Genomic DNA, 72,089 nt, shown 5'->3' on the forward strand with positions numbered 1-72,089 from the left:
TTGCATTAATTTTGTTAAGGTTTTTAAAATCTTTTATGTATACGTTCATTAAACCTCCACAAAAAAAATAGTGTCACCCATTTGGATAGCGCTTTCATTATTTGACGTTACGTCTTCAGACTCTATTTTAAAATAACAAAAATTAAAAAAAAACCCGGTGATAATAACATTTGCATACACGGAGTGTCCCACGAAGAAACGGAGAAACTTTCAAGACATGTTCTACTGGAGAAAATAATGAAAAATGTTCATATAAGTATAGGTCTGGAAACGCTTTGTTTTTTAGTTCACCCGGATTTCAGCTCTTGTAATAAAAAGAAGCCCTACTGTAATTTTTGGGACCCAAAATAAAGAGTAAAGTTGGTGGTTTCTTATGTAATTTGAGCAAAGAAATAGAATAATAATAGTCTTTATGGTATCCGACCTAAAAAACAAAATTCGGTGTCGAAAAACAATTTTTTTTTAGAGTTGTAGTACAATAGCTTAGTAAAATGACTAAAAATGCTGAAGAATTAGTAACAAAACATGTAGAGAATTTAATTCTGAGAAAATTAATGTAAATTCTGCCGATAGAAAGTAAATAAAAACTTAAATTTTTTTTTTACTGAAGCCAAACAAACGAGAAATAGACGAGAAAATAATATTTTATAACTACTAAACATTATCCTTAATATATGAAAACAAAAAAGTAAATACATGAAACGATAAATGGTAACAAAATAATAAACCTCAGTTTGTACAGTAATTGTTCGAAACTCTCTCCCTCACAACGTACACAGCACTCTGCCCGACGTAAAATATTTCCGATGGCTTTCCCTATCACCTCAGGATCGTATCGTATAAATTCAATAGCATTTCGTATTTTAATGAGTAACTCTTCTTTCGTGTTAATTTTTTGTTGGTATATTATCGTTTTCATACGACACCAAATGAAATAACGTAGTGAAGTTACAATTCTGGCACCTGTTTTACCGTATTTCCGAGCTAAAGTTACATGAAAAACCACCACTTTACTGCTTAATGTGGGTCCCAAAAATTACATTAGGGCTTCTTCATTTACAGACCTATGTTTATATGAACCTTTTTCATTATTTTCACAGTAGAACATGTTTTACTTTCTTCGTTGGACACTGTATAAAATTATATAATCTGGGAAAAAAACCTTACTGAATGTGCGTGAAATAAAAAAACTGTCTTTACGTTAGTACATCATTTCCGTAAGCTTTTAAAAATTATTACTGCATTTCATGTAATCAAATGTATGTATACAAATAATTCGTTTAAAATTTAAGCTAGCCATCAGATCACATACTTTAATGTTATAGTTTTTACTTCCTTGTACGAAGTAAAGGAAGTATTGTAATCGCGAAAAATACGGTTTTCAGATTTCAACGGAAATTTCTATTTTCACCATCCCTGAATCCATTTTGACTAATTCCGGCGTGACGCTATACGTACGTACGTACGTACGTAATTTTTTATCTCGTATAACACAAAACGATTAGCCTTGGTATATTGAAATTTTGGATTTAGGACTGTTTTAACATCTAGATGTGCACCTCGCCTTTTCAATGCAATCGACTGAACCAAAAGTGTCCAAAAAAGCCCAAAATCTAAAACAATTCGGATTTTGAACTTTTTCCTAACTGCAGTAATAAGTCCTCATTGAGAGCTTTTCAATGATATATATTTAGTGGTACTTATTTTCATTGGTTCCAGACTTTTAGCCAAATAAAACTTTATTTGGATCTTACAAGCGAAGGCATATCGGTTCGAATCAAATTTCATCTCATTTTGTTTATTTAAATACATTGATTTATTAATAATTATTAACCTCTGTGTAAAAAAAAGTAAATAATTCAATAATAACAATAAAAACAAAATATGAAAAAATAAGAAAAGTTATTAATGAATTAAAATTTTATGTGCATTTCATTAAAAAAAAATGTATATATGTAATTTAATAGGCGTACAATGAAATCATGTAGTTCTGACATGAGATATATATTTTTTTAAATATAGCTTTGAAAATTAAGTGCATTGCAAAATTTAAACAATCAATTCATACAAAATTACGTTTTTTTATGTATCAAAAGCCATTTGTTCTGAAGCGCAAAAGTAGGGATAAATATTCCTTCGTGATAAACAAAATCATTTTTTTTCATATTGTTAAAGTAATTAGTTTTAAGTTGTTGATTTTTGCATCAGAATTCTTTAAGTAATGAGTTTTTTTTTTGTTTTCAGTCATTTAACTGGTTTGATGTAGCTCTCCAAGATTCCCTTTCTAGTGCCAGTCGTTTCATTTCGGTATACCCCCTACATCCTACATCCCTAACAATTTTACATTCCAAACGTTGGCTGCCTGCACAATTTTTCCCTTTTACCTGTCCCTTCAATATTAAAGCGACTATTCCAGGATGCCATAAGACGTAGCCTACAAGTCTGTCTCATCTTTTAACTATATTTTTCCAGATGCTTCTTTCTTCATCGATTTGCTGCAACACCTCTTTATTTGTCCCTTTATCCACCCGTCTGATTTTTGACATTCTCCTATAGCACCGCATTTCAAAAGCTGTTAATATTTTCTTCTCACATACTCCGATCGTCCAAGTTTTACTTCCATATGAAGCTTCTCTCCAAACAAACATATACTGTCGAAAATGTTTTCCTGACGTTTAAATTAATTTTTGATGTAAGCAAATTATCTCTCTGATTGAAAGCTCGTTTTGCTTAGTGTATCTTTAGTAATTCTACTTCCCAAATAACAAAATTCTTCTATCTCCATAGTCTTTTCCCATCCTATTTTTATATCAGTGGTCCATCTACTTTATTTCTACTGCATTTCAATTTTAAGTATGATTTTAAGTAATGATATTAATATATATTAAAATACAGATGTTTTATAAATTTAGTGCAGGTCGAATGATTAGCGAATTTAATTTACATAAGTGTGAATCATAAACATAAATGAAGCATGAATTAAGCATAAGCATGAATAGATTCGTGTGTGTAGCGTTTCAGTTAAACTGTTATACTATCGTACACAGTTCCTCTGCATCATATTTATAAACTAGTACTTACGTTTGTATTCACGGTTAAATTTAGATATGAAGGAACTTTTTATAGTTAGAAGATTATTTCTCTGTTATTAGTTTACAGTAATTAATTTTGTAGCTCTGTGTAAAATTTACAACGTCAGTATATTTATATAAACGGTGGTTGCTATAAAAAATTATATTTCTAATATTTACTTATTTTTTTTAAATATTGATGCTACACGCGTTTATAAAAATATTTTTAGCTGTGCAAGAATTTAATTTGTCAGCTGGCTTTAGTAAATCAGTGCGGGAATTCATTATTTTATTATTTTGATCGTTTAATGACTTATACTAGTAGCGTTTAGGGTCGAGCAGTGTTTTTGCTATTTGATATAAGTAGTGTTTACCAATTACTTGGAAAATGTGAAATTTTTCGAAAAATAGTTTTTTAACTCTTTATTTTTTCATAATTTTTGAATAAGATTTTAGATTAAATTGGTATTACAACATTTCTGATCGAGCGAAGAACAGCGTATTGAACAGCAGACCCAGAATAAATTTATGATTTTCATTAAAAACGGATAGATTTTCAGAAGTGATTGCACACATACTACGCGGACTTTCATTTTTATATTTGTGGTTTTATATTTATAATTTCTACTATCATATTAAAAAAAAAAAAAAAAAAAATTGTTGATCATTTATTTCCACCTTAAAGTTAAGAAAAACTTAAAAATCACTCAATACGACAATGGTTGACGTGAAAAAAGTCTCACATGTTTAGCATATAAGCCCCATTTTCTTACAATTCCAGCTACATTTTGGTCTTCTCTTGCCGTCAGGGTTGATCATATCAAAAATTGTTTCAGACAAACCTTTTGGGTAATGTTTAGAGAACTAACGATCTTTTTAAACCGGTTTAAAATGAGCCTATTAAGGGAGGTATGACTTTTTTTTGTCTTCAAAACCCCATTTTTTCCACCCGCTGGGCCTGGTCCAACCAACCCGCTGGGTTGGTAATATCAAAAATCTTTACTGAGATAAGATTTAAGGCTCTTATCGATATTTTTCTTAATAAGAAAGTTATAGCGGTATTTTGTTTTTTCGAAAAAGACCACCCCCATTTCCACCCACATGGTCCGATTTTTCCCATTAACGAATTCGACCGAGATTTTGGGTCGTTATATTTTACGTATCAATTTGAAAGTGATTGGCGCTAAATTAAGGCGGTTATCGTGTCCACAAGAAAGTGTGAAATATTTATATATATATGAAGTATATATAAACTTTTGAAATGACGGTGGTTTTGGGGTCTGGGGGATGTGAAACCCGAAGATATGTGGAAATTTTCCGGATCATGTACCCAATACAATAGGTAGCTTTCTTATGAGATTTACCTAAAAAGAGTAGTACTTATTACCTCTCCTATTAAGCATTGAATTAAATCTAGTCCTTAACCGTAGTTTAATAAAAATAAAATTACAAGGTAAGTATTATTTGGCTGTGAAAGGTTTGTCCGACTCCTAAAATAATCTTAACATGTTGTGTGAACATTGTTTCCAAGGATACCGAATGTTTGAGGAGGTTTTTCCGGCATATCAACGTAGTTATTTTGTATTTTTTATATAGCTTCTTTTTTTCTTTTCACTACAAAAGATAGTAAATTTACGGTCCAATGTGTATAGTATATTACAAATTTAATATTTACGAAATAGAATCTACAGAGAGTACAACCGCCAGACGGTTACCCGGTGAAAAAGAATCAACAGTCGGTGTTCTTCAAGGCAGGCAATCCATTTTCAAACGGAAAATTAAAAAAAAAAAAATTATTAGCTCGTCGATCCATCTTTTTTTCCCCCTTCCCCTTGGGACCGGACCTAGACCGGCGAAGCACGACTCAATCCCAAGGGTGCCTTTGCCTCTAACCTCCCGAGTTACCATGCTGGACCCGGCTATGCCGTTCCTAGCACGGGGTACCACCCGGTCGGCCTGGACTGGGTCTTTTCTAACGCCTTGCCTCTAAGCGGAAGTCCTCCAAGAGAGACCTCCACCCGGGACTCTGGTCTTCCTTTATGTCTTGCCTCTAAGTGGAGTCGTCCCGTCTAATGTAAAGAAACATTACAGAAAAATTTTGAAAACGTGTTTGAGGTAATTGCGTTATATATACGACTGAAATATTATTAAAAGTTCGAATTAAAAAAGAAGCTCACTACACTTGATCGTTAAATGAATGTCACTTCAGTTTCAGACCGATTAGATAATACATCTGATATGAATCTAGTTTTCATTTTAGAGCGTTTATCGAGGATTTAAAATTGGTTATTTGTTGGAAATAAACGTTTGTACTCGCATAACTAAAATCATTCTTATTTGTAACCTTCTTATATTAGCGAAAAAATCTGAGAACGAAATTGTAATACACTCTTGGCATTGGTTATTTATTCTTACATAGTGCAAAGATATCTGAAAAAAGTTGGCTAAAATTTATGATGTTTTATGGTAAAATTATCATCCCACCAAAATCACCTTCCAAGAAACTGTTTTGATTTTTTACGTTTACTATGTTAAATGGAAGAATCTGAAAAAAGAATTCCGTTAAAAAATGTACAACAATAAAAAGTTACGTAAGATTTATTTTTGGGACTGGGTAGGTTATGGATGAAATTTTATTGTAGTATTATTGCTAAACGTTTTTTATTATTTAAACTTTTAATGATATTCAAAGTTTAAACCCAAAAAAGTCTTGAAAAATTAAAACAAATTGATGTTTTTAAACATTGATCGGCTACCCACCTCCAATAATGCCCTCAAAAAATTTTTGTTGTTGTTTGCACTACTATTATGTCTAAGAAGACATAAAAATCAGTTAAAAAATATACGATAAATAGAAAAAATAGCTTTTTCGATTTTTGGGGAAGGGAGAATTCTGGGACATTTTTTGTTTAAATGGTAAGAAGAATTACGCATGCACTGTGCTTAATATGATGTGAAGTTATGTCTGCAAAATATTGAGAAAATTCACCATCAGAAATCTTTCCACCCCCTGGAAATGTTGACCCCAAAATTTTATCAATAAATTGCCTCATGTACACGAGTCTCTGTACAAAATTTCATAAAAATCGGTTTTTGCATTCAAAAGTTGTTAAGCTTCAAGCAGGCAGACGCACGTACAGTGAGTACGATATTATCCCCTCATTTTTTTGGGGATCTCTGGATTATGAAACTTCGAAAGTACAAAAATTCTATACCCAATTTTTTGACCGATTACTATATTTTCCTTTTTCCAACATAGATTTAGATCTATGATGCCAGGAAAGTGATAATATTAACTTGCAGAGGTTTTTCTCGTGTTTAGTTTTATTCGTGTTTGAGAAGTATATTACGAATAAAAAACAGATTTGGCTGCATAACAACATGCGATAAATTTTTCTTTTAATTAAAAAGACACCTGTGTTTGAAATAGAACAATCGTATATATTTTAATCCGGCTGTCTAGATTGGTACTTTAGTTTTGTTCAGTAGGTGTTATGATATAGGTATAAGTTATTTTTAGTAAACGCTTAGTATAAACCGTTAAAATATTATTCAAAGAACAAAGAGATCGATTAGTCTAACATTTATTTACTTCAAAGTACTTTTTGTAGTTTGTTTCAAAAATATACTTAGTGGTTTAGTGATCTGACATATGGTGCGTGAAATTAAATTCTTTCATCCCCTTTATTTTCGATCGGGTTTTTTTTTCTTTGTTCGTACTTTAGTGTTGTAAACTATATGACCGGTCTGATCATTTCTACACTTACTTATTATTCTATTTTGGTCGTGTGTAATTCCATCGTGTATGCTGCTTTGTATAAATGGATTTATAGAGGTGATATCTGTCGGCTTTTGATTTTTAATCTGCAATTACATTAATTTAAATTTACGTATAAATTTTATAAGCAGAACTGTTTAAAGATTGTAAATAATCTACAGTGAGCCACAACTCGCCATTTAAAAATAACAAGGAAACACGTCTTACTTTTGGCTTATTAAGGAAAATGAGGAGTAACGTGGTTCCCGACTTTTATCTCAGAAACGGTCGAACTGAGTTTGTACAAGACTACATTTCACTTATACTCATGCATACCCTCTAAGTAATACCTGACTGTGGTTCCCGTAGTCTGCTGGAGATACCGTCTTATATTTAGTTTTTCATTATTTCACAAATAATACTAAATTCAAAAATGTCATAAAATATAACCGAATTTATTACGTAACTTTTAATGAGATTTTATTTGTCGTAATACTATTTTTAAGATAGTTATTCCTTCTGGTATCTATTCCTTCTGGTATCTCCATGGTATATGAATAAAATTTTCATAACTCTTAATTAGAGGAAGAATAAGAAGAGGAGCTGGACTAAAACTATAATTTTGTTTTTGGAAACTTAAATTTGCTTGGAATTAATGTCTGATATTATTAATTTAATTAAAACTTTATTTACCAGAAATTATACAATGTTTATTTCTCTTTTAATTGATGTTATTTTGTACAAAAATATTATTATTATTATTTTTTTTTCAAAAATGATAATATTTTTAATTAAGTTGTATTTGTTTGTGTATAACCCGTGTAAAAGAAACTTTCCCTTCATGCGTCTAAATCTGTGTTCCGGGAAAGTCCTAAAACTACCGACACACAATTTAATTTAAAATATTTATCATTTTATTAAAGTATAACGTTTATTTAATTCAATGATTCTAACTAAAGGGCGCGTGCATTCCGTATTTAATTCGAGTGGGTGTGGCGGTACTAGCGGCGACGGTCGGCAATAACTAAACTAGTGTAATTTCACAACTTAAATAGACAAATTTCGCTTCTGCGGCCCGTAGACTGGAACAGCCATGGGGCTTAACGCACCAGGTATCGAGACGACCGGGCGATCGAGTTCTCGATCCAACCAGATCGAGTTATGTTTTTACACTTTAAATATTATTCACTTATAGTTAATATACAAAAAAATCGCTTACCAATAATTGAATTTGACTCGTGTACTTTGTCGTAATTTTAAAACATATGACGACCAACTTTTATGTTTTACGCGAATATCACAATTTTTATACAAATTACGAATGTGAAGTTTTAATTAGTGTTACAAATAGGACGAATATGTGAGTTCCTGAAGATGAAAATTAATTACGAAAGCGCTTGAACACGTCGAATTCAATTGTTGTTAAGCGGTTTTTTTCTATATTAACTCTATAATCATATACTTATACTAACGGGCCTTGCTTAACAAAATTATTATTCATTTGTTTAATTCTAATATCACAATTCTAATATCACAAAATAGCAGACGACTGCAATAGCGTTGCTGTTGCAATTTTTTGGGGTGCAATTTTGCAAATACTTTTTTTAGGAAATACTGTTATTTTTTAATTAACAGATGTGCGTAAGAAAAATATGGTCTTAGACAAATTTCGCGATGCTGATGGTGACCTTGCCGTATAACCCCACCACATTGACTTTTTTAAATGAAAATTTAATGACATAATTGCCCCCATACATACAAGTAACCTGACCAAATTTGGTCAAAATCGGTCCAGTACTGGAGATATAAGGTGATTTTTGATGTTGGTGAGGCCAACATCGAACACACACATACATACACACGAACATCCGGAAAATTTCCATCCGGTTTTTTGGGTTCCTTAGGTGTTAAAACGTCAAGATCCGGTGAAAACCGCATGAGCCCAAATTAGACCGATTACAATACTTTCCCTTCTCTGCTATAGCGCTATCTAGACGGGAAAGTAAAAATTATTGTAAAACAGAGGTAATAAGATAATAATCATTACTTTTATACCTTAAAAAATTAAAGTGATCTGGAATAAAGTGCAGACAAAATCCAACCTTTTGGTTTTTGTTTCGTAAATCAGTAATAACATAGTGTTACAAAAATCAAAAGTAGTCTTTATAAAAAAATTAATATCTTTTAAATTTTACGTTTAATTAAATTATATGCTTTATTTGATTTATTTTCATTGATGTACGGTGTGTTGGAGGATTTATAACGTTTATCATAGAAATCTGAAATAAATGGAAGTCAATAGGATTTTAACTTGAATGTTCTACTTTTTTCGAACAGGTCTGCTGAGGACCACCCAAATGTCATTTCAGTTCCTTCTGTTCTGATTTTCCCTCTTTCTCCTCAAAAATTCTTTCATTCTTTCCATATGCTGTGTTTTTCGTTCTTCTGTCCAGCACATCTGCTCTCTTTTCTTTTTTTCATTCACAAGTTTACGGTTCTACAATCTAATGGTGGAGCTTGGTTTTTTACAGTTCGTCTCATTCGTCTCAAATCTCCTTCAAATCTCTCCAGTTCATGACTCTCGTGCCTCTCAAATCACCCGTCACGTCTTCTTTCTGTTTAGCCTTCGGAACCACCGTAAGGTATTACTTCAGAGGACGAGTGAGGATGGTATCTATGAATCTAAGTGAAGTGTAATTTTATACAGTTTCGGGTCGACCGTTCCTGAGATATGTTGTTAATTGAAACTCAACCACCAAAGAACACCGGTGCTTTCGTTCTAGTATTCAAATCCGTATAAAAGTAACTGCCTTTACTGGGATTTGAACCTCAGAACTCTCGACTTCGAAATCAGCTGATTTGCAATACCGAGTTCACCGCTACACCTATCCGGTGACATATTGCAACTTACCCTTAGAAAAAGAATGAAACCTGACTTGCCAAATTAATATCTTTTCCTTTGCGGTGGTGGGAGGGGATAAAATATTGTAAAAATGACATCCCTTGGATTAAGAAACATATCAAAAAATTCGGAAGTAACTGAATGATAAGCAGTCTAACGGTGAAGGGGATTGTTAGAATAAATCACGTTTTGGATCTATTAAAAAAAATTAGTTATTTCTTGAACGTTTTTATGTTCGGTTAAGAAACTAAACGCTTTTGTTAGCATTTAAAATCGAATAAGAGGTTTTACGAGATTTTAAGTGAGTTATTTAGAATAATGTTTGTAAGAGGAAAATAAATTTTTTGTATGGTTTGTTTATTTTATAAAGTGTGAAAGTGTTCGGTGAGAAACGGTCAATATCTACGGGTACTTTGAAGCAAGACTTCAATCAAATCTCCGGGCACACTACCTCTTTAATTTCAGAAGTTTGGAATTCCTGATGAAAAATATGCGGATATGTTATGATCACCCAAGTACGCAAGAAGATGAGGTTTAGAAGAAATACAGCCATTTATTTTATTGTTTATATATTATAAATTATACTTAATTGAAAAAGAAATTGACGAACAAAACGGGTAGATATTCATTGGTGTTGAAACCTAATATCTGTATAATTGGATAATTACTTCTCGTTAGAATTTGTCTATGACCAATATGGATGATTTTTGTTGATTTGTAAACGTTTGATTTCAGTGATTTAAAAAGCGACAAAAATTATGGTTATTTGCTGTAATAATAAATAATATTAATTGTATGTTCTTTTCTGATAAATGTAAAATGATGCACCAAAATAACTCGTGCATTAAAACCAAGAAAAAATTACAAAATTACAAAATTTAAATTTAAATTTAATTTTCTGATAATTGTTATTCAGATCTTAATGTATAAATTTTTTATAATCTTTAATATAAAATTAAAGTATATATATATATATATATATATATACACTATCCGGTTGAGGCTCCGACCTCTGGATCCTTGCAATGTTCGTTACCTCATTATGAGAATAATGCTGATAAATAACAGTTAAAGTAATCAGGCTTTATAGAACCTAAAAAAGAAATTAAATTACAAAAAACAATAACTATGGTAACTGAAGTACACACATCTTAGGCGTCAAAAAATTCATAACTTATTTCTGTATTACTTATGTCTCTGGGGGTGACAGAAATATAATAATGAAGTGAAATAATTGTTCTTTTTTTCTTTAATGAATATTGTAGCCAGCACTAGTATAACGGACCAGGGTAACGTTTTTCTTCCAATTAAGAAGAAATAATGAGGAAATAATAATGAAAAGAAGAATCTAGAAGGAACTAAAATGGATCCTTATCTCAAACTAACAAGTCCGTTTAACAATCGGTTCTTTGTAATACAGACAGTGGAACCTCCAAAAGCTGTTGTTCGACCAGAAGGGCTACCGGACCGGAAAAAGAATTTATGGAAAACACAAGGAAAATTATTACGCCGTTGAAAATTATTACGCTTCAACAGTTGAAGGATGAGGCGGGTACTGATTCTGCAGTCCAGGGAATATAAATATTGCCAGGAACCAGCGGAAAGTAGTTCTGCGAGGCGGGGTTCGACGTGGTTACCGTGACGGCGATATAAGTAAACGTGTGATAATAACGAGTGAAGAGTACGTCACAAGTATTTCATTGTGGACAGTGGTTGAATACAAAGTAATAATACTTGTTGAAAGTTGTGTGAACTTTTTAGTCTTTTCTAGTGTTATCTTGTTGTTAATGCAATTTTAGGTATTAATATTAGTGGTCCTTTAATGGTTTTGGTAAATTGGACTGTATTTCGATTTTCGTAATTTAACTCTCTTTAAAGAAATCTTATTGCCCTTATAAGAATTACTATTTTGTATGTAATATATTTATTTTATTTTCTACGTCTTTAGAGTATTAAATCGTATCTATAAAAAAAAAAAAAATTAGTTTGCTAGTCTCTCAATATCCTGATCGTGCGACGAACACGCGACAATATCTTTAATTCACAACTGCACCTCCAAGGAGGCTAGGGCCTAGGTCTATGACTTAAATCATTCCCTGGGATAACAAGAAAGCAAGAAAGAAATAACAAGAAAGAAAGATTTGAAAGCGATCGGTTGGTTTTTTCTCGCGTGATGCTGATACAAACAAACCTGCAGACAGACAGACTTTCCGGCTTTATATATAAGCTTTATTATATATATATATCTTTTATACATACATATCTCTTTCATGTACACGAACGTAATATCTCTAAGTTATTGATTTGTATTAAATCATTATTAAAATTATAAGTGTGACCCTTCATTGTCATTGTACTTTTTTTTTATACCCTCTACTCTTCTGAAATTGCTTTCACAATGCTTCTATAACAATTAAAGGTTTTCATTTTTAGGTCTACATTTAAAAAATTTTAACAAATATTAGTGTATTATATGTAAGATTTACGGCTGAAATGCTGTAGGTTGGCCGGTCGTGACGGTTACAAACTCCCATCGCGTGCTAAACAAAACCAAAAATAATAAACCGTTAATTTGAAATGACATGATGTCATAAGCACATTCATTTGTGTATTCATAATTATCGTATATGTTGTTCGTTTTCCGATATTTTTAGGATGTAATTAATTGTATGTGTGAAGATAAAAGTGTCTTTCAAAAGTATGGAATTAATTTTTTATAGATTAATTTTAATTATGGGTCATCCATCGGCCAATTTAAATTATTCTTACCGTACGTATTTAGACTATATGATAAAAGAAGTATTTTTTCATGAAAATGTGGTTAAATTAAATACAGTCGTTAATTAATTTAATTTTACAATATTCTTTTATTATTTCATGAATAATTTATAGTTATCTACTGCCTTTGATTTGACAAAAATATTACTTATTTCCTGTTATTTAATGTCATATTAACCTTCACGCTTAATAAATATGTTTTTTTTTATTAAACTATTATAATTCGTGAATCATTTGTATTATTAAAATATTATTATTTAAATAAATTATTAAAAAAAACTATTTTAACAAGGACATATGTATATTTGTTGAATTCAATGATGGCGTGTGAAATTCATGCTTATATATATACTATTGATTATATATACTATTAATTTATTTGACGACAGAGATAGAGAGATTATCAAAGGAAAAGAGATGTATTGATTATATAAGAGGATGTGGTAAAGGTTTACGGAATGATTACTTGGTAAAGGGGTTAAGATTAACAACGCCGAAGTTTAGTTGAACAGAATTGTATGAATAAATTGAGCGCTTCTACTAAAATAAACGTAAAGTGTTGGTGTAGTTGTAGTAAGAGTAACAGCGGTAGTAAACGGCTTGTAAGGACAAAGGTACTGAAATATATATTCGTACAGTTACAAACTTGTCAAAAGGATATATTCACTTCATAATATGTACTGTACTACTTGAATTTCTGTAGGTACTTTAACGACTAGGTACGGTGTGTAGTAGCGGTATAAAAATAAAAAACAATTTTAGTAGGGTGCGTGAACACGAGGAATGATGGAGAGGGTTGAAAGGGGACAAATGAAGAAGGGTTTGGTGAAGATATGGTGCGATATTTTGTATGGATCCAGACAGGAAGGAGTAAAAACTTAGGGTCTTTTTTTTAAGGGCCCGCCAACTGCAAGCATCTGAATGTACTCGTAAACAGAGGACCGCATGTAATATTGATTTGCCTCATTAACGTACAGCCACTTTCATTTTTATTTTTGAATTCGTACGTGTTCATTATAATAGTTTTGTTTTGTATTTTTAAATAATTCATCGGCTAATGACAATGTGGTCAACCTCTATGATATATAATTAAAGCGATCATTTATATTACTCTATTTCATAAATTATAAGGCTTTTATTGATTTTCCTAAAGTTAAATTAAATGTTTTCAACATTTAATTTTAATGATGGTTGATGGTTTGTGCTTTTTACTCACTTAACATTTGAACCGTTAAAAAAAAAAAAAAAAAAAAAAACATTACGAGATTGGGTTTTGAATATTGGAAGGTTATGATTTTTAGAGGGATGGTATGAAATTGCATACAAGGGTATCAAGGGGTGTATTACTTCCTTTGTGCTGCACAGCCTGATCTTTGGTCTGTCGCAGTAATCATAATATTGTTGAATGGACGGAAGGAAGGATTACGTTTCGATGTTTCTAGATCATAGGATATTTTTATTAGGGTGTTCTCGCTGGGAATGGTGTTCGTTTGATTAATCTCCTGGGTTGAGTTCCCTTTCAATCCATTTTCTAAAAGGCGTTTCGGTAGTAGAATTGCGTCGTCGGTTCTAATTATACTTTGTGTATTTTCCGGTATACGACTTCGAAATTTATGGATATAATTTCCGTTATATCAATTAAGTTTCTAAAACATTAAGGTTCAAAAACTTAAATTTTCTATAAAAATCCAGGAAGTTTTGCTTTCTGGTATCTCTTTCTATATTAAAAAGTGTTTTTTGCGACTGCTTTCTTCAATCTGCAACCTAAATATGAATTATTTCTTTTTAATGTTAAGGCTTCGAAAATTTCATTTTCTTGTTTTGTCCTTCGGTTTATAAATTCACACAAATATAATTAGAACAATTTTCTGCTTATACTGCTCTTTTTTCGATTGCCTCATTTCGCCTACGTCTACAAAGATTCTTCCGCATGCATATTAGCCCCGTTTATCAAATCAACGAAATTTTCGGAATGTTATAATGTTGATATTCATTCTGGGTAATACCGTATTTCTTGCGTATATTTTCCAGATATCCGAAAAGTAGTTGTTCCTGTACTATTTATTTCTTAATTACGTATAGGAACAGTGTATGTAACCTTTTGATCAGGTACTGCATATAAAAAGCTTTTATGTTTTCTTGGTAAATCTCCCTCTCATGAAAACCCATTGCTATCAATAACAGGAAATACTGCGTATTTCCTGAGCAATGGGCAAATTTACTGAGCAAATTAAATTTTTGCGGGTCGTAAAATGAAAAACTTACAATATTTTCTGTACAGAGAGCGATATTTATAGTTCGCCGACAGCAGAAATGTTCTCTGCCTAATAATCAAGATTATTTGAATTGGGTTAGTGTTGAGGGGAAGGAACCTGACCACCAAGGGAATCGTTTACTTATTGTCTTTGACATATTTCCAGCCTGTATTTGGCTTCATTTTGCTGTTTTTCTTAATTCCGTCTTTCTTATAAACCTGATCCTACGTGTGTATCGGGATTTGGAACGCTGTTTAAGAAAGTGGTAGCTCATTCCCTTAATCGGTACCAGTTTTTATCCTCGTTCATTCTTATATAGAATGTTCATTCAAAATCAAAAGATGATTTGATTTCAGTTATCGTTTGAAGTTAATAACAATGAAAAACCAATAATGTTCATCTTCCTTCGTATTAAGTAGTACTAATCGATATTTTAATGTCAAATGTGTTTTATTTTTATAGGATATGTAGGATTGTCTATCTGTAGACATTTCAGTCAAGCTTTCTGTGCAGCCACCGGGTTAGAAACAGTACGCCTGACATTTTAATAGGCCTTCAAATTATACAAAAAAAAAACTGTATTTATTCTACAGATCCGGGTAGCTTAACGTGGGTCTAACATCTAAATACCAAAATGGATTACAAGAGGTCGATGATTATAAGAGGACTGGGTGGGAAGGAAGGAAGAAAGATCTACCCACTGTACTGTAGTGTGAAACAAACGTCCTTATCTTGAAAACTTCAAGCCTCTTTTAGGCAATCCTACGGTTCACAACTCTTCAGAGAGAGGATATTTTTACTATATAAAAATATTACTATAATAATATTTAGTATTTATTTTTTTATTCAGAGATAAGGTATTTTTGTTTGGATATTTTGGATTAGAAATTGTATCACATATTATGTAACACACTATTTTGCGTTGACCACCTTTAAAATACTTGTATATGCGGTCATAAGATAATAGCTTTTCTTCCAGAAATTCACCTGCAAAAGGAATTCCTAAATAAACCCCCTTAGCTTTTTGAAATGAAATTAACGATTAGTGATTTTTATTTATTTTTTATGTAGAAAATACAGGGATTTCATAAAAACAAAAGTTGTCGTCTCAAACAGTTTTTTGCGTAACTAATAAATTTCAATGTGTACACTTAGGCACTCGGCAAATGTCCAATCTACACTCAGTTTTTGCCAATACTCGAATTAACATGTCTTCTCTTATGATTACAATTGCTTCATTAATCCTTTTCTTTTAGTGACGTAGGTCGCTTATTTTTTGCGAATATAGTTTTTTTTATATACCCTTAGAAGAAAAAAATCGCAAGCTGTTAGGTCTGGACTCCTTAAAAGCCAGGATATTGGTTCTTGCCAACCTATCTATCGATGTCCAAAAGTGCCGGGGTGCACCACCTTCTTGGAAATGAATTCGTTGAATATTTTCGAGTTCATCAAGTTGAGGAAAGGAATAATTGTTTAAAATATCGCTATAAACATTTCCATTAAGTCTTTTCAGCGAAAAAAAGGCCCGATTACACGATTTTTCATCACCCCACACCAAAGATTAACTTTAGGCTTCTACATGTGGGTTTTTAGATCTCCCATATTCGTGAAGTGAATTGTGTTTGGTAATACACCCATTAATAAGGAATGTAGATTCATCCGTAAAAATTTTATCGTTTGTAAATGACTTCATTAATTTTGTGGAAAATTTCAACAGCGACATTGAAACGTTTTTCTTCATCAGGTTTCAATTCCTGCAGTAAGCTGGATTTTTTTAATTTCAATCTTTTGTGTAAAACTTTTATGAATTTTTTTCGGAATATCTAACTAGAGGCTTCGGTGAGAGATGGAATTTTTTTAGGACTTCTGATAGCAGATTGTTTAATTCGTTCAACAGTTTCGTCTGATAATCGTGATCTACCGGCTGAATTTTCTTTGAGAACAGACCCAGTTTCTTCCAACTGTTTAAACCAACTATTTTCTTGCGGTGACTTTTCCATATTCATGTCGAAATGCACGTTGAATTAAAATGATGGACTTCAATTCAGATTCACTTCAATTCCTGCTACAAAACATACTTTGCTTTTTCTAGAATACTGAATATAGAAAACGAACTAAATACACCTCGCAACAATACGATAACCGGTGAGGTGGTTTCAACTGCTGTTACACAAACTTTTGGGTTGGGGCTATCAGGGCAACCAACATAATTTCCCAAAATGTACTTACTGCCTTGAACTTTTATTATTATTTTTTTTTTGTTTAACCTCCGGGTCCACCGTTAGGTATTGCTTCAGAGGGTGAAATGAGTGATTTGTAGCGTGTGCGTGAAAATGCCATGCCTGACCGGGATTCAAACCTGGGATCTCCGGATGAAAGACCGAGACACTATCACTCGCGCCACGAAGGCCGGCTCTACTGCTATGATATTTTTTTCCTGTTTAGCCTCCGGAACCACCGTCACGATTACTTCAGATGATGAATGAGGATGATATGTATGAGTGTAAACGAAGTGTAGTCTTGTACAGTCTCAGATCGACCATTTCTGAGAAGTGTGGTTAATTGAAACCCAACCACCAAAGAACCACCGGTATCCACGGTCTAGTATTCACATCCGTATAAAAGTAACTGTTTTTACTAGGTTTTGAACGCTGAAACTCTCGACTTCCAAATCAGCGTTTACCACTAGACCAACCTGGTGGATTTACTGCCTTGATCTGAATTACAGAATCCCCGTGATGCTTTTATGAAGATCCGTAAAAGGAAATTAAAAAACTTTTACTTTAATTTTATCAAAGATTTTGTAAAATTTTCAGATTTGTCCTAACAGTTAAATTACTTGTTCCGTATTTTCGTGGGACAATTTAAGATATATCCAAAACAAATTTAGAAGTTTCAGGACTTGTTTGCCAGTTTTTTCCTCCACATTTACTGTTTGTTAAAAAAAAAAAAAATAATAAAATATTGTATACAAAAATGACCTAATAATTTTTTTTTTGTAACATTTATTTGAAGTTTATAAGGTTTAAAAAAAAAATTTTCTTCATCACAACGTGCTATATTTTTATTCCCAGAAATGCTCTGAGGTATTTTTTTATGCACTCATTTTTCATTTTTACATAATTGTTCGTTTTTCCAACTTTTTTTTTATAAATAATTCCTACGATTATTCTCTCACTTGTTTCAGCCGAGTATCCCGACAGTACTCTATTGTTTTTTTTTTATCTTGTTTCTTGCTTTTCTTTTATCTTCGGCATGCACATATTCATTTAATCTTTTTCCAGAAAGTTGATGAACTTTGCTCATTTTAAGAATAGAAGCTTCTGGCTACTAACTGGAACTTCATTTTTCCTTTTAATTAATGAATTTTTTTTTCTTTTTATAGTGTCATGTTCTTTTTTATACAAATTTATATTTTTAGAATTTATAAAGTTAGATAATAAAAATTCGTTTGTAACCTACAAAATTTCTATGTAATTGTAAATTTGATTTAAGTTTTATTTCATGTAAAATTACTTATTACTGACACGGTAGCATAGAATAGCGTGCTCTTCGTGCTTAGCTTCTACACATAAAATCCTGTTTAAAATTCCACGCTAAGATCTGAAAAGATTTATAACGAGTAAACTTCATCGTAGTTTCTTATATGACCTTAGTAATTGATATGATTTAAAAATAAATTACTTTACAAATGTTCACTAGATAACGTTAATTATAATCTAAATTTATATTTAATTCTCAAAATTACTCAATTCTAGATACTATAAATATAAGATCGTCGTGATTAAATTACGTATGAATATTTTTGATTAGAGTATATAGAGAATAAATGAATATTACTAATCGATAAAAAGTCAGTTTTTCTCTTCATCTTTATTAAAATACTAATTACCAATAGGAGTTTTTTTATATTAATTTTAAAGAATGTTCAAAGATTTTTTCCTGGCAACAACTTATTTAACATTTCATTTTACAGAGGAAAATTGATGTTACAACTGTTTGGCAACTTGAGCCAATTAGTAACAGTTCCCGTTGTATATAAAGTATTTCAGTACGGAGTTATTTGGATAGAATATTTTCTTGTTGTATTTTACATTAGAAACGTAAATTATTGTATTAACTTATTATTTTACGATGTTTTTGCCAGTTAAAACGTCAGCAAATAAAATTAATGATTTGTTTAAGAAATATCTTGTTATTCTGTTTTAACGTTTCCATTTTATTCGTTTTTAGCTTTAGCAATAATTGATCTTTTTTTAATCCGTTTTATGGAATTATATCCTCGTCTTCCAGATTCTCTGTTCTTCTTTTCTTTTTTAGTGTTTCCTTCTTTAATTCTTTAAATTATATTTTTCTTGAATTCAAAATTGTTTCGGTAAAATAAATAATACGCTAGTTCTATTAACGTAAATTTATTGTTTTTTTTAACTATCAGTGTATTGATGAATTTTATGTATTTCTCTAACTCTTTTTGTTCTGTACTGATATTTTAACTTTAATGTAATTACAATATCCTAGTCTTTTATTTGTTTAGTACAGTATTTTTGTACAGTTCTTCCTCTGAAAATTACATTGTCTCCTCTATACTGTCATCCTCTGAATGTTAATTATTCATGATTCTGTCTACTAAATACTTATGAGGTGTGTGAGAAAGTAACGAGACTGACGTTTTACTTAAGAAAAGTTTTTATTTTTTTCAAACAACAGTATTATCCCCTTCAAAGTAGTTCCCTTGGGCAGCTATACACGGGTGGAGTCGTTGTTCCCACTCCTGATAGCAGCGCTGGAAGGCTTCAACTAGTAGGGCTTTTAACTGGTCGTTCACAGTCTTTTGAATGTTCTCCAGAGTTCCAAAATGACATCCTTCTAAGACACGTTTCAATTTCGGAAAAAGTCACAAGGACTCAAATCAGGTGAATAGGGGGGTTGAGGAACCGTAGAAATGCGTTTTGAGGTCAAAAATTCCCTGATGGAGATGGCCGTGTGACACGGGCCATTGTCATGATGAAGCGTCCACTTGTCTGCGGTGTCTGGTGTCACCCGAATAATTCTTTTCCTGAGCCTTTCAAGGACACCTTTGTAAAACACTTGGTTGACGGTTTGTCCTGGAGGAACAAATTCTTTACGCACGATACCCCTACTGTCAAAAAAATCAAATCATCACGGTTTTGATCTTTGACTGCTCATTCGACATTTTTTCGGTGGAGGAGATGATGGAGTGTGCCACTCTTCGCTTTGCCGGTTTGTTTCAGGATCGTACTCAAATATCCAGGATTCATCACCTGTGATCACACGATTGAAGAATTCTTGGTCGTTGTCAATCCTCTCAAGAAGATCTACGCACACGTTTCTTTGATTGTCCTTCTGTTCCGTTGTGAGGTTTTTCGGCACCGATTTTGCACAAACCTTTCGCATGTCCAAATTGCCTGTCAAAATGTTATGTACGGTGAAAGTGTTTAAATTTAACCGTTCGCTCATCATCCTTATTGTTAAACGACCATCTGATCTCACAAGAACCCTCACACTGAGCGAGGTTGATCTTCAACGTGTTCTCGGCCTTTCAAAAATGATTTGTGCCAGCGGAAAACTAGCGCTCTTGATAAGCAATGTTCCCCATAGACCTGTTTCAACTTTTCAAAGGTCACACTCGCGGATTCCCTAAGTTTAACACAAAACTTGATTGCACAACGTCGCTCTAAATTCCGATGCTCCATTTTCGTAACACACAACAAAAACACAACTTCACTGATAGCGCCGTCAAAAATAATGTGTTGGCTGAACGGAGTTGAAACTCGTACTGAGCATGTGGAAGGGATGAACAAACCGGTCTAGCACAGACCGGTAAGCACAACGTTGCCAGATCGCTCGCAGTGTTACCAATCACATTACTTTTTTCTCTCACCTCGCATATCTATAAAATTCTTAAATTTTATGAAGTTTTGCTTGATATGAAAAAAAAACTCTTATGAGTATATGCGCTTGAACATTTTTAAAAAGTATTGTGGTGACGCTTTGTTGATAGAATCATTACAGCGACGAAATTTCGACGAATTAATCCGAGTTCGGTGTTGGCCTGTAAATCATCTTATATCTCCAGAACTACTAAACCAATTTTGACCAAACTTGGTCAGATTACTTCTATAATAGGGGCATTGATGCCATCTGGCATTGATCCGGAAAGTTTCCATCCGGTTTTTTGGGTTCCGTAGGTGTCAAGATCCGGTGAAAACCGCATATGCCCAAACTGGACCGATTACAATACTTTCCCTTCTAGAGCTATAACGCTATCTAGACGGGAAAGTAAAAGATGACATATCTTTTACTTTTTTATTATATTCTACGTTTTTATAGTTACCTGAAAATGGTTATTTATTCTTATATAGTGGAAAAATAATAATAAATGAAAAAAGTTAACTAAGATTACTTTTGTGGGGCCGGGGGAGTAATTTATAATGAACTTTTGTCTTAAAATTATCATTATGTATTAAAATAAACCAAAAAAGTTTAAAAATTCAAAATATATATATATTTTTATTTCTTTCTGCTTCATTCACCAAAATCATCACTCAAGAAAATATTTTATTATGCTAAATGGAACAAACTAAAAAAAAAATTCCATTAAAAAATGTACAACCAATAAAAAGTTACGTGAGATTTCTTTTTTGGGGATGGGATGATGTGCGATGAAATTTTATTGTAATATTATTATTAAAAGTTTAAATAAATGAGAAAAACTTCTAAAAAATTCCAAAAATGGGTTTTTATTAACTTTGAGTGGCTCCCCTACCTTCAATATTGTCTTCAAAGTAGTTTTTGCGGTCGTTTACACTACTATACTATTCCTAGGAAGACATAAAAAAAATTCGGTTAAATGTTATGCAATAAATACGAAGATTGCTTTTTTCGATTTTACGAGATGTGGTGAATTTTGGGGCGATTTTTTTTAATCATGCACGCATGTACTGAGCTTATATTATAGCTTATGTTTTTGCTAAGTTTCCAAAATTTTGAGAAAATGACTATCTACGTCCGCTTACTCTGGAGATGTTGACCCCAAACTTTTTCAACAAATCGTTACATATACACGTGTCTCTACAAAATTTCATCAGAATCGGTTTATCTAGACAAAAGCTGTTAAGCTTCACACACGCTAGCATACGTACTACGAACATTTTTCTCATTTTCTTTTTATTTTTGGGGCCCCTGAGTAATGAAAAGTCGAGAAATTGCAAGAAAACCCATACCCCATTTTTTGACTGAACACCATATTTCTTTTATTGCAGCGTAGCTCTTGAGCTGTGATCCCAGGAAACTAAGATTAGATTTTGTATTCACTTCACCAATAAAAAATAAAATGCAATGACTAATTTTAATACTAATTTTTGTATTTTTAATAATAAAATTACATTATCTTTACGGTAAATAATTACAAAAATAAAAGTCGCCGTTTTATATTATGTTGCATAATTGTAACTAAGCACGGTGGTCTTTTTTTTAACTGGATTCAAATCTAATATTCTTCGATCTTTTGTTTAACATAATGTTCTAATATATCTGGTTGAAGTAAAATAACAATACCGAACCGCATCGAGATACTAAAAGACCAGTTTTGTTTTTATTTGATTGAAAGTAATCAGCGCTTATGTTGTTAAATATATAAAGTGAACCGAATCAGTTCACTTTAGACAGTGCGAGGGAGCGAGAAAGAACGATAGGGAACAGAAAAATAGCATATATACGAGTACTACAGTGAGGGAAGAGAGACGATTACTGCAATAATAACCTTGAATCACCCGGTTGGCTGCCAAGTCATTGCTCCCTTGTAGTGCCTGTTAGGTTGTCTACGTATACCTCCTCTTCTGCATTATCGCTTGCTTCGTTATATATATATTCCATCAATATTCTAACTTCCGTTTATAAATTGATATAATTACCGGATTTCTTTGTACGAGTAAAATTATGTTAAATTTTATACCGTATATGGTCGTGTTAATTTTGTATTACTACTTTAGAATCAGTTATTTTCAGATTTGATTCTAAAAATTATGCTTATACCCGTACGGGATTCATTTCCAAATTGTTTTTGTTGAACGTTTCCTTTTCTCGCCTTCCAATATTAATTTGTATACCATATAGGTATATAATAGTTATAAACGTGTCTGTTTAACGTTGTCATTTAACGAAGAAAAGTATTTTAATTACGCAATTTTTTTTATACTTGTCCAATTAATGCGTACTTACGTCAGATTCATTCTTTACCAGATTCAAACGGTTTGGATAATTCTTATATAAATTGTACCCTCGATGATTATTATTTGGAAATCGATAGTTTTACCAGAAGAAACAAGTAGTAAACGTACTAACCCACCGGGTTGGTCTAGTGGTGAACTCGTCTTCGCAAATCAGCTTCTCGATTTCCAAATCAGTTGATTTGCGAAAAGCTGATTTCTAGCGTTCAAGTCCTAGTAAAGTCAGTTATTTTTACAAGGATTTGAATACTAGATCGTGGATACCGGTATTCTTTGGTGCTTGGGTTTCAATTAATCACACATTTCAGGAATGGTCGACCTGAGACTGTACAAGACTACACTTCATTTACACTCATAAATCTCATCCTCTGAAGTAATCGTGACGGTGGTTACGGAGATTAAACAGAAGAAAATGATCAAGGCAGTAGAGCCGGCCTCCGTGGCGCGAGCGGTTGTATCTCGGCCTTTCATCCCGAGTTCTGGGTTCGAATCCCGGTCAGGCATGGCATTTTCACGCACACGCTACAAATCACTCATTTCACCCTCTGAAGCAATTTCTAACGATAGACTCCGAGGTTAAAAAAAAAACAAATTTAATTTTAAGTAAATTAAAGTAAATAAAAACTTTTAAAAACCGGGTTTTTATTAAAGCAAAACAGACGAAAAATAGACAGAAAATTGAACGCTTCAATAAAAAATGGATTTTTAATAGTTTTTATTTACTTTTTGTTAGCTGTATTTACATTTATTGTCTCAAAATTAAATTCTCTACTAGTTTTGTCACTAAATCTTCCGCATTTATTAGTCATTTAACAAAGCTATTGTATTACAAACCTAAAAAAAAAGCTTGTTTTTTGACACCGATTAGTGTTTTACGTCGGTTATTTTAAAAACTACTGGAGTTACAGTCCTGGGATCTTTTTTATCCTATTTCCCAGCTCGAATTACACAAGAAACCACTAACCTTATTTCTTAATAGGTCCCAAAAATTACAGTAGGGCTTCTCTTTATCGGTAGACCTGAAATCCGGGCGAAATTTTTCGGTAGCCGTAACTCGCAAACATATCGCTTCTAGACCGATGTTTATGAGAACCTTTTTCATTATGTTTACCGGTAGAACATGTCCTGAATGTTTCTCCGTTTTTTCGTGGACACCGTTATAACAACTATCTCCTGTGGCTATTTGAAATATTTAATATTTTTATGACTGTTAACAATAAATTACGCCTCAATGCATCGTTGCATTGATTAGACAGCAGAAAATGTCATAAAATCATACGTCTATTTTAGGCTTCGCATTACATTAGTAGCAAAAAAGAGATACTCTGTACGTTTTTGTTAAAATATTAGTTACTATAAAATTTTAAAATTACTAATAACACTAATAAATCCTTTCGTCCGGATGTCCCGGGTTCGAATCCCGGTCGGGCACTTTCCCCGCGCTACAAAATTCATTATCATCCATCAATAACTTTAATCGGGCGTAACATGTTGTTAAAGTATAAATAAATAAGAAAATAAAACCCGTGAAACGATTTAAACGTAGGGGTTCATTTTTTAATTTGTGATAAACATCCAGACGTTTTGTACAGTTGGTTTAAAGATTTTATTTTCCCGCGCTCCTTTGTTATAAATGAAATTCAAATTATTATTTTATTTTTAATAAGATGATTTGGCCTAAAAGGGTACTGCTTGAGTCAGAAGTTTTGTTTTTTGATATATTTGTTAGGATAGATCAGTTTTTGTATAGATTTTTTAGAGTCTGTTACAGACTTATCTTGATCTTTGTTACAGATTTATTTTTTAATTCCTTTTAGGAAGTAAAGGAGGAAGTATTGCGATCGCGAAAAATTTCGGTTTTCAGATTTTAACGGAAATATTCATTTTGACCATCTCCGTATCCATTTTGACTAGTTTCGGCACGTACGCAAGTTTGTAACGTATCTCGCATAACTCAAAAGCGACTGACTAGCTGTAGGATGGAAAAAATTTGTTGTAACATCTAGTTATGTACCTTCGCTTTTGCAATCGATTGAACCCAAAGTGTCCCAAAAAGCCCAAAATCCCCCAAAAATTTGGATTTTGGACTTTTTCGTAAATTCAGTATTAAGCCCTCATTGAGATCTTTTCAACGATTGTCATAAGTGGTACTTATTTTCATCGGTTCCAGAGTTATAGCTGATTGAAACCTTAATTAATGAAATATTTGGATCTTAAAAGGGAAATTGGTTCGAATGAGACTTCATCTGCTTTCTTTTTTTTAAATTTAAATATATTGATTTTATTAGTAATTATTAACCTCTGATTGTAAAAAGCTATTTACGATAATTCAATAAAAACAAAAATATGAAAAAATATCGGAAGTTATTAATAAAATAAAATGTTATGTACTTTTAATTTAAAAAAAATGAATATATGTAATTTAATAGGCGTATAAGGAAGTCATGTGGTGGCCACATCAGTTTTTAAGTACGGCTAATTAGTGTCGTTTATTTATAATCCCTAATTTATAATTTGAATTCAAAGGTACGGTTTAATTTGAAACGCTTCCGTATTTGTATTCTATATACAATCCATATTTAGGTCAATTTATCGTTCATGACTACTGTGACCTAGTTTACATTAATCCTGGAATTTCCTTGTTCCTTTATTTTTGTAGTCTTTCCCAACTAATATCCAGGAAATCATTTTTTTTTAATCGTTGTCTGGCCAATTTTTTTGGTCATTTAATAATAATTTATTCTTTGTAATTTTTATTTATATCTAAATTATATGGAGCGTCCCGGGAGGTGTATGCCAAACTTAATGGACATATTCAAAACATCAAAATAAAGAAAAGATTTCCATCCCTCAGTTCATTTTCCTTCTGCCCGCCATCTTGTATTTTTTTCATTCAAGATTTATATGTACATTTATTTAATGCAAACATTATGCAGTGCGACAATTTTATATCGTGGGAAAAATTAGAAGGGGATTTTTATTTTAAGGAAATTTTATCGTCTTAGAAAGGGATATTCAATTATGTTTTACGTAAAACTGATGTTAATCTGTTGTAAAAGAAGTATATTATTAAATTTTTGCACGTATTATTTACATAAGGATTAGATAAATTTTTTTAAAAAAACCGGTAGAAAATATATCCAGTTTGTTTAATCATATATAGAAACAAATAATTTTATAAATTTATATGCGAAGCTCATTACGCGAGGAGTACTTCTTAGTCGCCTACGTTTATGTTTTTGTATTTCAATGGGTTTTTTTACTTCCTTGAACGAAGTAAAGGAAGTATTACGATCACAAAAATTTCGGTTTTCAGATTTCAACGGAAATATCCATTTTAGCCGTGCGTATCATCTCCTTTTCATTGCAATCGACTGGACCAAAAGTGTTCAAAAAAGCCCAAAATCCAAAGAATTTGATTTTTTTCTTAACTGCAGTAATAAGCCATCATTGAGAGCTTTTCAACGATATATCGTAAGCGGTACTTATTTTCATCGGTTACAGAGTTATAGCCGAATAAAAATTTAATTAATAAAATATTTGGATCTTAAAAGGGAAGGTACATCGGTTCAAATCCGACTTCATCTCCTTTTTTTTTAAATTTAAATAAATTGTTTTTAAATTAATGTACAACCATTCCAGCCGAGGTGTATTACGTTGGTTGTGGTTATAGCATACGCTAACTAATTGCCGGGTAAATAAACTATGGATAATTTACACTTCCGTTATTTACTTTTAAATTTACATTGAATTAATTAATCGTTACATTAAATCACAATAGTTTCATACTGTAGTTAAATCCACATTATTAAATGTATGTTAAACATACTGTCTAGCTAGAACAGATATAAAATTAGTAATGTTGTTTAGCTGACATTTTAAAGGAACTTTTTTGTACCATGAATAGTATTAAAATTAAAATATAATAATAATAATAATAATAATCATAATCCTCAGAATATTGATAACTTTGTAATAATGTATATTCTTGCACACTTGTACCTATAATCTATAACGATTAGGATTAGTCGTTATAGATTATAGGTACGCTAGATTATAGATTATAGGTCGCTATAATCTTATAGCGAGTAGGACTTCTTTAAATTTGTTGTTCGTAATGGAGGAGAAGATGTGTCCAATGGTCCGAATAACCATGGTGCCATTGGATAAAAAGTGTCAATAATGATGACTTATTGCACTTGAGTTTTTTCGTTAAAACGAAAACAATCCAAACATTTATTAAAGATTGATGAAATACTTGATTTACCAATGAAGATTGAATTTGCTAAGCTGCAGTGTATTTATATAAATCACAATATTAGAACTTAATTATCCGGTCTACCCGATTTTTGATTATTAACGTCCGATTGTAAAAAACGTTTTACGATAAAGAATAATTCAATAATAAAAAAATTAAAAATATCAGACGTTATTAATGTAATAAAATTTTATGTACTTTTAAAAATTTGTATATGTAATTTAATAGGCGTACAAGGAAGTCATGTGATGTCCACATCAGACTTTTTTAAAGAATTAAATTTTTAAATGTCAGTGTGTTGTATGTCGATTAGTAATGAAAGGATGTCAGGGTGAAGTACGCATGGTATTGTAAATGTATTTCTGCTTGCATCGGTTAAAGGGATATGCAAGTTGTCACGTAAACGGATCTTTATAACGTATTTTAACAAGAATTTATAGGGTTTTTAGTAATATACTTCCTGCAATTAATTTTTTTTACTTTGTTTTCGCTAGATTCAGTTGAATAATCTTTTGAATTAATGAATAAATTTATAATAATTAACTTTCTTAATTTGAAGTCTGTTGTTGCACGAATACAATTTTATAATTGTTATTCGTTTAACTTTAGTCCTACATTATTTAATTTGAATGTCCTTATCATTAAAAACCCACAATGGTTATGATTACGTCTTGTGGTAACAATGTTGTCAAACGTTTTAACAGATTTGGGTTTAATTTATCTGCTTTGAACAATTCATTTTTTTTTCATTTTTCAAACTGATCTTAAAAATATCAATTCGTTAAAAAAAATTAAAAACTCTTTTTGACATTTCGCCAGTTTTTGGAATATATATCCTTAAGTACCGTAACCAGTAACGGTTGTAGGAGAACTTAAATAAATCGCAAATAAGGGTAATTTACAAATATGATGTAACCGTCGTTAAAAATAAAAAGTATCTCGTTCCACGTTTACTACAAAAAGTGAAGTGGTTCGCATTGTCTTCTTTTCACCGAGTCAAATATACGATTCCATATCAACATGCCAAGACCACCAAAATGCAGTTAATATACAACGCTATCATTGATACCTTTATTCTGTTCCCTACGCTACGGGTTGCGTAGTGAACATCATTACTCTTAGAGAAAGTAATTTTGGCTGGTAGTTTTTTCTTGTATGTGAGGAGCTTTACATTCGTCACAATAGTAAGAAAGATTGGGACAGGTAAAGCGTTGGTCGGGTAGATCAATGTACTTCGTTTTGTAGTGAAAGAGTTCATTACACGTACAGCTTAAATTTCGCAGGAGAATGTAGCTTCCCTGATGAGTATACTTTTAGGATTGTTGTTGTTGTTCATCCGTTCAGCCGTGTCCGACCCTCGGCGATTCAATGAACAGGTTTTCTCCATCTGTTTTTGTCATTCATTGCTTCTTTCAGTTGTTCCATCGCCATGACTTTGTCAACTTTGGTGGTAACAAGCCAACGGATCCTTGGGTGGCCAGGTCTCCTTTTGCCGCTGACCATACAAAGCATCATTGACTTTTCTAATAAATTTTACCGCATGACATGTCCGAAGTACGAGAGCTTGAGTCGAAGTATTTTGCCTTCAAGGGACATGGCTGTTTTGACCAGCTCCAAAACTGCCCTGTTGGTAATTTTGGGGTGTTAAAATCATTTTTTGAAATGTTGTTTTAAACTCGATTTCAATTTTTTCGTTGTTTTGTTTGGTTGTACACCTCGGAACATTTTGTTTATACTTAAAGAATACGTTATTTCTATGCCCGGTAGGCCTAATACATTTAATTTTGTGAACCGTTTGCATATAATCCTTGAAATTGGACTTTCACTGTAACGTCGTATTATGTTTTATAAATCACATTCCTGCTATTAACAGGAATTAATAACTATGTGATAATATTGGTAAATTTACGTATTAATTAATATACAACAGCTATTAAATTGAATATCCGCAACCACATTCCAGAAAACTTTTTAATCCCGAAATGCGATTCACAACAAATAACTGGTGTTTTTTTTTGCACCACTATAAATACTACTTTCGTGGAGAATCTCCATATTGTTTCACAAATAGTTTTCTCTCATCGATTATTCGGAGGTATTTTTCGAAATTGAACAATACTGTCGTAAATTTTCTTAACTATAGCGTCTCCAGCTTTCATCTGTAAGGTTCTACATTCGAATCCCGGTCAGATTAAACCTGTTTTTGTTAAAAGAATAAATAAATTAATGAGCTTAATGTTATTGATAAGTGATGTCAGCACACCACGCTAACATTTTGACTTTCCCCTTAAAGACAATGACTCGCATTTTAAGTTACAGTTTTATATCACAGTTATATGACAGATTTACGTAACGTTCAGCTTGCTTATGTAAAATAAGTTTTGTAGCTTGAAATCAGTGAGATATGATCTAAGAGAAGTAACAATAAAAAAATGATATACAAAGTAATTTTTCGTTATGGATTTTATTTTACTTTATCAATCACGTTGCAATTATTTCAGGATTGAACAGCGTCTCTTAATTTTAACTAAAAAATTTTGAACGCTTCAATTTTATGATATTCATTTTTTTAATTTATCATTGTTCTTTTCCTGGCATCATAGCTAAAGAGAGTATTTTACAACTCTTGAGCTACGATGCCAGAAGACATCTTCTGAATTTACGAATCTAGAAGGACTTCTTGCATCGTAGATGAAAGAAGGAAACTATGGTAATCAGTCAAGAAATGGTATGGGTTTTTTTTCATTCCTCGACGTTTCATGACCCAGGGACCCCCCAAAAAAAACAGTGAGGGGTAATGTTCATACCTACGTGTGTTGGCATGTTGAAACTTAATAGCGTTTGGCTCCCTACATAAACCTATTTTGATACAGAGACTTGTGTATTTAGGTCAGTTTGTTGATAAAATTTTGGGGTCAATTTTCTCAAAATTTTGCAAATATGTCCCCACTTTATATGATGTCAGAATGTTCTAAGCATGCACGCGTGCGTGTGCGTGCACGCTTAGAACCATTATATCTTACCTTTTTTTACATATTTTTCTTCAAAATTCCCCCTTCCCCAAAAATCGAAAAAACTAATTTTTGAACATTAAATTGAACATCAGTAAGTAGTTGTATAATGCAGTTCTGAAAAAGTGAAACGTACGTAGTTTACATAGTATTATGTTCACGTTCAGAATATCAGTTAATTCCCTTACTGATATTCTAATACTAATGTCTCAGTTAATATTAAAACGAGCGCACATACCGCCGTATACATGGCATTTATTCTGAAAGTGAAAAATTATCCCTGCCGATCGCTGTGGCGGAGTGGTAATGTCTCACTCTTTCTTCCTGAGGTCCTGGGTTTGAATCCAGGTCAGACATGGCATTTTTCATGACATACAAATTTCCATTCTCATAGAGAAAAATGACCAAAGCAGCTCATAATCTCAAAAAAAAAAAAATAATGAGGTTTATATAATTCCAACGCAGACACTTTTCTTTTTATTCGTTAAATTTCGATTCTTAATATTTGTTTTATTTATTAATGGTATCTGACCAATGTTTCTACAACTTCTGTTGCAGTTGAAATGTATATATTTGTTTCTTGATGAACTTCAAAGAATGCAAAAAAGGTTCGTTTAATATTTTTTACGCTTTCTTATGATTTCAAATCGTTAACAAATCAATCTATTGACACGCAGAGATATGTTTTTTAATAAGTTTAACTACATTTTTTACGTTTTAGGTTATAAATCTTCCGTACCGTGATTTTAAATCTCTTATTTTTAAATCATAATAATAATAATTTAATTTCCTTTGGAAAATTGTAGTGAAAAGGATATTTTTAAAGATTTGTGTTCTGATTTCCCGTGGGATACGGTAATCGGAAAATAAGTTGTGCAATATAGAATGTTCTTAAAATGAAATAATTCTAAAATTGTTCGGGATGTATAAAATGATTTTTTGTCTGATTCAGTAGACGTATTGCATCGTAAATTTAGTTAAGCGTACTAATTTGAAGATAATAAATAATTATAATAATAAATTAGATTTTTATTTTATTTGTAGAGAAAACGTTCAGATTAAAAAAAAGAAGAAGTTTTCTTTTAATTTATAATCTACGCGGCATAATTAAGTTATTAATTGGTTTCAGCTGATTCGTAGTTTAATTACTTAATCGTGACAAACAACTCGAATTTAGTTGTTTTAACTTGATTAATCAATCGGTTTAACTTTTATTACTATTATTATTATTACTAGAATTATTTTCTTAGTGATTTATCATCGAGTGAGCTCATCTTCCGTGATGAATCTTTATTCCCTTTATTTGAAATTATTTTAGTTTAGCTTTATTACATTTTCTGAATCTAGAAAATTAATTTAAGTCAAATATTTGTCATCGGTAATTTGAACGGTATTTTAATTAAAACAAATATCTTTTCCGAGCATAATATAATTTGTCTTCATCAAAATAAATTATATAAGGAACGTCTAAGTAATTTCAGTAAGAATTGTTTACAGTACACCAGACGAGTTGATGTATAAATTGTGGTTTGCTCTAAAGCGGTAGTTAAAAATTTTCTGGATTAATATAATTGAAATGCGGGCATGTGAATTAAAATTACCTAAAGATTTTTTGTTCATTAACTAGAAAAAAGGCGGACCTAAGGCCCGCCGGGAAAACGGTACTTGTTTTGTTTCATTGCGCATGATTTCATTACGAATTTTTACCAATTGTTTCTAAATAACGTTCATGAATTTAGTGTACTAACAACAAAAACATTTACTACGAAAATCTTCAAAATTCTTGACATTTGTAGCTGTTTCTTGTGATGTGATTTTTCTATCGCATCTCTAACCCCAGTGTTTTCCTTTTTTTACTTCCTTGTACGAAGTATTGTGATCGCAAAAAATTTCGGTTTTCCGATTTGCACGGAAATATCCATTTTGAGCATCCCTGAATCCATTTTTACTAGTTTCGGCGTGACGTCTGTATGTGTATCGTGTAACTCAAAGACGATTAGCCGTAAGTGTTGAAATTTTGGAATTAGGATTGTTGTAACATCTAGTTGTGCACCTCCATTTTCATTGCAATCGAATTTACCAAAAGTGTCCAAAAACCCTCAAAATCCAAAAATGTTTGGATATTGAACTTTTTCTTAACTGCAGTAATAAGCCCTCATTGAGATATTTTCAACGATATATCATAAGTGGTACTTATTTTCATTGGTTCCAGAGTTATAATTAAATAATAACAATAAAGAAAAATATCAGAAGTTAATGAAATAAAATTTTACGTACTTTTTAAAAATGTGTATATGTAATTTAATAATAGGTGTACAAAGGAAGTGATGTGTGTCCACATCAGATTTTTCCCCCAAAACACAAATTTTAGATAAAATCGTTCGTATCAACAAGTATAAATCGTTCGAACAAATGATTCGTTCGTGCGCTTCATTCAAAATAAAAAATATGAGCACACATACAACAAACAAAAAATCAACGCACCATATTTTTTTTTAATGGAGATGAATCTTTTAATCACCAAAAAATGTTAGCCTCTATATCATTACAAATATATTATCAGAAACAAATGGTGATCCACTTTTAATTAAAAACAAAGGATTTCTTGCTTATTTCTCAATCTATCCAAAAACACTGTCAAAAAATTAACAAACATTTATAAAATAGTCAGAAATTTCATAAAACATTTTCACTTAAAACTGCCCCGAATCCCTCTTAGTTAAGAGATATTTTTAAACGGATTTGAATTCCTTTAACAAATTAATTATATCCACGGTAACGAAAGTTAATTAATTTTAAAATGATCTGTGTTGTATTTTTATTACTTTCCCGTCGATTATTGCTGATAATCATGTCAAAATTGGGGTATCATGTCAAAATTGTATGTACGTGTCAATCACTGCTTGATTGATATATATGTATCAGTCATTGCTTATATCTCACGATTGATCTTCAAATTTGGCTCAAATATTTCTGTATATGGAGGAATTGATCATATTCATTTTTTTTAAATTCTTTAAGGGGCAGAGGGATATCCCGAAAGACCAATTCTTCAAAGACATTTTAGAGAAAACTTTAAGTAAATTTGTTACCTACAATGCATATATAAATTATCCAAAAAAGAATTTTAAAAATCAATCCCTATCTTTTTAAATTAAAAGGTATTTTGTTTTATCTTCCTTCGGTTTAAATATTTAAAAAATGTATTTTTGTAATTTATACCACATATATATATATATTAATGCTGAAAGGTTTTTTGAAAATTTTCTTTTTCTTATTTTATAACATTTATTGAAGTGGATGTTTTATACGTATATTTTTATATAACTTTTCCGTAAAGTCTCTTCTCCAACTCTATTCAGCTTTATTGATGATCATATCTTATTATTTTTTTCTATTTAAAGTGATGCTTGTCTAGTTACACGCCGAACTCCGATTTAACAAATTAAATACCGTTAATTGAATCTGTACATAAAAATACACTGAAAATATATGATTTAAGTCAAAAATTGAATATATTTATTCACCCGTCTTTATCCTGCCGCATCAGACACCAAAAGTTTGTTTTTAGAAAGATTTTAGCTTTATATTCACAACTGTAGGGTTTACAGTCCTTCACATTCCTTGTTTACATATATTCACATTCCTTGTTTACAGTGATCGTCGAAAGTATTCGATCAGCCAATTAATGGTTCACATGTATTTTCATATTTTTCTGTTTTTTTTCTTTTGAAAAGTACTTTTTAAAATTATAATATATCTTTTACAAGGCAAATATTACAAACTTCCATATACAGATTGTTTACATTTTGTTTTATATTGTAGAAACCGGATAATATAAATTTATGAAATCTAGTTTTATAATGCTTGTAGTTAAAATTGATTGATTCAGTTAAAAAATGGAGGATATAATAATATATTAGGTGATATTTTCTTAGAGGGTTACACTTAAATTTTTTTGTCATAATAGTTCCAAATATTGGCATTTGATGTGTTTTTAACGACATTTTAAGTGGGCTGAGACTTCAGTTTTATCCTAACTATATGTCTAAATTAGTGAAGGGTATATTTTATTTTTTAAGCTGCTTTAAATCAATTTCGAAATTTTAAGAAGTCGTAAAGGTTAAAATTATTTTTAATTTTTTTATCCCTGGATGTAGATATAAAATCTAAAGCTGAACATGTACATTAGCCGCTTTCTAAAAGTTTCAGGCATGAAGAGGTAATTCTCTGTACTACTTTCTCTCTCACTCTCTTTGTTTGGTGTGTGTGTGTGTTTTTGTCTGTCTGTGTGTGTGGGTCTATATATATATATATAGATACTAATTTATGAATATATATTTATTATACACTAATACGGTATTTCTTGCGTGATTATATTGGATATAAAATTATTAAAAATTACATAATTTTATTCAAACTAAATTACGCGTATTGATAGTATAAGGAATTTCTTTTGATAGCTATCTTCCTTAAAATTTTTTTTTAAGATGAATAATAAATAATTAATGAATCAAATATTTAAAGTTATTTTCATGCTTAATTTGTAATAGTATATCTAAGAATGCAGCCTGTATCACCGAGATATCCCGAAAATTTCGTAACCTATTTTCTATTCGTATTCTATTAATGGAAAACGTTTATTAAAACATATGTCTTTAAATTTTTCGTTTGCGTGATACGGCTAGAGAAAGATTTTGCTCGGATTTTAGTTACCCCGGTGAAATGAGGTCGTACTGAAATTTTTAGGACGTTAATTAAGGTACAAAATTAGTGATTTATTACGGTTTTTAACCTGAAAAATCGAACAAAATAGATCCTAAAACAATATCTATAGTAGGTTTTAAGAAATCTGGGGTGAGAACTAATAAAATGGGGTAAAAACCCCTTTTTTCTTATGTTTGACGTACAATAATTTTATAAAGAATTTTATTCTAAAAAAAAAAATGTAAGATAAGTTGAATAAAATAAAGGATGAAACTTTCGAATTTTTTTTAAACCGGTACTTTACTACATTTGTCAGAAAAGTTCTTATTGTAAAGAAAAACCGAATTCATTTTTCTTGGTGATGTAAAAAATTATTAAAAACAAAATTTACTGTTAAAAATTTCTGTTAAAAAATGAAAAAAACTGTATGTTTAAATTCAGTTTTGATGTAAAGTAATTATATTTCTGACTGAAAGCTCGTTTCGCCTGTGCTATTCGGCATTATATATCGTTCCTGCTTCGTCCATCTTTAGAAATTCTACTTCCCAAATAATAAAATTCTTTTCCTTTCATAGTATTTTCTCGTCCTATTTTTATGATCAGTGGCCTATCTACTTTATTTCCACTACATATCATTACTTTCGATTGTTGTTTATTTTCATGCCGTCGTTCTTGCGAAGGACTTCATCCGTGCCATTCATTGTTTCTTCTAAATTTGTTTACTGTCGGCTAGAATTACTATATCATCAGCAAATTTTAGCATCTTTGTCTTTTCACCTTGCAGTGTTAGTCTGGATCTAAATTGTTCTTTAACATCATTAACTGCTGATTCTACGTAAAGATTAAAAAGTAACGGGGATAGGGAACATCCTTGTCGAACTCCCTTTTTTATTACCGCTTTTTTCTTATGCTCTTCGATTATTACTGTTGCACTTGAACCCTAAACTTTTTAAAATGCTGAACATTTTATTCCAGTCTACGTTATCAAATCCCTTTTGAAAGTCCATCGTGGTGGTTTTTTTTCTTTAATCTTCCTTCTACTATTAATCTGAGGCCTAATATTGCTTCCCTTGTCCCCGTATTTTTCCTGAAACCAAATTGGTCTTCTACTAACACTTCTTCCACTCTCCTCTCAATTCTTCTGTACAGAATTGTAGTTAGATTTTTGATGCGTGAGTAGTTAAGCTTATTGTTCTGTGTTCTTCACATTTATCTGCTCCTGCTTTCTTTGGTATCATAACTATAACACTCTTTTTGAAGTCTGACGGAACTTCATCTTTTTCGTAAATATTAGACTGTGTAATCTATCTATCGCTTCCTCACCTTTACTGCGCAGTAATTCTACAGGTATTCCGTCTATTCCAGGAGCCTTTCTACCATTCAAATCCTTTAATGGTCTATTAAATTCAGATATCACTATTGTATTTCCCTTTTCATCCTCTTCGATTTCCTCTTCTTCCTCTATAACACCAGTTTCTAATTCATTTCCTCCTATAACTCTTTTATATATTCCATCCACCTATCAACCTTTTCTTTCGTATTATAAATCGGTTTATCCTCTTATATTTTATATTTGTATTTATACATTAAATTATAATAAAGGAAAATTATCGAGCTATTAATAAGTTTTTTTTAGTCTCCGGGTCCACCACAGTTAGTTGTTACTTCAGAAAATGAGATGAATTGACAGTTTTTGTAGCGTGTAACAAAATGCCATGTCTGACCGGGATTCGAACTCGAGACCTCCGGATGAAAGGCCGAGACGCTACCGCTCTATTATAGAGTTATTAATAATTAAATCATTTTAATGGCCGCCATTCATTTTAGAATTTTAAATTGGAAAATTTTCAAACTTACTTGTTTTGTAGTCGATGTTGATGGGTCCACGTAAACTAAATTTTATTAAAATAACTCGATTCGTTTGTGCGATATAAATTTTTATTGAAAAAACACAAAATGGTGGGACGTGAAACTGAAGTGCACTAGGGTATTTTTCCATATGAACATTTTTATGTCTTGACTCAGTCCCTAAAGTTTGGCTAACATCTCCCTGGACTACCTGTATATTTGCATTTGGTCGTACATTTTTAATTTTTGTACAACATTTATTAAATAAATCATACGTGACAATTGGTAATTTGTATTTTAAATGTATTTCTAAACGTATATTATTGTTAGGGAATTAATATAATAGAGTATCTTTCTTTATTATTATTTTTTTCAGTCGTTGAACATTATTCTTTCTCAGAGAGGAATTTTTTAAGTAACCCTATATATAATGTAAGCGTCACGTCTGCTGTCATTGTTAGTCATGTATTAAATATCATCATGTATTAAATACTTATCGAAAACTATCTTTTTACGTAGCGTTAAATATTTTATCTGTATTGTATATATATATATATATATATATATATATATATATTAAATAGGGTGCTTAGATGTGGGTACCTGTATTGTAATGAGATAATTTTCGTGGTGTTAGATAACTTCTTTTTAAAGCATTGTTTTACGTAGGGGAGATTAAATAAAATAGGTTTTTCTCTCGTTCACTCGTGTAAGGGAAGAAATGTTAAGAAAAAAACTATTTATATGAATAGCGTAATTAGACCTTTTTTATTACGATTAATATATGTTGAATAGCTAGGAAAATGTTTTATTATTCTTGGGATATGAATTTTCATTTAGAACTATTAAATCTTTTTTCTTTATCGTTCAATTTACTTACTTTATATGATTATTTTATTATTTGTTTTACGTTATCTCTCTCAAATAATTGATGGACGAAGCGTTACTTCATGAAAATCCATCATAACTAAAAAAAGGAATATGATATTTGTTTTTCCACAAAATTTAAAAAAGAAACCGCAACAGCAGTATTTTGTTCGTAACACCTGAGGAAGGTACTGTGTACCGAAAACAACTGTTATCACATTTTTGTTTTGTTATCTTTCTCAATTCTTCTGCGAATAGATGGAAATAATACATAAAAGATTTTTTTACAACCGAATTTATTTTCGTGATGGTTTGCTTTTGAGGAATATTAGCTGGATTGTTAATTTATTATTATTAAAAATGAATACTTTTGAATAGTGTAGGTATTTTTTTTGTTTCGGTAATTTTGGATTTTAAGAAAATTATTATGCGAATAAATCTGTAAGATTTTGGTAGTATTTTTAAAGTTTCACTACTTTCTAGGTAGTCAATTATTTTCATAACTTCTTGTAATTAAATCAGTACAATTTAAAAAAACTAGAAATTACCTAACCCGTTTGCTAAACGAGTGAATTCAAAATAGTAGAATTTGGATAAGTATTTGAACACTTAGGGGGTGAGTGTAATAAGTAAGTTTTTTATTTGGAAAATAGGATATTGACACCGTTTACTTAAAATTTAGCATGATGTTTTTCAAAATTGTAATCAATCAATCGGTTACCAAGAAAGTTAGTAATCAATCAAAAATCACGCTAAGATGATCAAAGATATCTTAGCTTATCGTTTAAATTCAATGATCAAAACTTTTCTAACCGGGTAAGTTATGTTTGAGAATATCTTATATAGATTGAGATTTCAGTTTTCATAGTAGCCTTTTAATATTGGAATATGAGTTGATCCCAAACCGAAGACATATATCTTTAGGTTATCCGCTTTCCCGAGTGTAGGTTACTTTTTATTGAAATTGTTGGTTTAAGATTGTAATTACTATTATCTTTTCTGCTACGATCAGTAGTTTCTACGGTGAGTACTGTTTACCTTTCTTAGCTTCATTCTTTTATTGTATGTTGACGCGTTTCGGAACCATTCCGTTGTCAAAACTTATTGTACTGTACTTCTAAATTTCTGTTAATCTTTATATAGCGTTTAGTCAACGCATCTCCCTTTATTTGACGTCATACCTTATCTGGCCTTCTTCTTGTTTATTTGTTATTAACGGTATCCTTATCTTTTTATTTTATTTATCTATTTCCTGTTGTCAATATATTCAAATTCTTGAAAAGGACACCGCCTTGATTGTTGATTTGATCATATAGATAGTTTTATTGTTTCTTTTTAATTTAAAAATTCTAAATTTTCCAAAATGTTCATTCTTATTTTTTTAATACATTTTTGAATTAATTTTATAGATTTTTCAGTTTTCACTGGGATATGTACTCCTTTAATTAAACGCGTTGCGTAGTTAGAATATTGTTTTTGATTTTTAAAAGATCTCATGTGTTCGTTATATCTTAATTTTAATTTTCTTCCCGTTTGTCCAATATATGTTGCATTCCATTTACATTTTATTTTGTATATACCATTACTATTGTAATTTTTTTCTTCCATATTTTTATTAAAATTTTCTTTAGCGTATTATTTGTATTTATACCCATTTTTATTTTATATTTACTAAAGAATTGTTTAGTAAATAAGAAAGGGAATCCTACAAGGATGTTCCCTATTTCCGTTACTTTTTAATCTTTACATGGAACTAGCAGTTAATGATGTTAAAGAACAATTTAGATTCGGAGTAACAGTACAAGGTGAAAATATAAAGATGCTACGATTTGCTGATGATATAGTAATTCTAGCCGAGAGTAAAAAGGATTTAGAAGAAACAATGAACGGGATAGATGAAGTCCTACGCAAGAACTACCGCATGAAAATAAACAAGAACAAAACAAAAGTAATGAAACGTAGTAGAAATAACAAAGTTGAACCACTGAATGTGAAAATAGGAGGAGAAAAGATTATGGAGGTAGAAGAATTTTGTTATTTGGGAAGTAGAATTACTAAAGATGGACGAAGCAGGAGCGATATAAAATGCCGAATAGCACAAGCTAAACGAGCCTCCAGTAAGAAATATAATTTGTTTATATCAAAAATTAATTTAAATGTCAGGAAAAGATTTTTGAAAGTGTATGTTTGGAGTGTCGCTTTATATGGAAGTGAAACTTGGACGATCGGAGTATCTGAGAAGCAAAGATTAGAAGCTTTTGAAATGTGGTGCTATAGGAGAATGTTAAAAATTAGACGGGTGGATAAAGTGACAAATGAAGAGGTATTGCGGCAAATAGATGAAGAAAGAAGCATTTGGAAAAATATAGTTAAAAGAAGAGACAGACTTATAGGCCACATACTAAGGCATCCTGGAATAGTCGCTTTAATATTGGAAGGACAGGTAGAACGAAAAAATTGTGTAGGCAGGCCACGTTTGGAATATGTAAAACAAATTGTTAGGGATGTAGGATGTAGAGGGTATACTGAAATGAAAGAACTAGCACTAGATAGGGAATCTTGGAGAGCTGCATCAAACCAGTCAAATGACTGAAAACAAAAAAAAAAGAATTGTTTATCGGGTAAATTTCTTTCCCATTAAATATCAATTTCCTCAATTTAAAGGTATTTTATCGTTTGTTGTTTTAATCTCATTTCTTTTATTTCTATATTTATTCATTTTTCTGTTGATCTCATTTTTATACCCGTTATTTTCTGCTATTTGAAAAATATTGTTTAATTCGTTTTTATTGGCTGGTTTCTTTAATGGTAATTTACGTAGTCTTATATATCAGGTCTGTAAAAGCCGCTAATTTATAAACTATGATGTTACGTAAAGGAAAAGCTTATATATTACGTACATTTCGTAGATATATTTTGTTACGGCGTAAGTTTAAGCCGGTCAGCACAAAATCGTTCATCAGTAACATGGTGTACCTTTTCTGGGTAAATCGAACCCGATTTTCCAATCGTTTGAGGCAGAATGACCGTCTAGGTATCGGAAGTGCTCTGAAGCTTCCGTACGGGTTGTGTTTCGTTTCAGTCCTTCTTTCGGTATATCATCCCTTTCTTATTATCGATCCTTTCCCTATCCTTAATGTTTTATCTTAACGGTTTTAGAGAGGTACCTACTGGTTCATTGCGAAGAATAAAAGTGTATCAATTTTTTTGAATTACTTTATACGATTTATTGATGGATCGGTTCTGCGATGGATCTGTTCTCGTTTTAAATGTCTGAAATTTTCTTTCCGGTGGGTGTAAACCTCGGCCTTATTTGGAATTCAGAAATTTATCTCGTAAAGTCGTGCCTAGTAGTGTTTCCTAAAAATAGTACAGGAATTCCGTACTATATTTAATACTGTAGCTCCGATTTCAATCATTTAATAGTATAGCCGCGCAGTTACTCAATTTGATTGCTCGTGTTCCGTGTAATCGATCGTTGTTCATAGATGTATTTTGCATTGCTTGCTTACAATAATGCTTCTGTGTACCGGCGAGTCGCTTGTAGTGCATAATAATACTCTGTTATCTGTACATTACTGCGCTCGCATATACTTGTGTATTCCTACCGCTTGTAAGGCGAGAATTTTTATTACAGTTTCCGTTCTTCGTGCTGTAATTTTTTATTAAAAACAAAAGATCTCATAGTCATCGGTAGATTATCGCGTTACTTATTATAGACATTTATATTTAGATGATGAATTATTTACCTTCCAAGGTAAATAAAATTTTGAATTAAGCTTTTAATTTTTGTAAAATGATGAAAAATACTTTGTGTAATGTTTAGAATAGACGGTTCTTGTATTAGTTGCAGAGGTTGACTCATTCCCGGATCCGGTTGGAGTGTCATGTTGTAGTTTAAAGATACTGATCATCATCTGAGGTATCTCATACCTTTTATATCAAACATTGGTGATTCGTACCGACCGTTTTGTAAAATTTTACTGTTTGGTAATACATTATATTTTTTTTAATTTAAATACGCTAACAGATTACTCATCTAATAATACAAGAAGAAAGCTGACAACACAGCTGTAGAACTTTGCCGTCACGCGTCTAAAGCCGCGTTCCAGGAAAGTCCTACGACTGTGGTTTGTTTATGATGAAGCGTTGTGTGTATGTTTAAGCACGGCTTACACATACACACAACTTAATTTTAAAATCTATCATTTTATTCAAATGTAATATTTTTTGTTTATTCAATACAATGATTCTAACTAAAGTGCGCGCGCATACCGTATTTAATTCTATGTTGCGTCTTGTACGTTCGGAAGACCGGTGTAGCCACGAGGCTTAACTCACAAGATAGTCGAACAGGCGATCGAGTTCGAGACCCAGTCAAACCGAGTTAATTTTTTACACTTTAAATATTATTCATTTATTTAATTCTACCGCTCGCCTTTGACATCACAAAATAGCAGACGACTAGAACAGCATTTTTTGGGGTGGGGGTGATATTTTGAAAAAAAAATTTTTTTTACAGTATTTTTAGTTTTAATAGTTCAAAAATTTACGTAAGAAAAATATGACCTTAATTAGGCGAAATGCTATGATACTGAGGGTGACCTTGCTTTGCAGCCTCACCCCCTTGACCTTTTCAGTTGAAAATTTAATGGCATCAGTGTCCCGTATGTAGAAGTGATTTTACTAAGTTTGGTCAAAATCGGTGCAATAGTTCTGGAGAAAAAAAACATTAACATCCGAAAATTTCCATCCGATTTTTTAAAATATTTTGGGTTCCTTAGGCGTAAAAAGTTCAAGAACCGGTGTAAACCACATATACCCAGGTTATACCGATTACAATACTTCTAGTACTGTAACTCTATCTAGATGGGAAAGTAATAGGTTGAACCCTATAGTATTTATGAGGTGATTTTTTTTTGTGGAAAAAAAAAATTAAATAACTAAAGTAAAATGTAACCGATTTTACGAAGATTAAAAAGAAAATATTATTATTTCCCATGTTAGGAATAAAAAATGAATTCCCTGAACTGTTTTATCGATATAAGTGTTCTTTTCGTGTTTGTGATATTTTAAGAATTTTTAAATAAAATTATTTAGAAGTGTTTATTACAGGGATAAAATTTTATAACTATTTTTCGAAAAAATATTGCAATAAATCGATTTTGTTTAAATTTTCGTATTAAAAGGAAATGACTTTTATCGCTTAATAAATATAAAAGATGACCGTTCCGCCTTTGTTTTACTATCACTGTTATCATTTTTGTTTTGGTATTTGATCAAAAAAATGTTTATCTATTTTTGAATTTACATTATAAATAGTCATTCGAGTCGGTTTATCGATTGTAGGAGTTACTGTTAAAGCTATGAACACCCGTTCATTGCACTCTTTTCCACTATCTTTGATTTTTCTTCCCTGGAATTTTCTGTGGATTTTGGCAAGACGCCAGCTGAATTTTCATTCAAAAATGTGTAGAATTATTGCGGTGTTGGAATTTGTGTAATTTAATAGAATGGAGTGGCCTCTCTGTTTAGAAACTTTATCCGGTTGCTGTACGAAAAAAGAATCTCAGTCTTGACCGATTTCTTATCGGGGAATAGTCCGGCTTCCTAATAACATATAGTTCTTCCGGGACTATCATAACCCATTCTACACATGAAAATAATGGAACAAATTCGTATAAACATATGCCTTAAAATGCTTCATTTACGAGTTACGGCTAGGGAAAGATTTCGTTGAGATTTTAGCTACCCCGGTGAAATAAGGTCGTACTGAAATTTTTAGAACTTAATTAAGGAGTAGGATTATTGATTCTTATGTTTATTGACCTGAAAATCGAATAAAATAGATCCCAGAACAATATCTTCAGTAGTTTTTCAGAAATCTGGGTTGAAAACTAATAAATCGGGGTAAAAACCCCCATTTATTGGTTTTTATTTTATGTTTAACGTACAATAACTTATTTAAATGGGTATTAAACACATAAAACAATAAACAAAGTATTTAATTCTGAAAAAATCGTGTAACTTGAATAAAACAAAGAAAAGTTAGAAATATTTTAATTTTTTTCAGAAACAGTACAACAAAAAGCAAATCCTGTTTTGGTGATGTAAAAAATTTGTAAAAACAAGATTTATTGTTTAAAAATATTTAAAAACAGTAAATTACACAATTGTCAAATAAAAATTAGAAAATAATTTTTTTTATTAATGACAGAAATACAGTAAATTAGGTGAAAAATTATTATTTCAAAGTTGGCAATAATATAGTTACAGTTTATCAACAATGCGAAGTACGGTATTACTGTTTAAATCATTCAGTAAGGTGCATTAAGCATGTCCACTATTGTGAACTGTGCAGTCGTTAGCGAAGGTTTTCTGTGAATTTTAATGATCGGTTAGTCATTTAAGTAATGCCTAACATTTTTTAAAAAAGAATAAAAGACATGGTTTCCATTTTGGGTGTGTGTAATGGTAATGCTACGCCTACTACAGTAGAATATGAAATACGTTTTCCGAATCCATACGTTTTCCAGGATTCTAGATGCTAAAACAATTAGCGAAACAGGTTAATAGTACCTAGTATTCGTACCAGCTACGAACGATTTCTTCAGCACGACGATGAAATTATTATCGATGCAGTTCACTGCAGTCCAAACGTCAGTACACAACGTCTTTGTAAACGGATTAGAGATTCACGTTCGGCTCATTTTTGAACATTTTTTATAAACTTTCCATTTGGCCTTTCCATTTTATAAACGTTCACTTGGCCTTGTGAACTCTTTTTAAATAAAATTCGAATTTTCTAACATTTTTTTGATTTATTCAGTTTAAGTATATTTTTGTTTAGAATTAATCCCTATAATTTTTACGTGTTTATTACTCACTTAAGAAAATTATTGTACGTCAAATAAAAAAAAAACGGATTTTTCCCCCTAATTTATTGTTTTATTCCCAAATTCCTCAAAAACTAAGGCAGATATTCTTCTGGGACCTATTCTGATCGATTTTTCAGTGTCAAAACCATATGAAATCACTAATTCTGTTTCTTAGCGTCCTAGAAATTTCAGTTCCTTTTCACTAGTGAAATCGTTCACTACCCAAAACTCGCAAACGAAACATTTTTTAGGACGTATATTTATATAACTTTTTTCCATTATTTTCAAGAATAGAACAGGTTTTGAAAGTCCTGGAAAAACTTCGTGGTTCACTGTGTATGCGTAATAATATTCTCACGGTAAAAAATTACGCCATTTTCTCGTTATATGATGTATACCGCAAACGTAAACTATGTAGTTTAAAAAAACATAGTTTTTTTAAAGGAATAAATGCACGATTCGCATTGGTTTCTGGTATCGTGTATGAAATCGAGCATAACTAATATTTTTAAAACTATTAATTTATAAATAATATACTTATTCGAAAGTTTATATTTATATTTTTTCATAATGCGTAAAGTCGCTTATAACCATTTATATATTATACTTTATAAAAAAATTTCATTATTACTTTATATTATTTTTCAAATCCAAATAAATAAAATTGTTATGAAAGTGTTTACCTGTCTTTTGTGTCGGTTTTATGCCGACTACGATTTATTAATAAATTGATTCATATGTAGTTAAATGTTTTATTGAGACGCATGACTGCTTTCTGGACGTATTATTTTTTTTAATATCTTGTACGAATCATTACATACGTTCGTTTATAGATAGTATATGGACCGTATATTCCGTACTAGATATGAATATATTTCTTACACTTTACGATACATTTTCATGTCAGTAATATCTTGTCGCATATATTACCATTTCAGAATGATTAAACACTGTTGTAGGCTGCATTACTATTACATACGTCATCTTTTTGGGATCGGCACGGTTATACATTTTGTCTTTGTTTTTTTATATTATCATTTGTTTAGTATAATAGTTAAACGTTTTTTAGTATAATTATTAAATATATAATTATACATATTAGTATTAATGTATTATATATAATATATAATTACCTAACCGACGCATTTAATAGTTTAATTTTTTTAACGTGATGATTAAGTTTTACCGGCTACAGTGGGTATCATCATTGATATTGAGTCTTTAAAATCGGTTGGAATTTGTAGTCAGTTCATTACTTGGACTGTCGTTTATTACCATAAAGATGACTTTTTTCACATGTTGAATCGGTATAGTTATTACTTTCAGCTGTTAGTAGAAAAATAAATTCCTATAAACTTTAAAGAAGCACAGTCTGACTTCAATAATTTATTAAGAATTATACTCAAGTATAATTAATATAAAGAACGTGCATAAAGTGTAGCGTGAAATTCTCCTGGGACATTCATAACCTATTATACTCGTGAAAATATTAAAAAAAGTACATATAAACATATGTACTAAAACGCTTCGCTTGCGAGTTACGGCTAATGAAACATTTCGCTCGGATTTTAGCTATCTGCGTGAAATGAGGTCGTATTGAAATTTTTAGCACATTAATTAACAGAATTAGTGAATATTTATGGTTTTGACCTGAAAAATAGAATAAAATAAGTTCCAGAATCGTATCTGCAGTAGTTTTTGAGAAATTGGGGTAAAGACTAATAAATTGGGGTAAAAACCCCTTTTTATGATTGACGTACAATAATTTTGTTTAATGGGTAATAAATACATAAAACATTTAAACAAAACTTGTAGAGAATTTAATTCTGAACAAAATAGTATAAGGTAAGATGAAAAGAACAAACAAAAGGTAGAAAAATTAGAATTCTATTTAGGAACAGTATATTATTTCATTTTTCAGAAAAGTTCTTATTTAATGTAAACAAAAACCAGATTTCTTTTTGGTAATAGGAGAACTATATAAAAAAATTTACTGTTAAACATTTTAAACGATACTGTTAGACTTCCGTTCGACGTCTAGCCGTCCGGTGCTGCGATCTAGCGGATGCTAGCGCTAACCGGAAAGTGAAGCTCGTACTAGTATTCTACGTTAGGATCCCGCCCAGTGCGGTCGTGTTTTCATTTCAGTCCAAGGGGACTCATAGTTTCTTGATAATGTTCAAGTTCAATTATGACTAAAGTAGTCATACATTCTTAAGTTTAATGTAACTATAGTAATTCAATCAAAATGTCAAGGGTGACAAGAAATTAAATATAACGATTCAAGAAGAACATACCGTTGCTTCATTTCATCATCTACCATCTCATCAAAAATACAGTCCAAACTAACTCTAAATTCTACCAACTGGAATTTACACAAAAATTGTAAATTAAAAATTACTTCGAAAATAATTTTTTTTTATGACAGTAATACAATAAATTATTTGTCCTTATTGTTATTTGTGTTATAAATTATTTGTTCTTATGGTCAAAAACCATAAGAACTCACTGATTTTCAACGTCCTTAGTTTTCAGTACGACTTCATTTCAACGGGGTAACCGAAATCGTGCAAAATCTTTCACTAGCAGTAACTCGCAAACGAAGCATTTTAGGACATTGTTTATTTTAACTTTTTCCATTATTTTCACGAGTAGAATACGTTATGAAAGCTAGAACTTCGTGATACACACACAAAAAATAAATAAATAATAAATAAATTGTATAAAACTCTATAAAATAAAAACCTGTGTATATATATACATAGAAATTTGTGATACACCTGTATATATATATATATATATATATATATATATATACAGGTGTATCACGAATTTCTATCTTGATGCTTGTGTGTAGGGTCTATTCGTTATATAATATATGTATATAGCGTGTTGTACTCTGAAAACTAGTGCGTTTCTACTGCGAAATAATGAGGGCATTGGAAACGAAAAATCAGTCTTCTTGCGTAAAAATGCCCAGTAGTTTTCATACTCATTTTACCTGTTTTCCGAATTTAGAATGAAAGAATATGAACGAAATGCCGTTCTTGTCGATAGCGTTTCAAAAGATGTCTGTCCAGCATGTCATGTAAATAAAACGGTTACATCTATATTGATTTATTAATAACACTGATAAACATAATTTTTGTTTCATAACAAGCAATATATGGGTTTAATTTGTTTTTTTGATGCTGAAAACGAATATGACCTCAGAATCTTTCTAACGCCCACCATTTTTGAAAAAGTTTTAAATTTTAATTACAGGATTTTCTTCATTTGTCAGTGTATAGTTAGCATTTTAAGCTACTATATTGTATCTTGTTAGCTCATTTTTTTATTGTTTAAATTTAAAATTTGTAAGTCATAAATTAACAATACTAGACAAATAATTAAACTATATCATAGTCACATATTATGATATGTAATACTGAAGGGTGAGACTTCATGAGCAAGATTAATCATGTCTGTGCAGGTCAAAACTAGCTGTAGCTGAAAACACAGCTGTGTTGTTTGTATGAAGCACTGGATTTAGGAATGAATTAATTTTGTTTAGTCTTATTGCTGTCTTAAGTCTGTTAACAGTGTAGTGTCATAATGCCTCGAAATTGTGCAAATGATGTGGATGCCTTTTGTTATGTATGTGGTGAGTTTACCGTAGAAAAACATTACACTTTTAATTAAAAAACATATCATTTGTTCTTTCAGTTTAAAATTTGTGATCAGCATAAGACGTGGGCTCCTCATATAGTACGCACTAATTGTTTTGTTTATTTAAGAGGCTGGCTGAAAGGTACACGGAAGGCTTTCTGATTTGGTGTACCTATGGTTTGACATGAATCAAAGGATCATGTAACCGACTGTTACTTTTATTTGAAAATAATTTGGTTTATTGCGCAAATATTGATAAAGCTTATGTTGCACAGGACAAGTTCATTAACCTGAGGCCTGGCGCCTTTTCGTAGATTCGTCCAAGTATGGTTTAAAAATAGTTCTACTACACAATGGCAACAAATATCCTTCGATACCAATCGCTTACGGTATTTGAAAAAGACATACGTTGTGATGAAAGACGTTCTTGAAAAAATAAATTATAAAATCATAGCTGGAACATATGTGCTGATTTGAAAGTTACAGCTATTTTTAGACATGCAGTTAGGCTATATTAAATACATGTGTTTTTTTTTTGCGAATGGGACAGCCGAAGTAAGGATAAACATTATGTTACCAAAGAGTGAAAGAAACGAGACAAATTAACTTCAAATGGGAAAAATATTATTCATGAGTCCTTAGTTGAACACAAAAAAATGTTTTTACCCCCTTTCCATATCCAATACATTTATTTTTGAATAAATGGCTAGGACTAATGAAAAATTTTGTAAAAGCAATGAAGAAGGATAGTCCCGGATTTTTGTACATCAGGTAGAAATTTCCGAATGTAAGTGAAGGAAAAATTAAAGAAGGAATACTTGTTGTTCCTCAAATAAGAGAGTTGGTCAAGATGATGTATTTAACTCGATGTTAAATAATGTAGAAAGTACAGCTTGGCTTTCGTTAAAGATGTTTGTAAACATTTTCTCGGTAAACAAAAATCCGACAATCACCACGACATGGTTAATCAACTTCTTGCTTCATACAAAACTATGGGATGTAATGTCTTTGAAAATACATTTCCTCCACTCGAATCTGGATTTGTATGATTCCCGGACAACCTCGGAAACGTAAGTGACGAATACGGTGAACGTTTCCACCAAGAGATTTCGGTGATGGAAAGCCGCTACAAAGGGAAATAAAATACTAACTTGTTGCCGATTACTGTTTGAGATTAATTCGGGATGTGCCTGAGGCTATTTATAAAAGAAAAGAACCAGCGAAATCATTCTAACACAATTATGGCCGTGCAAAATTATAAATTATACAGATTTAAACTATATTTTCCCGTAACTTTTTTTGAAGCGTTAATTTATTTAAAACTAAGGATTATATTTGCAGATCTGTAATGTACGCAGAAAAGCAGTTCAAGAAATGGTATACTTAGAGAAACAGTAAACAAATTGTTTTTGTCTATCCGTGTAATTATTAACCTCTGATTGTAAAAAAAGTTTTACAATAAATAATTCAATAACAAAAAAAAAAAACAATAATCAGAAGTTATGAGTGAAATAACATTTTATGTAGTTTTAAAAATGTATAATGCAATTGAATAGGCGTACAAGGAAGTCATGTGGTGTCCACATCAGATTTTTATATTTCATATTAAACTTGACCAATCTCTTTAATTATTATTTAATTTAATTATTGATGTTATTATTCAATTACATCTTATTTTGTAAGAAGTAAGATTTTTAAACCAATTTACCAAAAATTATATTCATTACGTAATAAGTACTATTGTTTATTTTTAATACTCTCTCTTTGTTTCAGGTATATTTGAATTATATTTATGGAGTAGAATACGTATTGGTTTGGTAGTGTGCATTTCTTGTAAGTTATAATTATTTCTTTCTTTTTTTATTTTTTTATATTATTTTCATGCCGATTACCTCACTTTTATTTTAAAATAAATGGTTTGTAAATTTATAACTGTGATATTTGAACTTGTCAGTATTTAATAATAAATGGGCACCACTTTTTTATCGAAAATTTTAGAATATTATATTTACAAGAGTAATGGATTTACTATATTATTTTTAGTTAATTTTATTACTCGTTTGGTATAAAAATAAACTTTAGTATATAGATTACGCTATCGTGTAAGGGTATTAGACGGAGAGAGTGTTTGGTCTAATATCCTAATAAAAAAGGAGATGCGAAATGCGTTTACGGAGGTCGACTCTTAAGTTTTTACAAATACTATTAGATGGCGCTGTTGAGATGTGACATTACTATCGTTGTAAAATTTGACTTAAGTATATTTTTGTTACAACAATGGCAGCTCAAAAATCGGCCGAGTAATATGATTATGGTTAGCCTTTAAAAAAAAAAAGTGTGAAAAAAATTGAAATTACTCGTGAAAGTTTCGTCGAATAATTTTTTACGATTTAGTAAGGGCCTAACTCAACAACAATGTCTCGAATAGCTTCGTTCAACTTTCGATGACGAAACACCATCTGAAAAGGTTATTTATTATTGGTTTGCAGAATTTCTTCGTGGTCGTGCTTTGTGAAGGTCAACCGAAATCGATTGTTGTTTCAAAAAACATCGATGCTGTGCGCATCACGATTGAAGATTATCGGTATGCGACTTACCGTGATATGCAGGCATCCTTAGGCATATCGAAGAATACGTTACATTCGATTTTGCATGAACATTTGGCTCTGAAAAAGATCTGTTCTCGATGGATTCCGCATACTTTGACCGAAACTCAAAAACAGGCTCGTGTCAATCGATCTAAGAAATGCTGAATAAAATTCGCCGAGGAAATGTAAAATCCGTGTACAACATCGTAACAAAGAGATGAAATTTAGATATATTCGTACGAGCCGGAAACTAAGAGACAATTCGGGTTTTCCAAGATGAACCGAATCCAACCAAAGTAGTTCGTGAAGCACTTTTAAGAAAATGATCGATTGTTTCTTCAGTTAACTTGGACATGTAGCAACTACCGCTGTAGAGGATCAAAGAGCAGTTAATGCTGAACGGTATACAACAATTTTTTAGCCAGAAGTCATCAATGAAATCAGGAAAACAATGAAAACGTCGCATCATTCATGATAATGCCAGCTCTCACACTAACAAATACCAGCTATCGTACAAACAATTGATTACTTGACGTAGGAAAACATTAAATTAATGTCTCCTTGCTTATATTCACCTGACGTATCGCCTAACGACTTATTTTTTTCCCGAATTTCAACATAAATACGTGGATAACGATTTCCATCACGAAGCTGTTGAATCCTTCCAAAACCATGGTTTTGAAAAAATTCTCTTTCATTTTTTTGTAAAGACTTAATAGCCGTTATGCTAACAAAAAATAACATTTCAGATGTTGAACATATTCTATCTTACCGTTGTAGAGCATTAATTAATTAAACGAACTTTTGAGGTCAGATTATTAAGGTAGATATCCAGTATTTTAAATAGGCTTTTACCCATATAAATAAACAAATGCGCGTTTACCTTTTTAGGAATACTTTTTTATACAGCAGATTTTTTTCACATATTGCAAAATGTAAAAATCTATTTTGTATTTATTCTGTCAATTTCTAGCGTTTTGTAAAGTAAATCTTTACAATCAGAAGTTGATCAAGAACAGCAAATTTAGGTGATCGGGTGGCAACGGAATTATGAATTGGGATCAAAGTTAAATTTTTTTTCTTTGGAACATAAAAAAATCAATCCTTTATGTTAAGATTTGTCTAAGTTTTTTTGTAACGGTTGTGAAAAATTTCATACTTTATAAAAAAAAAAATGTATCTGAATTAAACTAATATTTACAGATTGATTCGATTTTGCACCGATGTTGTGAAAAGTTATATGAATTTTCACCTGCTGGGGTGTGTATTCCCTGGTGATTTTGTTTACGATTTGTTTTCGTAACTAAACTCATTTGTGCCATATAATTTTTGTAATGAATTTCAAAAGTTAAATAGGTGTGCTATTTTCGGTATGTAATATGTTCAGATAATCTCAGTTGATTTTAATTAAGTTATTAAGTTTAGTGGTAATTTTTTATTTGTTTTAAGCTATATTAGGCTTTATTCCTATAATTTTATTTCTCAGAATATATTGGGGGCATGACTAGTTTAACTAGTCACGCATCAAAAATCTTAACTAGAATTCTATACAGAAGAATTGAGAGGAGAGTGGAAGAAGTGTTAGAAGACCAATTTGGTTTCAGGAAAACTATAGGGACAAGGGAAGCAATTTTAGGCCTCAGATTAATAGTAGAAGGAAGATTAAAGAAAAGGAAACCGATATACTTAGCATTTATAGACCTAAAAAAGGCATTCGATAACGTAGACCGGAATAAAATGTTCAGAATTTAAAAAAAAATAGGGTTCAAATACAGAGATATAAGAACAATTGCTAACATGTACAGGAACCAAACAGCAACAGTAATAATTGAAGAACATAAGAAAGAAGTCGTAATAAGAAAGGTAGTCCGACAAGGATGTTCCGTATCCCCGTTACTCCTTAATCTTTACATGGAACTAGCAGTTAATGATGTTAAAGAACAATTTAGATTCGGAGTAACAGTACAAGGTGAAAAGATAAAGGTGCTACGATTTGCTGATGATATAGTAATTCTAGCCGAGAGTAAAAAGGATTTAGAAGAAACAATGAACAGCATGGATGAAGTCCTACGCAAGAACTACCGCATGAAAATAAACGAACAAAACGAAAGTAATGAAATGTAGTAGAAATAACAAAGATGGACCACTGAATGTGAAAATAGGAGGAGAAAAGATTATGGAGGTAGAAGAATTTTGTTATTTGGGAGGAAGAATTACTAAAGATGGACGAAGCAGGAGCGATATAAAATGCCGAATAGCACAAGCTAAACGAGCCTTCAGTAAGAAATATAATTTGTTTACGTCAAAAATTAATTTAAATGTCAGGAAAAGATTTTTGAAAGTGTATGTTTGGAGTGTCGCTTTATATGGAAGTGAAACTTGGACGATCGGAGTATCTGAGAAGAAAGGATTAGAAGCTTTTGAAATGCGGTGCTATGGGAGAATGTTAAAAATCAGACGGGTGGATAAAGTGACAAATGAAGAGGTGTTGCGGCAAATAGATGAAGAAAGAAGCATTTGGAAAAATATAGCTAAACGAAGAGACAGACTTATAGGCCACATATTAAGGCATATAGTTTGATTTAATATTGGAAGGACAGGTAGAAGGAAAAAATTGTGTAGGCAGGCCACGTTTGGAATATTTAAAACAAATTGTTACGGATGTAGAATTTAGGGGGTATACCGAAATGAAACGATTAGCAATAGATAAGGAATCTTGGAGAGCTGCATCAAACCAGTCAAATGACTGCAGACAAAAAAAAAGAATTGGGGTAAAACTGAACATTAACAGTTGGGTTTACAGCCTGTAAAAAAAGTACAGTAATTCTGGTTAATTTAATTTTTATTTAAACTGCGCCTTAGAAATTATCCCTTTTAAATTGTAGTAAGCTGTAATTAAAAAACTTTACATTTAAATGTACCTTTAAGATAAATTCGTCCTCTTTGTGAAGAACGCAGTAAACAACCCTCTAAAGTAGCGATGTTAGATACATTGGCAACTCGGGACAAACACATCCAATTTGGTCCCTTTTTTTGTTTCGTTCAACCAGATTGCCGTTTTACCTTCTTCCATTAATATTATCCCTTCTTTTCAATTTTCACTTTCTTCACACTGTAACTACGTCCTATTTTCTCCCACCCTTTTTCATTCTTTTTCTTTTTTCACACATTTTCTTTATTTCTCTTTCATCACTTACCCTTCTTTTATTTGATTTACTGCAGCCAAGGGGAGTAATACAGAAGGCCGTCTCGTATATTTTCTCTTACAAATTACCGAGCAGTAACTTTTACAATAAACAATTTAGGTTTTATTTATGTTTATATATATTTTTAGACGCGTTTCTGTTTGTTATAAAAGTTAAAGAATCCGTTTTTGTTTTGTATCTAGTTGAATGCGAAAGTGATTTCATGCTTTAAAATGCGATAGGATGTTTAGATTTCAGAAAGATATTTGATTTGAAGTATATTTATATTTAAATTAGAATTATTTTATTGTATTTTATTATATAACACCATGCAAATCGGATTGTTGACAGGAATCGAACCTTAAACCCCTTCAGTGATGTACGTTATTAGATGAAATAATTTATAATTATTAGACGATTAATGGCGTTTTTAAAAAATTCCGATAACACAATTGTTAGATCTTTCCCGTCACGCACCTATTTATAAATAAAATATGATTAATATATTAATGACGTAATGAAAAAATACCGCGTTATAATTGCAAGATAATATTGGCTGGAGATTAACCGCAAATTTCAAATTTGTAATTTCTAAAGAAAATTTTCTTCTATTTCAACAACTTTAAATATTAAAATCGTTTTCAGCGCCCTGGAAAATGTATAAATTGATACCTCACATATCCATGTTTGTTACGTTTTGCGCGAACCCCAAAGCCGGTTCAGTTTTTAAAGAAGTCTTTATTACAACAAAAAAGGGAATGAATAAAGATCAGGTCAGGCCGTTTGATAGGGTTTGGAGCTACCAATGTAGTAAAGAGTAATTTATTGCGTAATTAGACGACAATAGAAGAAACCACAATGAAAAACCATCATAGCGATCACATCAATGTTTAGAGCATTTTTTTTTGGTGTGGGGGGGGTGCGATTTTGCAAAAAGAAAGTTTTTTTTCTAATATTGCTATTTTTTAATCGTTTACAAATGTGTTTGAGAAAAATATTAATTAGGCGAAATCTCGAGATATTGAGGTTGACCTTGCTCTAGAGCCTCATCCCCTTGATCTCTTAAGTTGAAAATTTAACGGTATCAATGCCCCATTTATAGAAGTAATCCGACAAACTTTGGTCAAAATCGGTTCAGTAATTCTGGAGTATAAGAAGATTTAGAGGCCAACACCGAAGACTAACATCCGGAAAATTTCATTCCGGTTTTTTTGAGTTCCTTAGGTGTCAAAACGTCAAGATCCGGTGAAAAGCACATAAGCCCAAATCGGGCCGATTACAATACTTACCCTTCTAGAGCTACAGTTCTGCTATAGCGGTACCTAGGCGGGAAAATAAAATTAAAAATTGTAGGTTAAGCAATAATTGAAAATTAAGCGATTGTATATTTAAGAGATGCGAAGCGAATTGAATCTGGTCATAATTAAAGCATTTATTTATTCCTTTTGCCCCTGCAGGCTGACGTCAAAATACGGCTGTTTTTCCACATGTTATTACTTTCCTGGCATCATAACTCTAGAGCTATACAGCAAGAAAGAAAGTATGGTAATCGTCAAAAAATGGAGTATGGATTTATTTTCATTTCCCGACGTTTCATGACCCAGGTACCCAAAAAATAAAAAATAAAATGGAGATAATATTCGTACTTAGGTTTTCCTTTTTTCCTATGTATGTACGTGAACAGGTCTGTTGAAGCTTTTTAATGAAACTTGACTGGATAACGGATTTTTTGATGAAAGGTTGTGTAGAAATTCTTATATATGGAGCAATTTGTCGGTAGAATTTTGGTGTTGTGAGGAGGTTTGTTGCGAGTCAATTTTCTCAAAATTTTGCAAGCAATCCCCATTTTATATTAAGCACAATACATGCGTGCACGCTTATCTTAGATTTTTTAAAACATTTTGCCCCAGAATTACCTTTTCTCCAAAAATCGAAAAACTACCTTTTTATTTATTACATACTTTTTAATCCAATTTTTTTTTAAATGTCTTTCTAGGCAGGAATATATCTAGCTCAAAATGGAAGGGGGGTGGTATCCAATAATACACGATAATTAAAGGAATAATTTATTTAAAAAAAAAAAGAAAACTAATTTTATAACAGTAGTTTGCGAGGATTAGATGCAAATTTTCTAGTTTATTGTGAGAGAGTACAGTTTGCTGTGAAAGCGATAGCAGCAGAGCTTTTCTAATAGTCGGGAAAACCGATTCGTTCTTTTTTTAAATCTAATTATACCTGGTGCTTATTGTAACTCATTCTTCATATTGAAACGCAATTCCCTTTTCCTTTAATGCCTTCTAAATTGTAGAATATTGCACAAGATGAAGTAATTTCACTCCTTTCCTCCAATGAAACACCTCTCATTTTATTCGGATGGAAACTTATTAATGATAAGCTTGCGTCGTAAACCTGTCTGGTGAAAAAATATAATTATCTTCTTTATAGTTCCGGCGCAGTTTCGAATTTCTGGGATAACGTTTTAAGTCGGTCACGACATGGTTAAGCTTGTGAGAAGAGCACTGGAAGTAGAAGGTTTTTTTTTGTTCTTTTGTCTCAAGATCACCTGCACATTTCCTTCTTTCCCAGACATGGTGGAACATCTGTCGAAGACTAACCCCACACACTTATCAGGGTTTAAGTTTGTCACAAAATTTTCAATGGCTTTAGCAACACTAACGGCCATAAATACTACAAGCTTTACAAAGCCTAAAAATTCCTCGATTTCGTTGGCCTTTTCATTGAAAAAACATAATCCAATAAACAGCTGTTCTTCGCCATAGATATCCGCGAAAACAGCATTTTGGCTGTTTTTATGAGCCAAAATGCTGTAAAAGCAACTTTTTTTAACCCTTGTGACGATGTGTTCCCTGATTTTAGCGGTACATAGATCAATTATTTCATTTTGGATGATAGGTACGATGCGTTTTTCGGTCCATGCTGAAAATGGTCTTCTAGTTATAAATCACCTTCTTCGATGCATAAACTACATAAGTCAATAAGTACGCCTTCATTCACATTTTTACCTCTGAGAGGTAAATCATGTATACCGGAAAAAATGACGCAGGAAACAATTGAGGACTGTACTTTTTTCTTTTTATATTAATTTTCGTGAAGACTGGTGAAGTTCACTGAAATTTAAATCTTGGGGTAAATCAGAAATATTTTACTAAACGATTTTACTATGTTATCGAATGTCTTACGATTTCTTAAGGCTGTACATCTGGATTCAAAAATTCGATTGTTCATATAATCTATTCGTCTGGTTATGTCATTTGGCATATACCAAATGATATGTTTGTTCTTTTAAGTTATATTTTAATTATTGTGGTTTTATTTCACGTTTAGCATATGACAGCCATTTTCCATCTACTTTTGTTTAAATTTTGGGTTAATTTTAAATTCTAGCTTAAAACGTTTAAAGTTTTTCTATTAGTTTGTAAATATCGCGTTAGGGCTCTAATGACAACGCTTCGTTTTTCATCCAGGAAAAAAGATGTTCACTGGAACGCCCTCCATGAACGACTTTTCAGATTCTATTGCTGGTGATGTTCCTGGGCTATACATGTATTTTGCAATAATCGTGCACGTCCTTGTACAAGGTCCGATGGAAATAAACTCTCCAACCACCTCTCATCGTTCTGGCTGACGGCGGAAACAACACACAATATTTTCAGAAAGCATCTTTGAGTCGCCTTGAGTAAGCGTTCCGTGGCCTTAACCGTGGTATTATGCGTCCAGTCACTGGTAATTGAATTTCATTTTGAGGTGTTTGGCATCTGCCGCAAAATTGCAGATCTTCGAAGGTGCCCAGACATTTTCCAAGAGACTTTCTTCATATCAATCGGCATAGTGCTCCCCAGGCCAACGATTTTTCCTGTATCGCTTTCATAATAGCCATCGTCTTCAGTTACACTTTCATTATGTTGCACCTCGGTTTGAACGTAGAAGAAGGCTCGCAGTAGCAGTGTTAGAACTAGTGGGCAGTTGTACTTTCTAGTCCTCATCTTCATTGCCGCTGTTGGTATTTTTTTTAGTTTTAAATTCACTGAAAAAATAAAAATTAATTTGACCAAACACTGATGTGGACGCGGACGTGGCATCTCGCTGCATTGGTTTGATAAGGAAGGTTCTGACATTTTTTAAAAAATTAAGTTTTGTACGGTGTATGACTGTACTAGTTGAGCTTGATTAAAAAATCTGACACTTATCATTATAACATTAAAGGCTTATAGAAGAATCGTCAATAGAAAGTTTATCCGACCTGTAGACGTTTTTCAAAAAACTACTTTTATCGACTCGGCCACCCCAAAACGGATACTTTCATATATCCATATCATAATTAAAAATTTGTCAGAAGGTAGTAAAATATTTTCCTTTCTTTACTAACGAATTCAAGATAAACTAGAATCGAGCCGATTTTACTGATGTAAAAACCGTACAATTGTCAAAAGCAATTTTGATAATTAGGCCATGTTTTGGATTTTTTTAATTGTTCATCTGTAATATTGATATTTTGAAGAACTTAACAAAAATTATAAACTTAAATACGAAACTGTATTTTGTCTTGAAAGATGCAAAAGAATCCCTAGTGGCAAAACACTTACAAGCGTTGAAAGATAACAAAATAATGAAGAATAACAAATTTTAAGTTACATGCTTTTAAAGAAAGAGCCGGGCTTATGTAAATTTACGGTCTACGTGTCCTCTTGTATACTTGGTAAATAGCTTCTGGAATATACCCATCGTGTCGTGAAATGAATCGAAAGTGACTAAAGTATTCTGAAAACTTGTTGCCTCAAGTATGATGGCGTCGGCTTGTAACGGTAGTTCTTAAATCTTCTCACAGATGTTGCGAGTGTGTCTATTTTGTAATTAGTTTCTTTGAAAATGTTAATTTAAGATTTTTCAAAAATTTGTTATTTATTTAGTTTTATTTTTTTAAATCTTTTCCATCTTGAAAGGGGACAGCTGTCCGTCTTGCCCCCTCTAGATACACCCATGTTTCTAGGTATAGTAGAAGTATTGAAAACGTCCCCAAAAAATTACTTTGGGAACAATATTGGGTGTAGGGGGGCTGATCAAGGTTTTAAAATATCGATTTTTTTTAATTTTTCACACTTTTGAGTTTATTTGAACTATTCGTAATAATACTATAATAAAATTCCATCATAATTCATTCCCCATCCCCCCAAAAAAATCTTAGGTTACCTTTTATTTGTTGTAGATATTTTTGGGGAATTTTTTAATATAATAATTTTACAATATCTACATAATAAATTTACCTTCACCCCAAAAAATAAATCTTAGGTAATTTTTTCACGTATTATTATTTTTCCATCGTATAAGAATAAATAAAATCGGTGCCAGGAAAGTATTATAACTTTGTTGTCATATTTTTACGATAAATGAATGAATTATACAACATGGGGAAAATCTAACCGGGTTTCAAACCCAGAACCTACCAAATGAAATACAAATGCTGGTGCTGTGCACACACGTCATCGAGATCAACCCTCATGCAAAAGAGCAGTTAATTTCTTAACATCATTAATTATGTGTTACAAAAATTATTTTTAGGATATATTTTATGTTCGTTATTATATCAATTTTGAAGTAGTTTTGTTTTTGTGTTCGTTCATTCATCCAGCCGGTTAACTTGGTCGTCTAATAAGAAATCTTATACACGCCTTTCTTTACCTACTACTATATCTATCAGACAAGTTCTAAGATGAAACTAGAGTTTACTGATCAACGTATTTTTATACATACTTTACGTCTTCTTCTGGGCTGAAATATTTATGTTCTTCTGCACCGATGTATGAAGTTAATTATTTGTACAGTAACCCCCACCGGGTTGGTAGAGTGGTGAACGCGTCTTCCCAAATCGGCTGATTTGTAAGTCCGGCGTTCAAGTCCTAGTAAAGGGAGTTATTTTTATACGGATTTGAGAACTAGATCGTGGATTCCGGTTTACTTTGAATTAACCACACATCTCAGGAATGGTCAAACTGAGACTACAAGACTACACTTCATTTACACTCAAGCATATCATCCTCATTCATCCTCTGAAGTAATACCTGAACGGTAATTCCCGTAGGCTAAACAGGGAAAAAATTGTTTGTACAGTATAAAACTTTGGTTATAATTCTAGGCCGTTGTTTTCTTTATGGTAAAATATTGACTAGTTTTCTTAAGGCCTGTATAATTTATTTAATATAAATAATCAATTTTATGTTTTAATATTAATTTTTTTGTTTAAACAAACGGATATCCGTTATCGATTTTTAAATTGGTATTCGTATAATATTAGGAAATATATTTCAAGATGTCTACATTTTTGCGGAAATAAATCATTTTTACCGAAAAAATCTGATGTGGACACCATATACATGACTTCCTTGTACGCCTATTAAATAAATTACATATGAACATTTTTTTTTTTTTTTAATGAAAAGTACATAAAATTTTATTTCATTAATAAGTGTTCTGATATTTTTTCATATTTTTTTTGTTTATTATTTACCGTAAAGTAAAAAGTTTTTAGAAGAAACAATGAACGGGATAGATGAAGTCCTAACCAAGAACTATCGCATGAAAATAAACAAAAACAAAACAAAAGTAATGAAATGTAGTAGAAATAACAAAGTTGGACCACTGAATGTGAAAATAGGAGGAGAAAAGATTATGGAGGTAGAAGAATTTTGTTATTTGGGAAGTAGAATTACTAAAGATGGACGAATCAGGAGCGATATAAAATGCCGAATAGAACAGGCGAAACGAGCCTTCAGTCAGAAGGCTCGTTTTGATTTGCTTACATCAAAAATTAATTTAAATGTCAGGAAAAGATTTTTGAAAGTATATGTTTGGAGTGTCGCTTTATATGGAAGTGAAACTTGGACGATCGGAGTATCTGAGAAGAAAAGATTAGAAGCTTTTGAAATGCGGTGCTATAGGAGAATGTTAAAAATCAGACGGGTGGATAAAGTGACAAATGAAGAGGTATTGCGGCAAAAAGATGAAGAAAGAAGCATTTGGAAAAAATATAGTTAAAAGAAGAGACAGACTTATAGGCCACATACTAAGGCATCCTGGAATAGTCGCTTTAATATTGGAAGGACAGGTAGAAGGAAAAAATTGTGTAGGCAGGCCACGTTTGGAATATGTAAAACAAATTGTTAGGGATGTAGGATGTAGAGGATATACTGAAATGAAACGACTAGCACTAGATAGGGAATCTTGGAGAGCTGCATCAAACCAGTCAAACGACTGAAGACAAAAAAAAAATATTCAAATTAAAAAAAAAGTTAAGAAAAAAGGAGGTGAAGTCGGATTCGAACCGATCTGCCATCACCTTGTAAGATTAAAATTTTATTTGGCTATAACTCTGGAACCAATGAAAATAAGTACCACTATATCGTTTAAAAGCTCTCAATAAGGGCTTATTACTACAGCTAAGAAAAATTAAAAAATCCAAATTTTTTTGATTTTGTTCTTTTTTGGACATTTTTTGTGCAATCGATTGCAATCAAAAGGGGAAGTGCACAACTAGATGTTACAACAGTCGTAAATCCTACGACTAATTTCAACATCCTACGGCTAATCGTTTTTCAGTTGTGCGAGATACATGCAGACGTCACGCCGAAACCAGTCAAAATGGATTCAGGGATGCTCAAAATGGGTATTTCTGTTGAAATCTGAAAACCGAATTTTTTCGCGATTACAATACTTAGATTAGTCCTTTTACTTCTTTATTGTATTTCTGTCACCTGGTAACAGAAATAAGTTATGAATTTTTCGTCGTCAAAGATGTTACTTTAGTTACCATAGTTATTATATTCTGTATTTTGTAATTTAGTTTTTTTTCAGTTCCAGTTTTATCTTTCGTTTTATTTTTTCGTCGTTGTATATTTATTTTTTATTACTTGAAATTTACAAAGTAAAATTAAAATTTGTGATACCGTGCAGATTAAAAACATCGAGGCAAAACTTTATCTTTAATGGAACATTTTAATAAAAAAAACCGTGTTGGCATGATGTTTATTGGCTGTGCAATGAGTTTTGAACGACTAATATAACAGTTTTGATCAGAAATATTTTCAAACATTTGTTTATTTATTGAAAGGTAATTTATTAAGGCTTTTTTTTTTAATTATTAAAGATTTCAAAATTTTAATAAAACTAAAACTATTTATTAACTTAATTCCTATTATAAAGAAAAGATTACAGTTAAATCTGCATTGCCTAAATAAAAAATTTTCGGTTAGTTTAACAAGTTGAAAATTATATCGGATGTACAATTGTTTGTTTACAGATTAATAATAATAATTTCTTGAAATTATTTCACCGTCTCTTACATTCATTTGATTTATTAATATTTAGATTGTACGCTCGGTAATATAAAATTTTTAGACGGGTCCACTCGAGATATATAAATCTGCTGCATCCGTCGAAAAATAGTTCATCGTTGTAAAATAATAATTTAAATTTTTATTTGCAGGAAACGCACGTTGAGTGTACGCAGATTTTATTTAGCGTTACATTGAAACGGACATACTGCATTGTGGCAACCAAGGTCTGCGCTTATCAATTGTTAACGCCCGCAGTCGCATTGTTGTATTTTAGAGCGTGTAGGAGTATTAAACGATTAGGTTTCTCTAAGCTTACAACTCGTTGAAAATATCTATATCAAACAGACTATTACTGTTAAGATCTTGGTTGTGACGTTGTAAAGTAAATATTACTTTAGCGAATTATTTAACTACTGTACAGTCCAGTTAAATTATTGAGGGTATTTAATTTTTAATAAAATATTCCTATTCTATATAATGCTTTGTTTCTAACATGACAATGGTAACAATTTAATTTATATATTTAAATAGTTTATTAAAAAAAAAAGAAAAATAGACTATCGTGATTTGTAAACATAGAATTTACGAATTTTCTTGTTTGATACTTTATCCAGAGCTTGACATATATGTGTCCGGAATGATAGTTGTCATCGGTAGAATAACACAACTATCATTCCTGACACATATGTCAAGATCTGAATAAAGTACCAAACAAACAAATCCGCAAATTCTGTGTTTAGCTATCAGTATAGTCTATTTCAACATTTGCCTCGAAGGATCAAGGAAAGCCGAGTAAATCACCGCGAGGTGTAAAAAAAGGTGTTTATAGTCCATATCTTATACGGGGGAAAGCCAACAGAAATATTTTACGTCGGGCAAAGTGCTGTATACATAATGAAGGAGGGAATTTCGAACGATTACTGTAACCTGAGGTTTGTTACTCTGTTATCATCTCATGTATTCTGTTTTTCATTTTTTTTTTTTTGAAATCTCTCCTGATATGATAATTTATGAGAACGGATTTAAACAAAGTACATAGTTTTCATTGTTGACCCGCTGTTAATATTGCCAACATATACAATAAAATTTTTGTAAACTATTTCTGAAGTAACATACACTTCAATTTACTCGTAGTTTTTAAAGTAATTATTTCTTTATTGATTATACACAGCTAAAATATTGTTTTATAAATTTTGTATTTCTTTTAAAATTATTTTCAGTAATTAGCCTTTTTGTTTTTAAAAAGTACGATTATTAGGTACGGAAAGAATATAACGATTTTCTGTCTATTTTTCGTCTGTTTTGCTTCAATAAAGAACCTATTTTTAAAAGTTTATTTACTTTTTATGGGCTCTATTTATATTAATTTTCTCACAGTTAAATTCGCTACAAGTTTTGGTACTGAATCTGCCGCATATATTGGTCATTTATCAAATCACGAATTTTGTGTTTTACGTCGGATATCTTAAAAACTTTTGAAACCTGTTTTGTACTATTTCCCAGCTCAAATTACATATTCACACACTAAAACGTTTGTAAGAAAAACAAGCTCTAATTACATAAGAAACTAGCAGCTACTACTTAATTTGGGTCTCAAAAATTACAGTAGAGCTTCTTTTTATTAAAGAGGTGAAATCCGGGCGAAATCATTCGCTAGCCGTAACTCGAAATCGAAGCGTTTTCAGACCTATGTTTATATGATTTTTTTTCATTTTCACCAGTAGAAGTCTTCCTGAAAGTTTCTTCGAGGGACATCCTATATATAAAGACGAAAATTTGTTTTTTATTTGTTTGTTCACGCCCCACCCGAGAGCCAACCGACCGATTTTTTTTTTCTGTTGGGTTCGTTTTATCCCTAGGAAGCTTTTTAAGTCGTAGACTGAAGCCCTAGCTCCCTTGGGAGTGGTTGTGAATTAGAGATATTCATTAAACAAAGAATTGTCACCGTAGTCTTGAAATTTTCGTCGTCAAAGGTTTCTGTAGTTTTGTTACTATAGTTACTACTATTTTACCTTTTGTAATTTCGTTTCTTTTTCGGTTTTCTATAAAGCCTGAATACCTTAATTGTTATTTATCAGTATTATTCTCATCCGTGAGGGTAACGAACACTGCGAGATCCAGGAAGCGGAGACCCCTAGAAAGATGGTAATCGCGAGCTCTGCGGCCCTGGGGAAGGCCCCGGAAAGCTCTTGGGTCGGCTCCGGGGGGTCCAGAGGTCCAAGGAACGGAGCCCCCTGGACACTAATGTTTAGCTAGTTATTATAGAAGTACAATTCTTAAGAATAATATTATTTTATAGGTGTTGATTGTTTAAATTAAAGTTCACGTTGAAGAGTTTGCAAAAATTTTGGTTCAGCTCTGTATAGAATCGAAGATGGAATTGCCCATTGAGTTCTACGTTGATAATCATACTTGCTTCTAAATAATATTTTTTTGTAAAAAAAATTAAAAAACGAATGATCACTAAGTAAAATAAATTCGGAGACAAATTTCAGTTTTGAAAAAAAATATTTTTATTAGATGAACAAACAAACCGAGTGATGAATAATTTTGTGAACGAGATAACGAAGAAGATTCATATTTTTAGAATAATAAGTCGAAAGTATTTTAAATTGCCTTCATTTACAAACTTTACGTTAAAAATAACTTGTTGCCGCATAAATTTATAGTATGGAAATTATCAATTTTGAAATTATTTTTAGATTTAAAAAAAATATTTTTATTAGCGTATATAAAACCACCGTTTTTTATAAATATTGTTTGACCTATTTGTAGACTGAGCTCAGTATTGGGCGTGGTACTTTTATGTGGCTGTAACGTTTAAATTATAAATATTTAGTTTTTTTTTAATTATTTTACAAAGAATAATTATATTAACAAGATAAAATTACATCATTTTTTTTTTTAAATTATTGAATTTCTTCGATGTGATAAATTTAATTATTCCTAAACCTCAGTGTACATTAATAAGTTAATTACTTTATTAACTTTTTCTTATTACTAGGTGGTTTTATTAATCGACATAATTTTTTCATGTTACATTAATAATAGAGATTTTATTTTTTTAATTTAAAAAATAATAAAGTTGAGCGCTTTACATTTTTCTTTTAATAATGTACGTAATTTATCCTTATGATAAATTTTTATTATTAAAAAAAGAAAAAAAAACAACGCTACTGTATGTAATTAATGTACATACCGTAATAGATCTTGTGTTAATTTAACATTTTTTTTTTTTTAATGACATTAATGAAACTGTATATCTACGTGTTATAAACCCACACAAGTTAACATTTATCTTTCTGTTTTTTTTTTTGAAAATAAACTAGTTTCTTGTACTTTTTCTTTTAATACGTGTACGTTAATATTGTTTTATTTCCGTAAAATTAAAATAAGTAAACTAATTTATTTGTAACAGCAATTTCTTGTTTTATTTTTTCTTGCTGGCGTCGTTAGAATAGAGCACGTTACGTATTATGCGATGCCGGCCTCCGTGGCGCGAATGATAAGAGTCTCAGCCTTTCATCCGGAGGTCCCCGGGTTCAGATTCCGGTCAGGCATGGCATTTTCACACACACGCTGCTTGTCACTCATCTCATCCTCTGAAGCAATACCTAACTGTGGTTTCGTAGGTTAAAAAAGAAAAGAAAGTATTATGCGATTGTTGGTAGGAAATTATTAAGCTATACATATTCTTCTTATGTTGATTAAATGTTTTTATCGATTTATTCGATGCATAATGTAATACGTCGATTATTAATCAATTATCGATTATTATTCGAGTAATTATTATTGATTTTTTCAATTAACCGATTAATCTCTAGAATTTTACATTTAAGCGTTCAATACTTATTATCTATTATTGTATATCTGTTGTCTATTATATATATTTAACGTGTATTTTTTTTAAATTCTAAATAATAAACTGTGATAATAAAAAGATAAGACTGTGATAATAAAAATGTACTGTCTTACCTTGTTTGATATGATATCAGTACCTTGTTAAAAACAGTCTTATCTGTATTACAGAAATGTGTTTTTTGAACCAAAGAAATATTTGCGCGACTCTTACCGTACGGTTTAAAATTAAATTTTAATTTTTTTAGATAATTTTTTTCTTATGAAAAAACGTGAACGATTGAGATAACATTTCATCGAGAGAGAAATAAAAATGCTGAAAGAAATTGTTTTTAAATCATAAAATTAAAATTTTTTAGTGATATTCCTGAGCGATGTCCACCCTTTTTTGTTTTATCTCTATACCCTCGTCTCCATCCGATTTTTTATCGAAAATAGTCTCCCAAAAGTAAAATATTTCTGTTATAGCGTTCCTTATGTACAGTTGTCCCACGAAGAAACATTTAGGTCATGTTCTACTGGGAAAATAATGAAAAAGTTCATATAAACATACTATGTTAAAAACGGTAAGTTTTTATGACAATTACTGAAAGTATTGCGTTACAGAGCATTTTAATAATGAATAAAATTTGTTTTACCTACTTTGTAGTGGTTAAAACATAATGACAGAGCTTGAAGTGATCTAGCAAATATTCTAGACTCTTTTCCTTTTTTTCATTCTTTATTTCTTGCATTATCTTTCTTCTTCTTTTACTCTAATGATGTGATTATAAACGTTAGTGATTTGATGTGTTTTCTTAGAGACGAAGTAATATATCTTTTTTTTTATACCGTTAATAATCTGTAGAATGTACAATCTTGTTAAAAACGGATTTTTTTGTAAGTAAAATATTTCTTATGTTGTGGATTAGTAATAGTATTTATTATGAATAATCACTCAGGCTTCTTGAAGATAAAAATTTCACTTCCCAGTCGTTGTCTTTTTTTCCTCCACATTAATAATTATTGTATTTTTCATTTAGTTATTTCAGTTTGTTATCTTAAATTACTGTAATTGTTTTCTTCCGTTGTTAAATTCTTTGTTAAAAGTTATTATTATTACGCAAATGTGCCTACAAAGATTTGTTGCATAAAACAGAAATAAATTCATTAGTAAAATTGTTATTCTACTATTAGAACTATTTGAACTAATTGATGGAGGAATAAAAAAAAGTTCATTTAATATAATATAAAAAGTGTGTCCACGGATACGATAAAAATCAAGGGTTACACTTACAAAGTAATATAAGTGAAATATTACATCACGGATCTTCGATTCGTGAAGATCATTGTACTAGTTTTATTAAAAAGGAAAAATATGGTATTAAGTGAATATGGTTCAACAAAAAAAATTGGACCTGAAATTCAATTTGTTTGTTCTAGAAAGGCAATAAATTTTAATAATAAAAAACAAGATAATTCATAAAAAAAAAAAATAAAAGACTAATCTAAAAAACACGCAGTGATATCCAAAAAAATCTATTCGATGCTGTGCCTATTAAGGGAGGTATGATTTTTTTTGTCTTCAAACCCCCATTTTTCCATCCCTTAGGCTGATCCCTTATCCAAAGAATAGTGGGAACTTTATTCGATATTTTACTTAGTAAGAACGTTTAGCGATTTCTCCCCCCCCCCCCCGAAAAAGCACCTTAATTTTTATCCCCATGTCCGATTTTAACCGTTAACGAACTTGACCAAGATGTTACAGTGATTGGCGCAAAAGTACGGCATTTATTGTGTCCACAAGAAAGTGAAATATATATATATAAAAAAACTTTTGAGCTGACGGTGGTTTGGGGTCTGGGGGATGTGAAACGCGAAGATATGTCGAAATTTTCTGGAAGTCGATTCATTTTACCCATTACAATAGGTAGCTTTCTTATGAAATCTACCTAAAAAAGCCATAAAAACATAATTTTTTTTATATTGAAAGTTTTGATAACGCACATACAATACACAATGTACGTATATTGTTGTGGGGGGGGGGGATTATTTCCGAATGAAAAAATGTTTGTTTTTCATTCAACAAATTTATTTCACCCAATTTTGTGCGCTGCTCGCATGCTTTCTTAAATAATTTCACCGAGCGTAGAATTCCTTAATTAATTTAACGCACATAATCTGGTAGTTTGTGCTCGGCACAAACTACCCTGAACATGCTGAATTTGAAACCACGACACGGCAGTTGATAGAGAAGAAGCTAATATTCCACCGAGGAGGCAGGCGGATGGTGAAATTCGTTTCCTCCCAGTTTCTGAAGAATTAATAAAATTTATTAATATATTTCCATTAAAAAAACTAATAAACCTGGCACAATGTTGCATGATTTTTCCTTCCCATCAACTCCGGTACAGTCACGATTACGAAAATAAAAGATTTACGCATCAAAATTTCCCAATTTCAAATAAAAAGAAGTTTTATTTTTATTTTTTTTACAGCGGTGCTGCAAGAATGAACGTATGAAAATCTGACAAAAAATGGGGTATGGTTTTTTTTGTAGTTCTCGACGATTCAGTATCCAGGGACCCTGGTTTGTGAAAACGTACTAAGTACGTACGTATTAAATTTTGGTACGTACTTAAGTAGTTGTGTTAGCATTTTTGAAGCCTAATAACTTTTGACTGGATAAATGATTTTGATGATATTTTTTAGACACTCCTTTATGTGAGGCAGTGTGTTGGTAAAGTTTTTGGTCAATATTTCCAAGCGGTTTTTTGTGGTAAATTTTCACAAAATTTTACAAACATAACCCTTCACTTTATATTAAGCTCATTACATGCATTCGTGTAATGAGTAATGACTCCAAAAAAATACTTTGCGGGCAATATTGGTGGCGGGGAGCCGATAAAAGTTTAAAAATATCGATATTTGATATGATTTATAAATGTTTTTGTTCTCAGTTTTTTATTCTGTCGTATGAACATTGGAAATTATAATATAATAAAAAATTGCATATTAATAATGAAAGTGCGTAGAGCGCATTCTATAGTCTGATGTTCATACAAATGCATACACACATACTCAAGCGGAGCGTCAAAAAAAAACCAGTCGTGGAAAATTAGCTGCGTGAAAACATCCGAGATGGGATACTGTAATTTTTATTGAAAGGTATTTAAGTATGATTAATATTATAAAAATAAATAATATATTTATTAAAATAAATATATATTCAGACTTGTTATATAATTTTTTTTTAGAATTTAATTTATTAATTTGCATTTTTTTATTGTTAAAATTATCGTCAAAAGAAAAACTTCTTGGTATGTTGCACAATTTTAAATTTTAATAGTAATAATAAACTTAAATAAATTTTAAATAGTAATAATGTTAGAGGAATGTTAGATATTGCAATAAATGAAATGAATTTAAAGACAGTACATTAACTTTACGCTTTAGGAATTGCATTACTTTCTATATTAATAAGCAGTGTAATGTCCTCATAATAAATTTAATCTATAGATTTGTTTACTGTATACAATTATAATAAAATTGTTTTAGTTTCGTGGAGAATTAAACAATTTTTGTTCTCTTTTCAAAGCATCATTTGACAAGTTATAAACCATCGTTCGGTCGCTTAAGAATAAAAAACTACAAATCCCTGGTATATGTTTATACTATACTAAAATTCTAATTAAATAATGAAAGCTCAAAATCTTATATCGGTTGTAACGTAAATTTATTATCTTAATCTTTTATGCACTCCAACAGATCGCAACCTTCCTTTTCTCGTTTGCTTTCATCGACTTTATTATAATAGTACGTGTAATTATAATATAATATAATTATAATGTGTATTATAATATTTCCCTTTCGTAAAAGAAAAAAATTTCTTGAAGAATAAAAGAAGAGGGCATAGATATTAACTCAAGACGGGGAGACCGCGGAAACTGTTGTTAGTGTTGTAGATCCTTGCCATAATAAATAACAAAAAATCTGTTGTAATTGTATAAATTTTATTGCCTTAAACATTATTTACTGTTTCATTACGTATGGACGCTTAATATCGATGTAATTATGAATTAATGAAAATGCTTGCCCCTTGTTGAGAATCAGCATTTATAAATTTAACATGTGACTGTACAGACTCTCCTACGAAGAAACTTTCAGGACGTGTTCTACTGGTGAAAAACGAAAATTGAAATGAATGTCTGGAAATAATTTGTTTTTCAGATACGGCTAGCGAAATATTTCGTCCCGATTTAAGCTCTTCTAATAAAAAGAAGCCCTTTTGTAATTTTTGGGATCCAAAATAAGGAGTACCGTTGGTAATTTCATCTGGGAAATAGGATAAAACAGGTCCAATAACTCCGTTGGTAATTACTTATGTAATTTCATCTGGGAAATAGGATAAAACAGGTCCAATAACTCCAGTTGTTTTTAAGATATCCGACGTAAAACGATAAACAAGTTTATTTAGGTTTGTAATACAGTAAGCTTTGTTAAATGACTATTAAATGCGTTCGAAATTCCTTCCTTCATAATGTACACAGCCCTCTGCCCGACTGAAAATTTTTCCGGTGGCTTTCCGTATCATCTCAAGATCGTTTCTTATAAATTCAATAGCATTTGGTATTTTATTGAGTAACTCTTCTTTAGTAATAAATTTTTGTAGGTACACTATCCTTTTCATATGGCCCTAAATGAAAATAATGTAGTGGCGTTTAGTCAGGTGATTTTGGCGGGCAGTCGATTGATCCACCGCGTCCAATCCAGTTTTAGAAATTAGAATTTAAGTGATTTCTAGCTACTAAAGAAAAATGTGATGTTGCACCGTCGTGCTGGAAAATCATTTTCAATATAGTTTGTAAAGTTATATCCTCCAACAAAGCCGGAAAATTATTTTTCAAGCGATGAACCTCTCTCCCGTAAGGTTTTCATTGAAAACAAACTGTCTCAGAATTTTCTCGTAAATAATGCCGCACCAAACATTAATGAGAAACGTACGTTGAAAACTAGTTTCCATAGTACCGAGTGGATTGTCTAATCGAAGACTCCGTTTAAATGTGGCTTCATTAATAAATAAAATTTAATTTACGTTATTTGCGTTGCCGAGACGCTAATGACAGAAGTTTAACCGCTGAGATAATCTGTTAACCGCACCGCAAATTTTGAATCGCACTTTATTTTTCGACAAACCAGTGCGACATGAAATTCGCCTTGTAGTAATGCCTTTTTATTTTTTATTGGTTTGGTTTACCTCCGGGTCCGCAGTCAAACAATTCATTCCGCTGAGAATGATATGAATGTTTTGTAGTGTGTGTGAAAAATGCCATGCCTGACCGGGATTCGAACCCAGGACTTCCGGGTGAAAGGCCGAGACGCTACCACTCGCCACACGGAAGCCGGCTGTAGTGCCTGGGCACACTGAATCACAGGATGTTCATCATTAACACTATGATTTACTTGGAGTTCAACAGAAAACTAACACGTTGGAAATAACCCTTTTATTCGTAAATGCTGATACATCGAATAATGTTTAAAAATAATGTTTGTTAGGTACGGAAATACGTTTATCTGTCAATTTTTAGTCGGTTTTGCTTCAATAAAAAAACTTATTTTTAAAAGTTTTTATTTATTTTTATTGGTTGTATTTACATCCATTTTCTCAGAATTCTCTACAAGTTTAGTAAATGTTCATTTATTAGTTATTTTACAAAGCTGTCGTACTACAAACCTAAAAAAACTTGTTTTCGACTTATCCTATTTCCCAGCTCAAATTACATAAGAAACCACCAACTTTACTCCTTAATTTTGATTCCAGAAATTATAAGGGCTTCTTTTTATTAGAAGAGTTGAAATCTTGGTGAAATCGTTTGTTAGCCGTAACTCGAAAACGAAGCGT

The sequence above is a fragment of the Lycorma delicatula genome, chromosome 8, assembly GCF_047948215.1.
Source record: "Lycorma delicatula isolate Av1 chromosome 8, ASM4794821v1, whole genome shotgun sequence".
In the NCBI taxonomy this organism is placed as follows: Eukaryota; Metazoa; Arthropoda; class Insecta; order Hemiptera; family Fulgoridae; genus Lycorma; species Lycorma delicatula.